Genomic DNA, 71043 nt, shown 5'->3' on the forward strand with positions numbered 1-71043 from the left:
CCTCTTCGTCTTTCTTCGTGTGAATGTGACATGGCATATCCAACACGTCGTTCCCTTCTTTATCCTTTACCTTCTTGGGGTTCCAGGATCCTTTTGGTTTCCCCTTAAACTTTCCTTGAGTCACGGCCAGAGCCTCTCCAGGAGCTGCCGGTTCAGCCTTCCGCTTCTGTTTCCGACTGGTGTTTCCCTTTTCCGACTGACTCGGCTTGTGCTTGCCGCTTCGGAGTCGGTCTTCTTCTTCGCCATTGGCGTACTTGGTAGCAATCTCCATCATCCGACTCAAGGTCATGTCACCGGTTCGACCAAATTTCAAACTCAGTTCTCTGTTCTTGACGCCGTCTTTGAAGGCGCAGACTGCCTGATGATCGGACACATTCTCTACAGTGTGGTGCAAAGTGATCCACCTCTGAATATACTCTCTGAGAGTCTCATTAGCTTTCTGCACGCAGACTTGCAACTCTGTCAATCCAGCTGGTCGCTTGCAAGTCCCTTCAAATGTTCTGACGAACACTCGGGACAGATCTTCCCAAGTGTAAATGCTGCTAGGAGGTAATTGAGTCAACCATGCCCTGGCAGAACCTTCCAACATGAGGGGCAAATGCTTCATGGCCACCTCGTCGTTCCCACCACCAATCTGAACTGCCACTCGGTAGTCTTCAAGCCAAGTTTCAGTCTTAGACTCACCAGTGAACTTGCTGACTCCTGTTGCCAACCTGAAATTGGGGGGGATAACTGCGGCTCTGATAGCTCTGCTGAAACATTCAGGACCAGAAACATGCACTCGACTGCTTGTGGGTACATCTCTGTCGAGTGCGCCTCGATGGGCTCTGTTCCGGTCGACCAACCCTTGCACGATAATGGACCGCGCGTCGAAGCCTGGTTCTCTAGGGTCAACTGGAACCCTACGTCCTGTACTGTACTGACGCCTATCATCTGGCTGCCGAGGAGCGTAAGACCCACCCCTCGGAGGGGAATAGGGCACTCGACGCCTATCATCTCGGTCGAATCTGTCGCCATATTGATCTCGCCGATTCTCGCGCCCTTCGTGCCGCGGAGGCGATCTGGGGCTGTGAGCCGACTGAACCGTATTCACAGTAACGGATCGACTGTGAATTCTGTTGCGCGACTGAGACACGGCTGAATTCTGATCTCCTGCTGCCCGGAGCAGATCCCTGATCTGCAGCAAACCTCTGCCAGCTTCCGACTGCGAAGGCTGGATGGACTCTGCTATACGGGCCGCAGCTGCTAAATTCTGAATTGGGGTTCGATATACCTGAGTCGGCGGGAAGAGTTGACGTCGACTGGTGTCGGGAACTCGTTGCCGCGCGCGCTCGTCGAGTGCTCGCTGAAGGTTCTCCAGTCGAGTGCGCTCGGCCAAATTGGCCAGACGCGCCTCCTCCAAGGCACGAGCCTCGGGGGTTTCTCCTGCGATGGGAATACGCAGGGGATCCTCGTTCCTGCGGCGAAGTTCCTCTCTTTGCAGAGAGTCGAGTGGCTCGGGCTGGTACTCTTCGTAGCCTCGTGCAGGGTCGTCGCCGTCACCTGCTCCACCACCACGGGCGAAGCCAGGAGGGCTGTGGGGCCCGTCGACCATCAAGATTTCCGCCGCTGGATCACTGCTTCCGCACTCGGATGCAGTCTCTACGGAGCCAGTCGACTGATCGAACAAGCCGTAGAGAGATTCGTTGGGCTCGATTGCCGCAACCTGGGTAGTGGCCGATTGGCGAGCCATCGCGTGACTCACCCATCGCTGAAGCCTCGACCGGCCTGAGCGCTTGCGCTGGCGGGAGACCGGGAGGGTGGACGATGGAGGAGCCGACCGATACTGGGTCGACGGTTGCCGCAGCAGAACGCCGCGGACACATGCGCGAAAATGCGTCGCGCCGCGGACGGGGAGCGCAACTACGTCGAGTGGAGCCTCCTGGAGCCATGCGGAGTCGTCGGCGATGAAGGTGAGAGTGCCGAGACGGATCTCTTGACCCTCGACCAAAACTCCAGCAGACACCATGATGAAAGTACTCGGAAGAATCGCAACTTCTCCACAAAATCGCTAAAACACCAGCCCCACGGTGGGCGCCAACTGTCGTGGTTCTAAGCCTGACAGTAGAGTGGGGGGTAGGTATGGAGAGGCAAGGTCCTAGCTATGGAGAGGTTGTAAGCACAAAGGATGTACGAGTTCAGGCCCTTCTCGGAAGAAGTAACAGCCCTACGTCTCGGAGCCCGGAGGCGGTCGAGTGGATTATGAGTGTATGAACTACAAGGTGCCGAACCCTTCTGCCTGTGGAGGGGGGTGGCTTATATAGAGTGCGCCAGGACCCCAGCCAGCCCACGCAGGAGAGGGTTTAAGGTGAGTTAAGTCTGGGGCGTTACTGGTAACGCCCCACATAAAGGCCTTTACTATCATAAAGTCTACTTGATTACAGGCCGTTGCAGTGCAGAGTGCCTCTTGACCTCCTGATGGTCGAGTGGGTCTTCGTGGTCGAGTCCTTCAGGCCAGTCGAGTGAATCCTCGTTGGTCGACTGGAAGGCGACCTCTTCTAAGGATGTCCTAGGGTAAGTTACTTGGATCAAGTCCATGACCCTACCCTAGGTACATAACCCCATCACCATAGATCATCCCCCCCCCTTCTCGCCCCAAGAAGGAGCACGAAAGTGCATGTCTCCGGGAAGAAGGTCGCACCCAAAGAGATGCTCCAATGTCATCGAAGATATGTAATGGTGTAATGGAAGGAGAAGGCAGTGACATGGCCATCACAGTAAGAAGAAAGTCCATAGCAAGAACATTCACACCAATTGTTCCATGAAGGCAAGGCAGAGAGCCAACCACCAAAGAACAAGAAGGTCAACTGACTATCAAGGTGCATTAGATCTGGGGGATGAAGGAATTTGGAAGACATTTAAAGAACATGGGTAAAGATCTAAGTGGAATTGCTGCCTCCAAAGGAATACACATAAAGTGACCAGGATACTAAATCATCTCACGAGAAGAGAAGTCAGAGTGACTCGTCACGCCAAATGCATCTTGAGACACCTCTTGACATCAGCACTCGTAATCATCATGGCCCGTCACGTTAGCGTACCCCGATTAAGGCACGTGTAGCCCCACTTATAAGGATTCCTCGGGAACTCAACAACCAAGGCCACCCTGGACTAAAAACCTCTTCGCAGAGGAAAAAGGTTATTTATAGCTCATGGACAAGCAACACACACTTCTAAACACCTTTCTCGACAAAGGCATCCACATCGAGTCTTTTCTTATCGACATATGGAGATCATTCGACACAAGGCGCCTACACCAACCCTTCCGCTTGTGGGCACATGAAGGATACTCGGCATAAAGGCATATACAAAAACTCTTTGCGTGCATGCTATCAAAGGAATATCTGCATCAGAACAAAACATGAAGGGAGGAAGTTCTACTGCATGCAATCAAGAAAATAAGACGACAAAATCCATGTGTATTTACATCAATCTTACTCACGAACCTTGTTCTATTACACGAGTACTGATTGGGGAGCTCGTTGATGATAGTCAAATCAACTATCACCATGCCTACCTTCGATGCTAATTAAGATGGGCCCCATAAAGCCCAGGACACCCCACCAACACCAGAAGGATTGCCATCGCCTCAGGAGGAGGCTTACCATCGCACAACACAAAGGGAGTCTGGAAAATGCTCTACAAGGAAGGAAAATTCTCGTAGACATGTTGTAAACCAACACCAGGTCTAGACTCATATCCATGCACACCCCCACGCAACGACATGAAAGCCTTTCATAACTTGTGTTGTATAAGGGGCCCTAGTGGCATCATAGAGTGAGAGACTTTTTATCCCACGCCATAGTCCAGGCGATACCACATAGAAGGATTTCGACGCTTAACGGTCGAATCTCCACCATCACAACTCATCGAGTCTCCTTGACTCACCGAGTTCCTCTCCCGACATTCTAATCTCTTGTATTCTCCATATATACAAGAAAAGAGCAAGGCAAGAAGTAGGGGTTTTACCCTCATCGGCGGTATGAACCTAGATAAAATTGTGTGTCTCTGTGACCGGTCTCCTGATGTGACATCCCCTCGATTACAAATTCCACATACCCCCCCTTGTCACTGTTAGGATTGATGAAAAGTCCCTCGACACAATGGCCGACTGGTGGTTCGCCATCAATCCCGGGAAAGGAATCAGTATCCTAGGATTCCTCCATGATGAGATCCTAGAGAATTTTGGGCGCTAGGTTCTTTTGAATCGAGAATTTTGGGCGCTAGGTTTCTTGGGAATGGGATAAGAAAATGAGAATTCGGTGCGGTTATGCACTTGCCACATCAGCCAATCGATATTTGACAAGTTAGCCAAAACCAAAACCGTCTATCTATAGGATATGAAACCACTCAGGGGTTTGACTAATCTGGTTTTGACACGTTTATTTGGTGTAAGTTATATTTTTTTAAGGCAATGGTGTAAATTATATGGTTTTTGGTCTATTGAGATGGATTTGAGGCTGAAAAGGGAATACCCCTTGGTTCCTGGGCGTATATACACCCATGAATTGATTTTTTTAAATAATTATAAAGAAATTAAAAAAAGGCCAGAAGTAACTTACCTTTCTTTTGCACTAGTATGTAGTTTTCCGTCAACTAAAACCCAACTTTGACTTCATGGCGAAAAAAACAAAAATTCGGTTAAAATAGTGTGAATAGTGTCTTGTATATAGCAATAGTTTCTGTTTTTTGCCCAGAAGTCAGCTGGGTTTTGGTTTACGAAAATTGCATATGGTGTAAAAGAAAGCCAAGTTTATTTCAAAAGTACTTCTAAACTTCTTGACTTTTCTTATACAGTAATTATTATTTTTTCAATTCCTTTTTTTTTGAGTGGTAATTCCTGGGTGTATATGCACCCAGGAACCAAACGTCCGCAGTCCTGGCATTATTACATGGGCTTTATGGGATGGTCACTAAGCCACGGAATTATTAATCCCTCAAAAAGAAACTAGAGGAAAGTATCATTTTCCCCCTGAAATCCTTTCTAATGGACCAGTTTCCCCCTCAATTCTAATATCGGATCAATCAGCCCCTCAAATCTTTAAAACCGGACCAATTTCCCCCTATGGTGGTTTTGGACTTGATTTTGAGTGGTTTGGACCCAGACCGTGCACTTCTCGTTGACTGAACTCGTTGACTAGGCTGACCGTGCTCCGGGGCGCTGGCATGGTGGGCGCCTACTACTCCTGGTCCTCCAAGCAGAGTTACAAGACCGGCTACGTCTGGCACGACTCACCGCCGACAATCCCGTGCACCTACCAGCGGTGCCCAGTACGTGCTCAAGGGCTCCGAGCTGCTCCGCCTCCTTCCCGCGCCAGCCTACCCGCGCGACGCCTTCGCCTGCTCATCCTCGTCCTCCTCCACCTCGAGCTGCCAGGCCGGGAACGAGAACAAGCTGCCCAAAGCGGCCATTAGCAAGGCTCACGGCCGGCGCAAGAACTAGAGCTCCTTCGACCTCGACCAGTACTGGGTGGCCGCCGCGCGCAGCGGCGCTGGGGCGAACGCGAACGCGGCCACGCGGACCGGCGAGAAATGCGGCCGGCACCGGGGCCCCGAGCCGTCTCCACCGCAACAGCCTATGACAGATCTCGGAGCCGACAAGATCTCGTCGCCGCCATCGTCCAACAGCCCCGACACGCTAGAGACGCTCATCAAAATGATGCCCGCAAGGCTGCCACCTCGAACACCATCGCCGCTTGCCGGAGGAAGAGGATGCAGGCCTAGCGCAAGGGCGTGATCGCGGGCGGCCGGATGCGCGCGTCCACGGTGCTGATGCACCTCATCTTCTACGGCGGCCAAGCGGGGCACCGGTCCGGGTGGTGCGAGGCACATAGAGCGGTTCCCTTGCGGACGGTCGGACCTGAGCAGCGGCACGATGGCGGACAGCTTCTTGAGGAGCATCAGCGTCGTTGTAGGTATCGAGCAGGGGTACATCAGCAGCAGCCTAGTGGAGACCAAGAAGGCGACGAGCGGCGAGCATGCCGGCCACGGAGGCGAGCTCGACGCACTGAAGCAGTCATCTCCACCCAACTGTTATGAAGCGAAGTGCACCGTCAATCCAGAGAAATGCATGGTATGGGTCAAAACCACTTCAAATCAAGTCTGAAACCACTTTAGGGGAGAATTGATCCGGTTTTACAAATTTGAGGGGCTGATTGATCCAGTATTAGAGTTGAGGGGGAAATTGGTCCATTGCAGAGGATTTCAGGGGAAAACGATACTTTCCTCAAGAAACTAAGCCACAGAATAAGCCCAACCCAATAGCGAACAGGCCCATGGGCAAAGTACCAGCCGGAGATATCCTTTGCATCGACGTAGCAGTCGCTCCCACACCGCTCCAGAGGTCGCCGCCGCCGCCGCCGCCGCCGCCTCCCCGCCGTCGGCCGCTACGAGAACCCCAGGTACACTGGCGCCCTTAAGCATTGTGTCACCGAACCCTCTCCCTGAGTCCCGCGGGTACTCTCCACCTCGAGTTCCTCTCTCCTCTTCCCCCCTCCATCTACTGGATCGTTGTGGCGTGATCCTACCGGAATGGTTGGAAACCTAGAGGTTGATCCGACTGATCTCGCCAGGTTTGATCCGGCGACCGAGCTCCGAGCAACTACACCTCCCCCCAGCGACGGCGACGGCGACAGCCGCGTCTCCCTTCTCCTCCTCTGCCTACTCTCTACGCCGACGCGCTCACGGCCATCTCTCACCAACGAGCTTGCTGCCCCCAGACCTGCGAAGGCTAGCCGAGTCTCCTCCTGCTTGGCTGGTTTCTTGATGCCCTCCCCGCTGCCGGGGATGGGAGCATCTTGTCCCCACTGACTGCATTTCTTCCTCAGCAATGCCCATGTTTAGTTGACCATCACCCTGTTAAGCAGCCACGAGTGAGGCCGTGCCACCACTGCACCCCCTTCTCCATTTCCGTCTGGATGAACTTCGTGCATAGATGTATCTTTGCTAAACCTTGGCAGGGTAGGTAGGCCACCATACATCATTACATCCCATTTAGCAAGCTTTGATGGTTCCGGAGTCGGGTTCAACAAATTATGTTCAGAAGGCAACCGAGTTGTCCACAGATCTGTTGTAGCTGTTGTAGGTTCAGTTGCCAAATCCTCTTGATGGCAATTGATCTGCAGCTTTGCATCTTGGGGGACAACTTCTCAGAAAAACCATCACTAATCATGACACAAACTGGTTGCATCCAAACCCTTGTCAATGACCTAACTTTGTATGATAGCAATGTTTTTAAGGTGGCGTTATAAATATAAAGTTAGGCGGAGGGACTAAAAATCAGTCGACTGATTTCTATCCAAGTCTCAGTCGGTGCCTCCATTGAATATCTTTTATGCTAGCTGCTTGTCAGGTTTAAATTGGCCTGTTAGGATGATGCGTCTAGCCTGTTTCTTTTTGTTTATTTGTTGGGCTGTTGTTAGAAATAGACCGTGCAAAGTGCAAAGAGGAAGCGTGTTGTCTTGTTTTTTCTCATTTTTTCTACTAGACTAGCATGTGTGTCCTCCACGCTCAGTGTCTTTCCCTATATCTTTTAGCATGTCATGATCAATGCACACTCTTAATTTCTCTCCATGTTTTTTTATTTTCCTCCATGATGTATGTCAAGGTTTGCTCATATAAGATTTGGTTATATGATAAACCATTTAATCTATGTGTCAAGATTGGTGCAAATTTATGTTGCATTTCCTTTTTCCGGTCGCAATATTGTTTATTTTTTTTCAAAATGGCTTGAGCCAATTCATTTTGGATTTCAAGGATAGTTTTCCTTTTGAATTTTATTTTTGTTGCTTCTTCTAAAATTATTACTTATTTCCATTCTTCTCATTCTTTTCTTGTTCTCTTTTCTCTCATAATTCTTTCTTTGAAGTATGTTTGTGTGTTTTTTCATTTTCATTTTTTATTTTATTAATTCTTAATTGTTCACATTTATTTTTTTCATTTTTAAAATCATACTATCAGCTACATGTATATCCATCCATATGTGACTGCATTGATTATTTGTTTAATATTTTTTGCCCGTGTTCCTTGTCGCGTTGATTATTTGTCTCAACTGCATTTTCATTTTATTTTTTGTTTTATTAAAAAATTAAACATTTTTGTAATTTTGTTTTAAATGTTTTTTATTAAAAATAGTTTTATTTTGAAATTTGTGGTTGCTCAATTGCACCCTACTGTAGTTGCATGTCTTCAATGCGACTGCAACTCAGTGGTGTTTTGTCAGGGGTGAGGGGCATAGTTTCATGTCTATCACTAAACATGCAACGACAAGCCGCCTCGATTACAACTATACGTCTTCAACCCGACTGTAACTATATGGTGTTTCATCAGGGGAGGGGGTAGTTGGTACGCAATTGCATGTCTACCACTAGGCATGCAACTATCTAATGTCTTGTCGGGATGGGGTAGTTGCATGTCTGTCAATATCCCTATTTTTTGTTATTTTATGCGCTCAAGAGATGGCGTATGAAGTATGCTTGAACCGTTGCAACCATAAGAGTAAGTGTAACGGTTTTGGCATCTACGTATGGGAGTTTAAAAATGTAGCGCTAACTCAGCAAATCTATTTTTTATTTTTTATCTTTTTATTTTATTTTTAAGTTATTTGTCATGATATAGTTTTTACTTTTTTGTGTGTCTTCAACAAAATAGGTTGTAAAATGTAACAAAAATGGTCGTTCCAACAACGGTAAAGGGAGAGAATCTCACATTTTGAGGCCAGTTCAAGATCGTATAGTGCAAAGTGAGGGTCCTCAACAAAGTGCAATATATGGAAGATGGTGGAGAAGCTTTGTTGCAGACAACAATCTGAGGAAGGGTCACCTGGTGTTCTTCGGTGGTGGGCTGTGAGAAATGGTGAAGTTGTCTGTCTGATACTAGGCATGCAACTGCAAGTGTCGCCCTCGACTGCAACTAACTTTGTTTTATCGGAGGACGGCTAGAGAGACACGCAGTTGCATGTCTAACACTAGGCATGCAACTGCAATTCGAGTGCAATTGCATGTCTAATCAAATGAATGCAACTAACATTTGTTTTAGATGAGCGACGGGAGAGGGGGCAGTTGCATATCTGAGACTAGGCATGCAACTGCAAGTGTCGCGCTTGACTGCAATTGCAGGTCCCCCAACATGATTGCAACTGGACCTTTGTTTGGTCGAAGGGGGCGGGCCAGTTGCATGTCCGACACTAGGAATGCAACAGCAAGTGTCGCACCCGACCGCGACTGCATGTCTTGTAACCCGGCCACAACTGGACTTTTTTGTTCTGTCGAAGGGGGCGTCGCTAGAGGGGGCGGGCCAGTTGCAAGCCCGACAACAGCCCCCCAATTGCAAGTGCCGCACCCGACCACAACTGCAATGTCCCCAACATGGTTGCAACTGGGCCTTTATTTTGTCGGAGGGGGCGGCGGGAGAGGGGGGCAGTTGCATGTCCGACACTAGGCATGCAACTGTAAGTGTCGCACCGACCGCAACTACATGTCTTCTACCCCTACCGCCACTGAGCTTTTTTGTTCTGTCGAAAGGGGCGCCGGTAGAGGGGGCGGGCCAGTTGCAAACCCGACAACATCCCCGCAACTGCAAGAGCCACACCCGCCCGCAACTGCATGTCCCCCAACATGGTTGCAATTGGACCTTTGTTTTCTCGAAGGCGACGGCGAGAGAGGGGGCGGGCCAGTTGCATGTCCGACACTAGGAATGCAACTGCAAGTGTCGCACCTGACCGCAACTACATGTCTTGTAACCCGACCACAACTGGACTTTTTTATTCTGTCGGAGGGGGCGGGCCAGTTGCAAGCCCGACAACAGCCCCGCAACTACAAGCGCCGCAACCGACCGCAACTACATGTCCCCCAACATGGTTGCAACTAGACCTTTGTTTTGTCGGAGGGGGCGGCGGGAGAGGGGGCGGGTCAGTTGCATGTCTGACACTAGGCATGCAACTGCAGGTGTCGCACTTGAGTGCAACTACATGTCTTGTAACCCGACTGCAACTGGACTTTTTTGTTCTGTCGAGGGGGCGGGCCAGTTGCAAGCCCGACAACAGCCCCGCAACTGCAAGGGTCGCACCGGACCACAACTGCATGTCCCCCAACATTGGTTGCAACTGGACTTTGTTTTGTCGGATGGGGGCAGCGGGAGAGGGGGTAGGCCAATTGCATGTCATACACTAGGAATGCAACTTCAAGTGTGCATCCTAGCTGCAAGTGCATTCTTTCAACACGACTGCAACTTAGTGGCGTTCTGACAAATTTTTATGAAAAAACTATTACGCCATATCTCAACTCTAACTACATGGTGTAACATGACCCACAACAAGGGATACAAGTACCAGCAACTAGCTGCTCCCTACACCTTCATTTTCTTTTCAAATACACATTGAATATTTTAAAAATACATTTTTATATTTTAAAAATATATGGTGAATATTTTTAAATCTTTTTCAATATTTTTATAATTACACAACTATTTTATCAATACACGATGGACATTTTTGAAATGTACAAACACTTTTTCTGAAGTATAACGACGAATGCAAAAATGTGCTTCCTTTTTTCGGTGAACATGCAACTAAAAATGAAATATAATAAAAACATTGAACAAACAACAGGAAAAATTAGAAAACCCAGGACATAGAACGGAAATCTAGACACCACGCAAAAAAAGAGAACAAAAATGATAGACATGTGCACATTAGTCGGACGCATATAGTTGCTTATCTGTCGATCACAGGCAACTAAACTGTCTTCTTATTTTCATTTTGTTTGTTTTGCTATTTATTTTCTTTGTTACATTAAAGATTTCTTTATCATTTAAAAATAAAAACAATATTTTAAAAAATGATAAATAAAGGAAAAAAATAACTAACAACAACAACAACAACAACAAAGCCTTTAGTCCCAAACAAGTTGGGGTAGGCTAGAGGTGAAACCCATAAGATCTCGCAACCAACTCATGGCTCTGACACATGGATAGCAAGCTTCCACGCACCCCTGTCCATAGCTAGCTCTTTGGTGATACTCCAATCCTTCAGGTCTCTCTTAACAGACTCCTCCCATGTCAAATTCGGTCTACCCGCCCTCTCTTGACATTCTCCGCATGCTTTAGCCGTCCACTATGCACCGGAGCTTCTGGAGGCCTGCGCTGAATATGCCCAAACCATCTCAGACGATGTTGGACAAGCTTCTCTTCAATTGGTGCTACCCCAACTCTATCTCGTATATCATCATTCCGGACTCGATCCTTCCTCGTGTGGCCACACATCCATCTCAACATACGCATCTCCGCCACACCTAACTGTTGAACATGTCGCCTTTTAGTCGGCCAACACTCCGCGCCATACAACATTGCGGGTCGAACCGCCGTCCTGTAGAACTTGCCTTTTAGCTTTTGTGGCACTCTCTTGTCACAGAGAATGCCAGAAGCTTGGCGCCACTTCATCCATCCGGCTTTGATTCGATGGTTCACATCTTCATCAATACCCCCATCCTCCTGCAACATTGACCCCAAATACCGAAAGGTGTCCTTCTGAGGTACCACCTGGCCATCAAGGCTAACCTCCTCCTCACACCTAGTAGTACTGAAACCGCACATCATGTACTCGGTTTTAGTTCTACTAAGCCTAAACCCTTTCGATTCCAAGGTTTGTCTCCATAACTCTAACTTCCTATTTACCCCCGTCCGACTATCGTCAACTAGCACCACATCATCCGCAAAGAGCATACACCATGGGATATCTCCTTGTATATCCCTTGTGACCTCATCCATCACCAATGCAAAAAGATAAGGGCTCAAAGCTGACCCCTGATGCAGTCCTATCTTAATCGGGAAGTCATCAGTGTCGACATCACTTGTTCGAACACTTGTCACAACATTATCGTACATGTCCTTGATGAGGGTAATGTACTTTGCTGGGACTTTGTGTTTCTCCAAGGCCCACCACATGACATTCCGCGGTATCTTATCATAGGCCTTCTCCAAGTCAATGAACACCATATGCAAGTCCTTCTTTTGCTCCCTATATCTCTCCATAAGTTGTCGTACCAAGAAAATGGCTTCCATGGTCGACCTCCCAGGCATGAAACCAAACTGATTTTTGGTCACGCTTGTCATTCTTCTTAAGCGGTGCTCAATGACTCTCTCCCATAGCTTCATTGTATGGCTCATCAGCTTAATTCCACGGTAATTAGTACAACTCTGAACATCCCCCTTGTTCTTGAAGATTGGTACTAATATACTCCGTCTCCATTCTTCTGGCATCTTGTTTGCCCGAAAAATGAGGTTGAAAAGCTTGGTTAGCCATACTATCGCTATGTCCCCGAGACCTTTCCACACCTCAATGGGGATACAATCAGGGCCCATCGCCTTGCCTCCTTTCATCCTTTTTAAAGCCTCCTTCACCTCAGACTCCTGGATTCGCCGCACAAAACGCATGCTGGTCTCATCAAAGGAGTCGTCCAGTTCAATGGTAGAACTCTCATTCTCCCCATTGAACAGCTTGTCGAAGTACTCCCGCCATCTATGCTTAATCTCCTCGTCCTTCACCAAGAGTTGGCCTGCTCCGTCCTTGATGCATTTGACTTGGCCAATATCCCTCGTCTTCCTCTCTCGGATCTTGGCCATCTTATAGATGTCCCTTTCACCTTCCTTCGTGCCTAACCGTTGGTAGAGGTCCTCATATGCCCGACCCCTTGCTTCACCAACAGCTCGCTTTGCGGCCTTCTTCGCCATCTTGTACTTCTCTATGTTGTCTGCACTCCTATCCAGGTATAGGCGTCTGAAGCAATCTTTCTTCTCTTTAATCGCCTTCTGGACATCATCATTCCACCACCAGGTATCCTTATCTTCGCTTCTCCTTCCCCTGGACACTCCAAACTCCTCCGAGGCCACCTTACGAATGCAAGTCGCCATCTTCATCCACACATTGTCCGCATCCCCTCCTTCCTCCCAAGGGCCCTCCTTAATGACCCTCTCCTTGAACACCTGAGCTACCTCCCCCTTGAGCTTCCACCACTTCGTTCTAGCGACTTTGGCACGCTTATCCCGCTGGACACGAATCCGAAAGCGGAAGTCAGCAACCACCAGCTTATGCTGGGGTACAACACTCTCTCCAGGTATCACCTTACAGTCTAGGCACGCACGCCTATCTTCTCTTCTCGAGAGGATGAAATCAATCTGGCTAGAGTGTTGGCCACTACTAAAGTCACCAGATGTGATTCTCTCTTTCTAAAGAGGGTGTTAGCTACAATCATGTTGTAGGCTAGAGCAAAGCTTAAGACATCTTCTCCTTCTTGATTCCTGATGCCATAGCCAAAGCCCCCATGCGCCCCTTCAAAACCTGTGTTAGATGTACCCACGTGGCCATTGAGGTCTCCTCCTATGAAGAGCTTCTCACCAATCGGTACACTCCTAACCATGTCTTCCAGGCCTTCCCAGAACTCCCTCTTGGTGTTCTCATTGTGGCCTACTTGCGGGGCATACGCGCTGATAACATTGAGAACCAAGTCCTCAACTACCAGCTTGACCAGGATAATCCGGTCCCCACGTCTCTTGACGTCTACCACTCCATACTTGAGGCTCTTGTTGATCAAGATGCCTACGCCATTTCTGTTTGCAGCCGTCCCTGTGTACCACAGCTTGAAGCCGGTATCCTCCACCTCCTTCGCCTTCTGTCCTCTCCATTTGGTTTCTTGGACGCAAAGGATATCAACACCTCTCCTCACCGCTGCATCAACTAGCTCCCGAAGCTTCCCTGTCAGAGACCCTACGTTCCAGCTACCTAAGCGAATCCTCCTAGGCTCGGCTAGCTTCCTTACCCTTCGCACTCGTCGAGTCAAATGCGAAGACCCTTGCCCATTTTCCACTACATCCAGGCGCCGATGTAGCGCGCCACTAAGGATGCGACGACCCGATCCTCGCTCACTTGCCACCGTATCCGGATCAAAATACAGCGCGCCACCTTGGGGGTGACGGCCCGGCCCTTGCCCATTTTCCACCACACCCGGGTTCCGATGTAGCGCGTCGCTGAGAGGGTTACGCCCCAACGAAAATCTTTTGGGTTTCATCTTCATAAGAGTGGCTGAGTTTTTACGTTGGCTCGCCAAGCCTATCACAACCCTCCTCCTTTACCCGGGCTTGGGACCGGCTATGTTGAGACAACATAGGCGGAGTTAAAGGAAAAAATAACTAGATGAAAAGAAAAGAAGGAACAGAGCATTAGCAACGCTAGTGTAAAAAAATACGAACTACATTGTGCTGTATAGCAATACACCTAATGGGACAATGTTCTAGCGATCCAGTAAAAAGCATAAATAAAAAAGGAAAAAAACAATACAGCCCAACAACAGCCCACGTGGTGAGGCAACACAGGCCAACGCAGGCCAACAGGGAATGCGAACTCCAGCCAAGCGAACAGAAATTAACGTGCGACTGGTTTAGAGATGACGTCAGTCGACTTAGATTTCGCAAAGTCTAAGTCGACTTAGACTTCGCAAAGTCTAAGTCGACTGAGACCTAGACAAACCCAAAGTTAGGTTGTAAGCGTTATAATGTTATGAAGGGGGTCGGTCGCCATAAAATGTGTTACGCCATAAAAACATTGCTTGTCGTATATTACTGATTCCTGAAACAGTCAGAGCAAGTTGCTGCATCTATGTGCACTGAATTGCTTTCCTCAAACAGCCAGCCCATTTAGCAAGCTTTGATGGCTCCGCATTCTAGTTCAACCGAGTTGTCCACAGATCTGTTGTACATGTGTAGGTTCAGTTTCCAAACCCTCTTTCTTGATGGCAATTGATCTGCAGCTCTGCATCTTGGGGGTCAACTTCTGAGAAAACCATTGCTAATCATGGCACAAACTGGTTGCATCCAAACCCTTGTCATATTTTACTGATTCCTGTAACAGCTAGAGCCAATTGCTGCATCTATGTGCACTGAATTGCTTTCCTCAAACAGCTAGAGCAAATTACTTCATCTATGTGCATCGAATTGCTATATATTCCGATTTTATCCTAGAGTTATTTATACATGTAGCACAATGATATAAACTCTAATGCATTTACATGATTCAATTGCCACTTGCTTTGTGTGTGTGGGCACTGCAGTCCGCCTGTAACTTAGCCCCTGGAGCCACTGAGCCTAGTACTCCCAGTTCCTTAGGATTTAACATGAGTAGTCTGCATCATACCATGGATACATAATAATATGTGAAGTTTGATCACAGCTTTCTCACAGAGTAGAGGTTATACCAGTTCCTGTTTTTCCCCAGCATTAGTTCTTGCCAAGTAGAAGTTCTCGCCAATTAGGTCTCTTTCTTTTTTTATTATGCCTTTATTTTCCTGACACTGTCTTGCTTGTGTGACTTTATGTTTCTTCTCCCTCTGGATATACTGAAGAATTTAACAGTGTACTGCAATTAGTTGTCCAAACATTATGTTTTGTTTTGATCATTTTCCCAATATTTCTGATAACTTTCTGCCTGGAATTTCCCCCTTCCCACTTGTTGCCCAAATAACGACAGGGATTTCCCCTGGTTGAGGAGATCTCCCCCATGGTGGGAGAGGGTTCTCCTCCCTGATAACCAAAGAAGCCCCAAATAACCCACCCTCTCTTTTTGATTCTCCATGAAATGACTGGATCAGTAGTTCATAATTACTGGTGAATTTGCAGTGTCCACAGTTTAGTAGAAATTGCTTGTAAAAGAAAGGCATCTTCTTGAATGGGTGTTCACAAGGCCTTGTAGTTTTGCTCTTTGCCCTCTTGGGTAGCAGCCCAAGGCCCAAATGATTTTATAGATGTTGTGCTATATTGGTCAATGAAGGGGCAATTCAGGCCCGTTTACTGTTTGGATGGTCCTTGCTTTGGGAAGCTGGTACTTTCATGCAGTCTCTTACTGCTTGGACCATGGTCCTTGGTGTGATTGTAAGGTTGTATCACATTTTTGGATATGGTTTTGTTCCCTTTGTTTCTTTTTAGTTGTTGATATATAGCTTTTCTGTGCATATTGGTATTTTTTATCAATACTCTTTTCTGTTGTAGTATGTTGTACTGGTGTGTGTGCCTTAAACCTTTTTGTAATGAAAACATTGTCTGGCTTGTTGTTCCTTAATTGCTGTAGGCGAATAATAAATGTTTGAGATTTACATGTTTAAGTAACCGACTTTGTTGATTGACCATTTCAGAGTAAAGGAAAATGCCTTCACTTCAGAAAGCTTTACCTCCAGAACTTGCCGACAATGCGCTTAGAGTAAGGATCCTATCACACCTTTCTAATAGACAAATTACCCCCATCATGACCTGTACATGGTGATGGTAATGAGTAGTAAGTTCTGAAATTTCATTTCTGTAGTCAGGGTAGCTCTATCAGTTAAGTCTACCCTTTTAGCTTCAGCTTTTGCAAATCATGTCTAGTACTCTCGTGCACCTAGTTCTTCATCATCATCAAAATTGGTCACACAAAATAATAAATAGATGATGGCATTTGAGGAGAAAATGTTATCAGTACTTATAAGCTCTTTTTGTTATGCTGTAGTTATACCGCGAATGCTTAAGGAGGGCTAAGTTCATCGGTAGTCAGGTAAGCATACTTTCGTTTGAACTATCTTATTATCTTGAAGTACATAATATTTCTTAGCACACACTCAGCTTGCTCTGTTCTCCTCAAGTATCTTTAACCCGAGAGTGTTCCAGGAGAAACAGTCTGGTCGCTCCATCATCAGTTCATGTGTCACTTAAGCATCTGTACATAGATTTTGAATTACTTCACCTTGTTTTTTTTTCAATGAAAACTGCTCCAAAGAATCAACGTTCTTTGGCAGCATAACATGTATAAGAGGGCTTATTATTTTCAGGCCCTTTATACTGATGTTCGTAAAATACGTTGCACCTGGAATATGCAAATTGTGTTTTTTCATTTACAAGATGGAGAACCAGATCTACAGTAGAATAAAAGGCCATCACAAATTAGAACTAATAAGTCCTATTTACCTTTGAGTTATGGCATATTTGTGTAACTTTATGAAGGTGCATGTTTGACTGAGTTGTATTTTATGACCCAGCAACATAACACAGGGCTTCTTGTTTCCATGGTGAGGCAACAGTTCAAGAAAAACATGCATGAAACTGATCCAGAGAAGATACAGAAAATGAAGGATGAGTAAGTTACTGCTCCGTGGGCACCTTCAATTTTTGGCTGACTTACCTTTTTATTCTCGTTGGAACATACATCATGAAATTATATCTTGCTATGCAGTGCGGCACGGGGCCTTATCAATCACATAATATATGAATCCGAGAAGATGACAGGACGTAAATTCTCAGGTTAAGAAAGTTGAAAGTAGACTTTTGGCAATATGCTGTACGAGTTGAACAGCGACTTGATCCTATGGCTGTTGAATTATTTTTCTCCTCCGACACAAGGACCATCTAATGCTTTTCTTTGTTGTTGACTTAATAAAGCAGTGTTTTTTCATCAGTTGCATTTTACTGTGCTTCTGGATGTAATTGACCCACGCATGCCAAGCGTTAGCTGTTTTGTTAAGGTGTAAATCTTCAGCAATTTTAAGTGCTCCAATCTGTGTTTAAACGGCTGCGTTGCTTGAATTTTCTTCTTCTCGTGATGTATTGAGGCAGTTTCAACATGTTCACTGGTTCCATTTCCATGGAGCTGAATCGGTCACAAGTTTGCAAAACCGGAAATATTCCTTGCAGTCTTTTTTCTCTGTTTTTTTAGACGATTAAATCACTTGAAGTTTCCAAGGCTTGTTGTGGATCTCACTGGATTGTCAGCAGTATTAAACAGTCTGCACAACTAAAGAGCTCATGGCTATGAAATGCCAGATTAGAACACCAAAGATTGCCGTTGCCTTCAGTTTATTCTCTCGTGAAACTGTTTTTAGGTGAGCCTGAAGAGTGCACTCTTACCAAGTTCTACTGATACCATCGGTCTTTCTCAGTAAAAAGCAAGAGAATCACTCTTACCAAGAGGCTTGACTTACTGGAGTAACAGAATGCATCCCAATTATTCATGGTCACATCTGTAGATCCTGGATGATGCATCTGCCCCTCTGCACCTAACATGCATGGATATGATATCTCAGCTTTCAGCTGAAGCAGCTACCACTCTATGGGTTGTATTTTGTCACATTGCTCTCTGGAATCCGGAAAAGCGCGACAAAACGGATGGCGTTGCGTCAAAGAGATGAGAGGGGTGTAGGAAAGGAACTGATGAGGATGATGAGTTCAGTGATCTGGGGCCAGTTCTGGAATTCCCTGCACTGCAGGGTGTGAAACACTACTTACTGTCTGCAGGTCAAATGATGGGGAAGCAAACACCCATGCCTGACAAAAGATTGTCATCCAGACATCACCAATGGGCCTCAAGGATGGATATCCATCAGCCTTCTTCTTCCGCCATGCCGACGAACTCCAGCCGCTCCTTTCCGGCACAGGTTCATCACCCGTAAGGTCCATCTGATCACTAGCCCTAGCTCACGGATTGTCGCGGGAATCATCGGTTGAGAAAAGGGCGACGGCGACCATGATTGTCGACAATTGGGGGGCGTCGTCTAGCCCAGCGCAATGACAAGGCAGCAGCAGCTCCTATGAGCCTATGACCTGGACTGCATACAGATGAACTCACTGGTGGGCGGTGGCTATGGTGTTTCAGTAGGTCAATGCTCCATGACCAGTGCAATGCAATGTCTTCTAAAGTTGGAATCATGGCTGCTGTTGAAAGAGGAGTGCCAGCCCAGTAGCTTTCTGCCTACTGCAGCAAATATGATCTTGGCATCTTTCCCTCTATAGCAAATATGGACAAGTACAGTTAAGGCACTGTTGAGCAGCTGTACTCGGTAGTTGGCTTGGCAACAGCACTACCACACCAGAGATCATACCTTCCTACCATGTTCTGGTGCCTGTACCAGCAAGTTACTGGTGAAATCAGCATGGTCTGCTCTACCAATAGGCTCAGATTGTCAGACAACTGGTATCTCCCTGTGCAATCTTCTTTCTGTCCAACTCAGTCATGCCTCAGCTTATCTTGTTTTCCGCATGCGTGTCGACGCAAAGGGTATTGGCTAGGCTATAAATATTGCACTATTGCCTCAACTCTCAACTTTCAGTTCATTGAATTTGACGCGATTTGCGTTTCAAACGAGACACTTCGGAAGAAATTTGCATTCTAAAGTAAGCTGGTATTCAGCACCCATTTGAAGCATGGGACTCGAGGCATCGTCGTGGCAATTCAAGTAAACATGTCCATCCATCAACTGGATCTCATTCAATAGCTTGATCTGTTAGATCAGAAATATTTCTTGTTAAAGACTTGAGCCTGTCATTGTAAACCATTTTAACCAACAACAAAATGTGCAGTACTCAGAAGGGAATAGGCCCAGTTAAGTATCATATTCAACTGGTAACAGTACACGCTCAACTTAAGCTCAAGAAAGGTGCAAGCAGAAATGATGCTCATCACTCACCAATTTGGTGCAAAAATCAAAGAATAATATGAACAGTTTGCAGTAATATAGAAAAGTGAGACTGAAAAAAGTTTCAAAGTTGATGCTATAATAGTCTTCTACTCATTCAGAGATTACACATACGGTGCTCCCTTAGATCAGGAGGCTACAGATAGATACACATTAGCCTATTTTCATACTTCATCAGTAGGCATCATATAGGGGCCTCATACTTCATCACTGGCCATCATATAGTGGCATCATACCGTGCATAAGTAGACATCTCATACTAGCACTGATGCTTAAATTATCGATATAATTTACTTCCAGTAGCTATGAGCGATGCAGCATTATTGCTTCACTTTGGTGTTGAGCCTTCACCCAGCTTGGATGGCCGGGCCTCACCCATCCGTGGACTGTCTCGCCCCCCTAGAGGGCTGCGTTCATGCCTCAGCTCGTTGACGCGAGGGCTGTAGGCCTTCTCAGACATACAAGGGCTGCGGATGCCTTTCAGTTCCGTGACAGGAGTGCCACCTGAACTGGTGATCTTCGGACTATTCAGGCGCTTGATCTCACCGCGGCTTCTTGTGACCATGTCGTCAAGGATCTCTGCGCTTTGGGTGCGTCCCAGTGCCACATCAATATCTTGCTGAAAGTTTTACACCATTCAGTGTCAAGCTAGTGTAACAGGATTAAAATTCTTCTAGCCGCCATCAGCTAAACGTTAGAAAATGGCATGATGACAAACATGGCTGCCTGTCAGGACAGATCAAGAGTTTATGGACTCACCGCAGCAAGGTTGAACGGTATAGCCGGTGACTCCTCATACTCCGCTGCGTCCAGGTCATTGAGATGTGCACCTTTGAAGAGCTTTGGGAGGATGTACTGCCTGACTGGAACCAGGAGCATGATCATGAGGGGGAAGAGAACCCCAGCTATTGGGATCCATGTGATCCCAAAGCAAACAAGCAGATATGTGGTCTGGAAGAGTGTGAACATGGCTATCGTCTTGAATGGCACAGTCTCGACAAATGTTGTATGGTACTCTTCCAGCACCCTGCAAAGATTGGTAAATGGTAAGCATTTAAGTCTCACACGGGGGCTGCTGATGACTAGACTACAAACAATTTTACATATTTTATATAATGATATGATTTATTGTTTCCACCAGATTACACATCTGTGAATACACATATGTGCAGTAGAATGTTCAGATTTCCTGACTTCAGAGTTCAGAGTAATGAAACTAGTGAAACTTACTTGTATCTTCTGCTGGGAGCAGTGAAGAGCAGCAATATTCTTTCCCAGAACTGATTACCAGGCAAGCTCTCAATCGCCATGAACGCAAAATACCCCCACAGAACTGCTGTAGGGATCTTCTTCAGTAAGGGCATGGCGGCCACGCAGCCCCCAACCATCACAGCCTGTAGAAAGTTGCTCAACCTTTGCTCCTTGACCTCCATAGGCAGCAGATCATCAATCTCTTTTTCTATGTCAAAGATTGTCTCATCAACCGGTGCATCGAAGTTACCCATGCTTGATGCTAACTGGACAGTGGAGTCCTTGAGCTCGTTTAAGCCCTACATTTTGTGAAAATGGCATTGCAATATCAGATGCATGTACTAGACTGTTTTTATATACGATACTGCGATCAATTAATTTCAATCAGATCTGTGCGTACTTTGACGGTCTGTTGTTGGTGGATCAGCGGTGTCTGAATCTGATGATAAGCATCCTGCATGTTGTTGTACAGTTGGCTCAAGCTCGCGTTCTGGCGCATGCTTTGCCGTGCCGTGGCCACTAGTCGGTTACGGAGTATCTGTGGAGAAATGTTTTGTCATTTGAATGGAAGTGTCAAGTATTGATCAAACATCAGAAGTTCAGAACATTCCTCCTATCCTACCTGATGCTTTAGAGTAGCCAAGCTCTTTGTATGCATCGGCGACTGTGGAATGACGCCATTGGATGGAGGGATACCAATCAGGCCACACATCAACGTCTGTTCAAGAAATTACATTGAAATAAGATAAAACATATACCGAATGTTGAAGTTACTAGCCAGAGTTATACTCATCTGGACATACCAGGAAGCCTAGGAGAAGCAAATCATAGTGGAAAGATGGAGGCTTCCTCAAATTAAACTCCGCCTGCTGAGCAAGCTGGGATGCCACGCTGTGGTCGAAGTAGTACAGGACAGCAATCATTGTTGCAGGCATGAAGGCACCAATGATGTACATGACTGGCACTTGGAGCATGTCCTGCTCAATGGTATTGGAAACGTTTGATGAGCTCTGATGGCTCACATGAAGAAACTTGAATGTTTCAGAAGTCTGGTTGAGTTTATGTAGTAGTACCTTGATGACTGTCCAGTTGTCATATGCACCAGGGGACCATGGATTAGGGCTGAAGAGGCGCCGCGGGATCCCTTTCGGCACACTGTCATGTGGTATGTAGGAAACTCCTGTCCACACCAGCACCATCAGTGGAACACCGTAGTCGGCGATGAAGCCACGCAGCCAACCTAGGTACGGTAAAAGCATCACAAGGAATACAGAGTTGGGTTAACTGAAGCGCGTAACAATGGTAGGAAGCAAAGAAAGTGGAGGAGATCTGAGGCAAGCAAATTCTCATAGCATCTGCCGCAGGACCAGCTACAATTTACAGATAGATATACCTGCTCCATAGCGCCAGGATCGCGCTTTCCTGCTCCGCAGCGCGGTGAGCAAAAGGCCAAATGACAACACGATGGCGAACATTCCGTTGGCAAACCTCCATGATGGAACAAACTGTAGTGCTTTTATGTTCTCCCTCTCAGGAATGCGGAACTCGTCAACAAGTCCCTGCAACCAACCCAGGTATGTGAGCTAGAGTACACATGGAACGTCTATTAAATACAGAGAGTTCAGTTTGCACATTCATCTCAGATAAACATTTTTATGTTCTGTTACTGACCATTTATGTCAAACAAACATTTTTTATTTGAACACTTCCACTGTTTAGAATTTAGGCCAAAGCATATTCGAGATTTAGGACAAGGAAACATTTGGTTGGAGCAATGGCCAAACAGCAGAATCACTGAATGTGCAGTTTTGGGACATCCCCATTAGCCTCCATGTGCTTTTCAGCTTCTGCACATGTCATTAGGCTTTCCCACTAGTTGGCAGATAGAGCTTGACTAGAGTAGTGAACAACTCTTAGAAGGGTACTTTGTGTTCTGCACCAGGTTCATACCACATTCACCTCAAAGAAAACGAACCAACATCAACAGAATGTCTTGATAACTTTCTGCATCATCACATGATGTCAAGGCCAAATAAGCAAGGACACCACAAGAGGCCCTGGTGTGTACCTACCTTGATAGCTTGCTGCATGAAGAGCATTGCGATGAGGAGCCCGAACAGCTCACCGGCGATGCGGGTGAACCGGTTTATGATGGAGCACGCGCCCAGTACCGCCAGCAAGAACAGCAAGAGGGCAGTCCACACACAGACCCTGCATACACACATCCATGGCTTCAAAACCTTATTTTTTTTTTGAAAAAAACTGCAATTGGACCAACCGACAACAGTAATCATCTGCATCAATGCAACAGGGATGACTTACCAACCGGCCCAGGCGAGGAAGAGGTTGGGACCGAGGTCGGCCCTGTCCTTGGCGAAGCTGAACATGAAGGTATACATTATGACGGTCGGCTCTGCCACGCCCAGGATCAGCAGGGGCTGCCCTCCCACAATGGAGTGGATTATGCCACACAGGGCGGTGGATGCCAATGTCTGCACTGCCGTGAGGACCCCATCTGCACCAAACCATTAGAGCCCCCTTAGTAAGCAAGCAAGCTTCTCTGGTCACTCACTCAAATGCACTGAAAGTCTGAAACTAACAACAAAACAGAACTCAAAACACAAAGGAAACAGAAGATTTGGCTCCTCCATTACCGGTGCTCCTCTCCAATTGCTCCCCGAACGATATCACGGGTATCGCGGACGCGAAGAAGATGTAGGTGGTCGGCGCCAGGATCCTGAAACACACACGGGACGCGGCAGCTTCATCATTCCAAGATCTTGTGCCAGCAACACAATGCTAGTAGAGGAGAACAAGGCAGATGCGCCCGTACCTGATACCGGCGCTGAAGCCTCCCGTCCAGTCCTGCTTGTAGCAGGTGAGCCGCCCGCGGACGTCGTTCTTGATGCCTCGGAGGGGCACGAAGCTCTCCTCCATTTCCTCGGAAACACCAAGGAGTCGGAGAGCGTACTCAGAGACCCAGATTACGCTTTGCAGCAGACCGGACCGGGAGAAACGCTACGAGCTCTCGAGCTCGCTCTGCATTTAGCACGGATCCATGGAGGAAGCTACGGGGGCCAAGGGCGGCTAAAAGTTGAAGAAAAGCGTAGGTAGCAGAGGGAGCAGCACTGGTGAGCGAGGGAGGGCGGGATTTGAGGAGGAGAAGCTCTCGGAAGGTACTGGAGCTGTGAGATAGAGGACGGCTATATAGACAGACGGGCCAGTGGAGAGTCAGCAGGCAACACTGTCTGTGGTACTAAACCAATTTCCTGTCACAAAGGGAGATTACCGACGGGATCAGGGGAAAAGATATGTTAGGGCAAGATAGTTGTGGCTTTGCGTGGCTGATGGTAGTCCTAAATCCTATCCTGTCCTGTCCTCTCCTCTTGACGGTAGAGCCTGACTGCTACTCCCTCTGATTAGATTGCAAATGTGATTCGTTTTCAGGACTTGTGTTGGTCAAATATTCTTGAGTTTGACTACCACCATGGGAAAGATGTTACTAAGACGATAAAATGAAATTGATATTGCCAGAAATATTTATGACATGTGCTCTCGGTGGGTCACATTTATATTCACTGGCACTGGAAGGCCAGTGAGTGCCAGTCCAGCTCTAGCTGTCCGTCTGGCCGAGGGGAAGGCGCCAAGCAGCTTCCTCTAATCAATTAATAATTATTTTTCTAGGTTTTCATTATTTCTGTTAAGTTGATCCTTATATGTAGTATAACTGCCTGAGAAATGAGAACACAACGGAAACCGCTGCAAACTAGTATGAAGCTTTTCAAGAAATGCTAATCAGTGTGAAGCTGTAGCTTTCAGCAGTGGCCCTTTTCACCTCTTTTTATCTCATAAGTTATTGCTTTTCATTTTCTTATCTGTAGAAAAGCCGAAAGTGCTATTGTGAGCTCGAGCTCACAGGCACCCTTGCTACAGTACAAACAAAAAAATATTTAAAAAAAGTTCAAAAAATCTGAATTTTTTTGGCAACAAACATGACATATTTTTCACATGCGTCAAATTTTCATGACAAAATGACATTCATGCAGGTCTCAGCAAAAAAAACAAAATCGATGCTCCAAAATGCTTCCAAAAACAGTTTTTTTGGAGCATGATTTTGTTTTTTTTTGCTGACACCTCCACAAATGTCATTTCATCACGAAAATTGGCACGCATGTAGAAAAAACATCAAAGTTTCTTGACAAAAAAATTCAGATTTTTTGAATTTTTTTACTATTTTTTCGGATTTTACTGTTCATCCGGGATCACTGGTGCCCGGGATCAATTCCTCCGCGTCCTATTTCTAATACGTAAGATTAATTGACACTTGACCAAGGGACAAAGCCAACAATTCTCAAGCATAGCTGCCAGTTTATATGCATCATAAAGATAAACACATGGTTCCTTAACTGTCCGCTGTTAGGTAGAAGCGAGGCCTCTCCGCGAATAAACGGACGGGTTCAACAACCTAGCTCAGTTCTCATAGTTTACAACCGTAACTGTGAACTGTAATTAATTTATGGAAGCAGCAGGCCAACAGCTGTTCTGTAAGTGCAACAAATCCCGGGCGCTAAATATTTTACATACTCGTCCGTAAAATATAATAGATCATTGAAGGAGTATTACATTACAGCACAGTGTGAGTTACGACCATGTGACCCCACCATCCAGAACTCAACAAATACAAAATGGGGACTAGTATGATTGTACTAATATTATTCTGAACCTACAATCAACTAACTTGATCAGTCACAAACCACAACCACTTCGCCTCAGCATGTGCACATGCATTATTTTACTTCAAAACATCAGTACTTGCAGTTAATAAGAAACGGCGTGCATAAGCTCCTAGAAACCAGCATCCTGTTCATGTCCACGGAATCTTCCATTAAGAAATCAGGCTCTGAGGAGCATTGAAAACTGAAGTTTGCTTCTGGCGTAGATCAAAACGTTGACCTTAGCTTTGTCCCAGCATGCATGATTGTCTCTGGAGAAACATTAACAAAGCTACAAGCTCTTGCTCTGGCTTCCGTGTGGAGTTATCTGAAGAATATTTGTCTTGTCGATGAATTTATTATCTTCAGATAACACGGAGAGACAGGTACCTTTTTACCTAGCTTGAAAAACAAGGTCAGGGCAAGCGGTTCTGATGGGCTAATCTGGTACTTTGTGCTAGATCAAATATACTGTATATGAATGTGCTTAATTGGTAAATAAATAAACTTGTTTAGCGTCAGTGCTTTACTTTCTCTCTGATGCTGACAATGGAGAGTAACATCTACTATACACATGATGGTTTCTGGGCATGCATGTGGTGTCAAGCTCTGGATCCTGCACCTGCACTTTAGCGTGAGCTAACTAACTGCCCATCCATCAACCGACACATTTTAGGGTTTGTGCAAGCATGTTGGCCTTTTATGATAATAAAAGCTTTTAGTACTTAAAATAAAATTTATGATGAAAAGGCTAACTGCCTGCACTACCATCTGCATACCAAAGGTTAAATAGGTTGGTGTGTAGTATAGCTCCTTGCTTCATCTCATCCCTCCTAAGAATGTTCAACTCTCCTTAACTTGGTTGAAAGATCAACCCTAAACAATATGCATATAAATAAGAGAGCACTTTGACAGGCTACTCCTGCACACTTGCAATGGTGCTTTTATTTGGTACTCTTTTTTTAACCGAGATCTTCAGTTAAACTATATTTCTATGGACTTGAAAAAAGCGAGTGATGCTAGCTTGCACTGACATGAAAAGAACTGCAGTAAGAAACTATATTTTTTTTGTTAATAGTTAGGTCATTGGACATGACTTAGCATGACAGATATGCCAACTTTGTTCTCATGCACTTTCGCCAAAATTTGCATGCTTGACATCTAAGAATATTTCAAAAAATTCGCAATTTCAACAAAAACGTGGTAATTTCAATTATGCATTTCTCTATTCAGGAAATTTTAGAGAGCCGGAACCTACTAGTTGCAATTAAACTTCCCTAATTTTGACCGGATATGTACTAAAAATGTTTATATTGCTCATGTGGATATAAATTTATTTGTTTTTCCATGGAAAGTATTCTCACAATATAACTCACATATTAAATAACTTTTAATAAGATCTTATAGAAAGTAACACTAAAAGTTGCACGTTGGAAATGTGCCGATGTCATCATGTATTCGAGAAGTTATCAAGTGTAGTACCACTGCTATTAACATTTGATCAAAGCAAAGCTAGATGTTTCCATTGTGATGTAAGGGGGGAGGGCTGAATTTTTCTTCCCGAGAAAGGAAAGATACACATAGCCAAGAGAGAAATATGTCATTCAATGTTCCTTGCATTCTTCCAATTTTTACCTAACTTCCTGCTGTTACTATCTCACTTTGTGTACCGTTTGTCCAATCATAATCATCATACACTTTCTTTTTTTGAGGGGAGGATATACACTTACATGCTATAGAAATATCATGGCCTGGATAGATAGACCATTCCGTTATTGTATCACCCACTCTATTTTTCTGGCAAACGTTTTATCGGCACGTGCTGGCATTTTGATGCTGAATAAGTGCTTATCAGAATGAAGTGCAAGACTCCAAGCTCCACTGATGCAGAACTAGTTTCCAGGATTCATATATAGTCCAGTATCAGTATGCTTCTATTATGGTTCCTCTCATTAAGATCCACATGCGTTGCATTATGCCGTGAAAAGTAACACTCAAAGTTGCACACACCACACATCTGCAAGAGCCTCCGCGGTCAGATCCGGCCGGATCTAGCCCTCCCCCACGACCTCCTCGCCCTGAATAAAGCAAAACTAGATGTTTCCATTGTTGTGATGTAAGTAAGGGCTAAATTTTCTTCCCGGGAAAAGGGAAGGTGCACACACAATTGTCAGAGATAGCCGAGAGAGAAATAGGCCATTCAATGCTCCTTGCATTCTTCCAATTTTTACCTAACTTCCTGTTGTTAAATCATAACCATAATTGTAGATCTATATATGAGCCCTACTGATAGTAGATGTGTGCCTCCGTGATCTCCACGAGGCGCCTAACCAGGGGATAGTAGGATATACACTTACCTGCTAGAAATATCATGGCCTAGATGCATGAATAGATAAACCATTCCATTATTGTACCAGCTACTCTATTTTTCTGGCAAACGTTTTATCAGCATGTGCTGGCATTTTGATGTTGAACAAGTAGTTATCAGAGCGAAGTGCTAGACTCCAAAGCTGCACTGATGCAGAGCTAGTTTTCCAGGATTCGTATATAGTCCAGTATGCTTCTATTTTGGTTCCCCTCATTAAGATCCACATGCGTTGCATTGTGCCGTGAAAATGCATGTTGTGCACAGTTTTCTTCACACGGAAAGAAATATTGCCAAGAAAGGTTCCTGGATCTTGGTGTACTATGCATGCCAAGTTAATATTGGCCTATTGTCGTCAGGGAAGAGGTGCAATCATGGATGATTATGGGCATGTTGATCACACCAAGTTGTATGCTCTGTTTTCCCAATGATTACTGATTTCTGTCATGTTATCATATTGAAGGTTAGCCCAAGAAATTAAGAAAATAGCAGTGCAATATTCGACAGTTTCAGTTTTCTAGTACTCTCAACTCCACTATGATAACGTTTACTATGATTACAAGGCTGAGAAACTTTTGAATTTGTAGATTTAAGTTTGCCTGATGATGATTGACCTCTCAACTCACTATGACATTATCTATACTGGAAATTTGTCCTAGAAACTGAGGAGACGGCATTATTAGTATTTTGTGGCCTGTCTTTTCGACCTTTTGATCCGGTAAGATCATATGTGCAGCGGTAATTGGCGAGCTTTCGGTGAGCACAAACATAGCAGCCTGACGAAAATATCTCTGAGAAGGAGTGCAAATCAGAAACTACGCTTAAGTATTCCTTTCACGGCAAAGGAAGCAGAAATATCTTGTTTTCTCGGTTGCAACCTCTACAAGAAGAAGATATGGTGATTTATTTGGATGTGACTTGTCTGAACTTTCTGATAATAGTTTTGAAACCAATAAAGCAAGGGTCTTTACAAGCATGGGCTGGTTCATGGCATCAGCTGTAAAGTAACCACATAAGTTCAGTATAAAATGATAGGTTTTGCCTTTTCCCTCGTTGTTTGATAATGTAAAAGGAAGTCTGCTCAAATTAGGTCTAGTGGATTTGACATTAGGAACTTCTTCTGCATCAAAATGTCACAAAAAGAATAGAATACTCTAATATTTGTCAGTTAATCATATGAATTGTAAATATTTTGTAAGACAAATAATCATCAGCATGACCATCACTTTTGTGAAGGAACCATCATGGACATCCTAGTATGGATCAAATCAAGATTCAGAAAATATGCTGGCTAGTGGCCTGGATGTCAGCAACCACCAAGTCACCAACTGGTTTTCCTTTCATTCAGCCTGACCGCCTACCGAAGCAAAATCAAACAACCCTTTTTTCTGTAAGATAAATTTAGCATAACATGGCAGCTTAATAAACAAACTGATCCTGGTTTGTACCCTATCTCACTTCGGAAAGATGACACAAATATTTCTTTAGTATACTTTCCTCTTAACTATCTAGAGAATGGCTAGGTGGTACTCAATATAATATCTGAGATGCAATGACTCCTGAAAAGGTGAAAGCTAACCAGGCAGATCTCAGATTGGTTCGACGCAAAGCATGCGTAGATTTATTTACCTAACTGTGGCAGCTGGATTGCAACTTATTTTGTAATATAATTTAAGCCAAGCTCATTAAGAAGCTTCTTGCTAGATCAATGCATGCATCGTTATTCACCGGATCGACAACGTAGCATTGTAGAAATACAATAAATCATTGTTAAAAAAAGTACAATAAATCTAAGATGCTCTTTGTAAACTAAAGAACGTCAAAGTCATGACAGATCACCTAAGCCTCCTTTCCAATCCTATGAATGAACAAAACAGTATACTAGTAAATTTTATAGGCCGGGATATGCATCGGTATGCGCAGGATCGACAGCATAGCACTGTACTACAAGTACAATAAATCTAAGATACTGTTTGTAAACTAAAGAACATCAATGCCATGATCGATCACCGAAGCCTCCTTTCCAATCCTATGAACAAAATAATATACTAGTAAATTTTATTGGTTTGGTTCTGCATTGTTATTCACCGGATCGACAATGTCATGATCGATCACCAAAGCCTGTGGATTCCGTTAGCGGTCCTTGCTATCTCTTGGCAGGAGCGACACTCGACAGCCCGGCGCGAGCGGGCTATCTCAACGGCGAGTCAGCCCTTTTCAAAGATGGCTCGGTGTCCAGTACTTTCTCATGGTGGCACGGCTCCGTTCCTCTTGAGTAGTTATGGATGTAGTTTGTTAGGGGTGGCCACTCCTGTTTTTATGCTTGGTGTTAGGTTAGTGGCACTTGTGCCACTCGCCCGGTGTTGTTTTATTTTCTTTCGACCTGTTTATATGAGAGTTTTCTCATCACTTTGTATCGGTTTGGCTGTTTGTGCCTTTATCTATATAGAGGAGGCGAAAACCTGTTTCATGAGCGATGCATACGCTGGGTTTTTTCCCCTCCTTTTCGGAAAAAATGATGAGATCACCTAAGCCTCCTTCCATTCTTATGCAGGATAATATAATAACAGTTTTATTGGTTGGAGTCCAATCAAATGAAGCTTGATCAGAGCATTGACCGTTCCACACATCACCATTTCTCTGAAAAGTTATGTTTACGACAATTTTCAGTTAACCGTCCAGATAATATGTTGCACCGTCTTGCTGACACAGTGTCTACTTTGAAGTATATTTTTCCATGACAGTGCAGGACGGAGTGAAAGATCGAGATGGAAAGACAAGGGCCTGGGCGCGATGACGGGCTCTGGCGACTTGGGCGCCTCCGCCGCCCCGCTGGTCGTCTCGTCCGCCGAGCCTCCCTCGCCGCCGGTGTCCCCCTCCGCCACCCCCGCCGCTTCCCCCTCCCCGCCGGCCCCTCCCCTCCCGTCCCCTGGACTTCCCGGCAGGGTGATTTGGGCGGACCTGGAGGAGGACGCCGACCAGGCCGCGGGCCGGCCGGTGGAGTGCCGCGACCGCGTCCCCCCGCCCGCCTCGGCTCGCCCTGCGCCCCCCGCTCCGTCGGCGGCCTTACTCCCGGGGGTGGGAGTTCGGCTGCCCGGGCGTGTGCTCGCCCCCCCTCCCCCCCCGCCGGTTGTCGCGCGCCTCGTCGGTAACCGCGGGGAAAGGCCCGGCCTTTGGGGCTGGGGCTGGCCGCCGCCGCCGGCGCTCCTCCGGCTGGGGTGTGGCCGGCCGGGCGGAACTCGGCTCTGCCCTGGCCTCCTGGAAGGGCTTCGGCTGGCCCGCCCCGGTTCGGCCGGTCGCCCCGCCGCCGTCATCGGCCGCCGGCGTCCCGCTGCTGTCCCAACGTGCGCCTTTCCAACCCTTCATCGCCTTCTTCGGCTCATCGCGGGTCTGTTGCACCCCGTCCCCCCCGCCTAGCTGTCCCTCGCCTGCCGGGCCGGCCGTCCGCCGTGTCCTCCTCGCCGGGGGCGGCGGCTGGAACCCTAGCCGGTGGAGCGGGTCCAGTCCCTGGGCTGGGCCTTGCCGTGTCGGGCCCCGGGTGCCAGCTGGGCCTGCTCCCCACCCCCCGGGTGGCCGGCCCATCTGGGCGGCCTGGGATCTGCGGGCCGGCCCAGCCTCCGGGCGGCGGCCCAACGGCTTCGGCCCTCGCCCCTGCTGGCTGCCCCACGGCCTCGGCCCAGATACCCCCCGCTCGGGGTAGAATCTGGCTCCCGAAAGGGTTTCCACTTTAGCCTTCTCTCCCTCCCACTGCCCCGATCCTGCTCCCTCCTTTCCCCGATCCCGTCGGCGGCGGCTCCCCCCCCCCTGCGACGCCGCCGTCCCTCCCCATGACCCGCTCTTGGGGTGACGGCTCGGGGCACCCCAAGCGGCCCCTGGAGGACCCTCGTCCGTCGGGGCGCGCCTCGCCGGAGGGCCAGCGGCGCGAAGCCGACCTCCGCCGCCAGCTGGCCAACCGCGATGGCCGCGACGCGCACCGTTCCCCGCCGCGTGACCTCCGCCGTTCCCCCTCTCGTGACGCTCGGCGGTCTCCGCCCCGTGATTCTCGGTGCTCGCCGCCCCGCCATGACCGTTGCTCGCCTGGCCGCGCGGAGGGCCGCTTCCCGGTGCGGGTCGACAGCCGGCTCTCCCCCGGGATAGCCGTCGTGACCGGCCCCGCTCCCTCTCTCCCGCGCGTCGACATGGGCGGTCCTCGTCGCCCCCTCGGGTCGCGCGCTCTGACGCCGCGGCCACCCGCCGGTACCAGCCCCCCAAGACCCAGCCGAGCCATCCTCCGGGCAATGGTGGCCCCGGAGCCCGCGGCCGCCAAGGCGCCAAGAAGAAGAATAAGAGGGGCGTCGCCCGAACCCCCTCCACCACGGCTCAGGCTCCCGCGTCCTCGGCCGCGCCCAACTCCGGTCTCCCTCGCGACCCTCCTCCGTGCTTCAACTGTGGTGTTGTCGGCCACTACCAGGTTGAGTGCCCCAACCCATCGACGTGCTACCTCTGCAAGGAGTCGGGCCATCCCGCGGCTCTCTGCCCGGACCGGCCGATGACGGAGGAGCTCATGATGTACGGCCACGGCATCGAGGGCCTCAGATTCTTCCACATCGAGGTGGAGGATGTCCCCCCTCCGTCTCCGTCGCTCCTTGCTGTCGTGACCATCGTGGGGGCCGGGGTCGCTTCGCCAGAGATGATCAAGGCAGAGCTTAACCACCTCTGCCGTCGCGTCTGGGACTCGCAGGTGACTCTGACCTTGGATAGCTCCTTCACCGTGGTCTTCCCCGACGCTCTCAGCCTGGGCCTCTGCACCCGTAGCGACGACATCACCCTCGCCCTCAAAAAACTCGTCGTCAACATCTCTGAGCCCCTGTTGGACCCCAAGGCGGTTGTCGTGCTGGACACTGCTTGGATCCTCATAGCGGGCCTTCCCGACATCGCCCGCTATGAGAAGGTGATTCGAAGCATGTCCAAGCTCCTGGGCAAGGTTGTGGTGGTGGATGAGCTCTCCCTCCGCAAGGAGGAGGACGTTCGTGTCAAGGTCAAGTGCTTGGACTCCTCCACCCCTCGTGCCACCATTCGAGTGTTCTTCAACGACCAGGGATTCGACCTCAAGATCTACCCCGAGCCTCCCAACCACGTCGGCTGCCCTCAACACCTCGCTGATCGCCACTTTGGTGGGGGCGGCGCGGACCCTCGCGACGACTCCCACTACCGCCGCCCGCGCCCCTCCCACCACGAGGATTCGGAGGACAACGACGAGCGCTCTGGCCGCAGCTGCTCCCCCTCTCAGGACCCCTCCCCATCTCCGGGGCGTGGGGGCGCGGGTGCAGGCCGGTCGCGTGGGTTGGTCCTCTCCTCCGAGGTCGCCCCCGCCATGCTGCCTGTCTTCTCTCTCTCCTCTTCGGCTGAGCTCAGCGACATCTCCAGCGTCAGCCTCCTCGTCCTCCCGACATCTTCGCCGCGCTCGCCGTGTGTTCTTCCCATGGTGGCCACGGCCCCCTCGTCTCCGGCCTCGACTTCTTTGCTGGTTCCGGCCTCGCCGACGTCGGTGCCTCCCCCCTCGGACCCCCCAATGGACTCCCCTGGGGCGGATGCGCCGCCGCATCCCGCCTCCCGCCGGCTCCCTCCCCGGCCCTGGTTGATGACGCGCCGGCCCCGGACCCGCCCTCTCCTCAGGCGGAGTCTGGTGCCCGCTGATCCCTCCGGCGCCTGCTTCCCCGACTCGTCTATTGCTGGTGGCCTCCGAGGAGGTGGTCTCCCCCGTCGCCTCCCACCCGCCTCGGTCGGTGTCCTACGTCCGTCGGGCTCGGGCCTTGAGGGAGTCCTGGATTAGGGGGTATACGGACAGCCGGATTATATCCTTTTGCCGGACTGTTGGACTATGAAGATACAAGATTGAAGACTTCGTCCTATGTCCGGATAGGACTCTACTTGGCGTAGAAGGCAAGGTAGGCAATACGGATATGTATATCTCCTCCTTTGTAACCGACCTTGTGTAACCCTAGCCCCCTCTGGTGTCTATATAAACCGGAGGGTTTTAGTCCGTAGGACAACAGACAATCATACCATAGGCTAGCTTCTAGGGTTTAGTCTCTCCGATCTCGTGGTAGATCAACTCTTGTAATACTCATATCATCAAGAATAAATCAAGCAGGACGTAGGGTTTTACCTCCATCAAGAGGGCCCGAACCTGGGTAAAACATCCTGTCCCCTGCCTCCTGTTACCATCCGCCTTAGACGCACAGTTCGGGACCCCCTACCCGAGATCTACCGGTTTTGACACCGACATTGGTGCTTTCATTGAGAGTTCCTCTATGTCGTTGCCGTTAGGCTTGATGGCTCCTACTATCATCGATAGCGAAGCAGTCCAGGATGAGACTTTTCTCCCCGGATAGATCTTCGTGTTCGGCGGCTTCGCACTACGGGCCAACTCGCTTGGCCATCTGGAGCAGATCGAAAGTTACGTCCCTGGCCACCAGGTCAGGTTTGGAAGATATTTTTTAGCACTCGCCCTTCGGCGACATACTGAACTCATTAAGGTCTCTCTCCTTGTCAGGAGGATCCTGACCGAACTATGTCCGGCAGGATTGGGATGCGGATGATGAAGAAATTCGCCGCCCACCCACCACCCACTTAGTAACCACTGTCGACGACTTAACCGACATGCTCGACTTCGACTCCGAAGACATCGACGGTATGGACGACGATGCAGGAGACGAAGAGGAACCACTGCCCACAGGGCACTGGACAGCCACCTCATCATACGATATATACATGGTGGACACACCCAAAGAAGGCAATGGCGACGAGACAACGAAGGATGACCCCTCCAAGAAGCAACCCAAGCGCCAGCGTCAGCGGCGCCGCTCTAAGTCCCGCGAAGACAAAAGTGGTGATACCGGCACCGGAGATAATAGCACTCCGGACAGTGCCGAAGACAACAACAATCCCCTCCAGCAAGATTTAGAGCAGGAGGATGGAGGAGCCAGCCCTCCTGAGAGAGCGGCAGATGGAGAGGCGGAGGATGATAATTACATGCCTCCCTCCGAAGACGAGGCAAGCCTCAACGATGACGAATTCTTCGTGCCAGAGGATCCCGTCGAACAAGAGCGCTTCAAGTGCCGGCTTATAGCCACGACAAATAGCCTTAAGAAAAAGCAGCAGCAGCTTCAAGCTGATCAAGATTTGCTAGCTGACAAATGGACTGAAGTCTTGGCGGCCGAGGAATATAAACTCGAACGCCCCTCCAAGAGTTACCCAAAGTGCAGGTTGCTACCCCGACTGGAGGAGGAATCACCGAAACCTACATCCCCGGCGTATGACGCGGCTGATTGGCCACCTTGTGGCCGCGACAGAGAGGCATTCCAGCCAAAAGCTCAGCACGCACCCCGATGCCATTCAAATAAAAAGGCATGGGGAAATACGCCAGACCTGCGAGACGTATTGGAGGACAAAGCAAAACATGCAAGATCGATCTACGGATCACGAGGGTGCGCCACTATGCGAGACGAAAATTGTCACGCCAGATACAGTAAAAGTAAGTCCGGTCGGGCCGAACATAGCGGGCAAGACTCATTCGAGCCACGTCGCGACATAGCCCAGTACAGAGGCGCCGTACACCCCCTATGCTTCACAGATGAAGTAATGGATCATCAAATCCCAGAGGGTTTCAAACCCGTAAATATAGAATCATACGACGGCACAACAGATCTTGCGGTATGGATCGAGGATTTCCTCCTGCATATCCACATGGCCCGCGGTGATGATCTACACGCCATTAAATACCTTCCACTCAAGCTCAAAGGACCAGCTCGGCATTGGCTCAATAGCTTGCCAGCAGAGTCCATTGGCTGTTGGGAGGATTTGGAAGCCGCATTCCTCGACAACTTCCAGGGCACTTACGTGCAACCACCAGATGCCGATGACTTGAGCCACATAATTCAGCAGCCAGAAGAATCGGCCAGGCAATTCTGGACATGGTTCCTAACAAAGAAAAATCAAAATCGTCGACTGTCCGGATGCAGAGGCCCTAGCAGCTTTTAAGCACAACATCCGCGACGAGTGGCTCGCTCGGCACCTTGGCCAGGAAAAGCCGAAATCTATGGCAGCCCTCACGACACTCATGACCCGCTTTTGTGCAGGAGAAGACAGCTGGCTGGCTCGCAGCAATAACATATCAAAGAACCATGGTACTTCGGATACCAAGGATGGCAATGGCAGGTCACGTCGCAACAAACATAAGCGCCGCATTAACAGTGACAATACCGAGGATACGACACTCAATGCCGGATTCAAAGGCTCTAAACCCGGTCAGCGGAAAAAGCCATTCAAAAGAAGCACTCTGGGCCCGTCCAGTTTGGACCGTATACTCGATCGCTCGTGCCAAATACACGGCACCGCCGACAAGCCAACCAACCACACCAACAGGGATTGTTGGGTGTTCAAGTAGGCCGGCAAGATAAATGCCGAAAACAAAGATAAGGGGTCACATAGCGATGACGAGGAGGAGCCCCGGTAGCCGAACACCGGAGGACATAAGAGGTTCCCCCCACAAGTGCGGACGGTGACCATGATATACGCAACCCACATCCCCAAGAGGGAGCGGAAGCGTGCGCTCAGGGACGTATATGCGTTGGAGACAGTCGCCCCAAAGTTCAACCCATGGTCTTCCTGTCCGATCACCTTCGACCGCAGGGACCACCCCACTAGTATCCGTCATGGCGGATTCGACGCATTAGTCCTAGACCCAATCATTGATGGATTTCACCTCATCGAGTCCTTATGGATGGCGGCAGCAGCTTGAACCTGCTTTATCAGGACACAGTGCGCAAAATGGGATAGACCCCTCAAGGATCAAACCCACACAAACGACCTTTAAAGGTGTCATACCAGGTGTAGAGGCCCATTGCACAGGCTCAGTAACACTGGAAGTGGTCTTCGAATCCCCGGATAACTTCCGAAGCGAAGAGTTAATCTTCGACATAGTCCCGTTCCGCAGTGGCTACCATGCACTGCTCGGGCGAACCGCATTTGCGAGATTCAATGCGGTACCGCATTATGCATATCTCAAGCTCAAGATGCCAAGACCTCGGGGGGTCATCACAGTCAATGGAAACACAGAGCGCTCTCTCCGCACGGAGGAGCACACTGCGGCCCTCGCAACAGAAGCGCAAAGCAGCCTCTTAAGGCAATCCACTAGTTCGACGATTAAGGACCCGGACACCTTCAAGCGCGCCCGGAGTAATCGGCAACAGGACCGCCTGGCATGTTCCGAGATCGCATAGCAATGCAGCCCCCACCCCGGTCCCAGCCAAACGGCGAAATCCGTGCCACACATACATAATTACGCATTAAAAATACCATGGGCATAGGCGGGGAGGGGGGCACGACTGCGGCACGCTCCAAGTCGCGGCTTAAACCGCACTAGGGCTTCTTGCTTTGTTATTTTTCTCTTTCAGGACTTTAATCTCTGAAAACCCTGTCCGGCAGCATGATTGCCGAACACATGATGCATCAACCAAGGAGGCAGAAAGCTACGTCACACCACGGAACTCCCAGGTGGATTACGATAACGAGTGAAATATTTGCTTTAATACTATTCCTCAGCTTGCCCTTGGAAGGGACATGTCAAACAATCCTACTTTTTGCTTATCACACTAGTTGTATCATTCTGCTCTAACACACCTTTTTGAGTAAAACAATGCATAGCAGTAAGACTATTATTGCATTCTTCCTTTACATATATATGTTCATTCATGACATCTAGCACCCGTACACTCTGGTACGGCCAATACGCCAGGGGCTTAAGTATACCCCATAATGCGGCGTGAGAAGTCCGAACACTTTCGACAGTGCGGCACCCCGAACTTATAGCATTATATGCATCAGCTCCAAATCATGTCTTGGGTCAATAGTTGGGTTTGCTCGACTCCCATGTTTGGGTACCTTACGTTCTGCTATATCGGCTAAGGTAGCACTGGGAGAACTACTGCGATTGTGCCCCGGTTCTGCTGGGCTAAGCACCTCAGTAGAGAAAGCTAAAACTGACTGTCATGATAAGGCGAGAGACTGGTCGCTGTTCGAGAGGTTTCAAGTCCCTAAAGACTTATGCCGCTTAGAGCGAGGAGTCGGCCCTGTCCGGCTTAAGGCATGTATCGCGCCCCGAATTCGGCCTTCCGAATACTAGGGGCTTTGCCGAAATTGAAAATTATAGAATTCTATGGCTAAGTGAGAGTGATAACGCATTATAGTCTGATTGCCTTGTTCGTTGTGCCGAGCACCTCCCTCGAAGGACCCAACAATGGGAACAAGAGTGCTCAGGTTTATCCCGAACACCCCAGCACTCGTGGCGTGGGGGCAGAAGCCGACGACTAGCCATCTCTCAGATTTGATAAACAGCCGAACAGAAGGCAATATTTTAAATTCAAACAAGTGTTGCATAGCACATATGAACAAGTTTTCATAATACAGGATTACACGAGCAAGTTTACTCAAATATTACATCTTTCGTACACTCGTCCGCTATGAGACGGGCACCCTTCAGGACACCCTCATAGTACATCTCGGGGTGGCGATGCTCCTTGCCCTGCGGCGGCCCTTCCTTCACCAGCTTCACGGTGTCCATCTTGGCCCAGTGCACCTTCGCACGGGCGAAAGCCCGGCGTGCACCTTCGATGCAAACGGACCGCTTGATGACTTCTAGCCGTGGGCAGGCATCCACAAGATGCCTCACCAGGACGAAGTAGCTATTGGGAAGGGCGTCGCCAGGCCACATCCGAACTATAAAGCCCTTCATGGCCTGTTCGGCCGCCTTGTGCAGCTTGACCAGTTGCTTCAGCTGGTCGCTCAGAGGCATCGGGTATTCGGTCCCAGTATACTGAGACCAGAACAGCTTCTCCGTTGAGCTTCCTCCTCGGCCTGGTAAAACTGTGCAGCATCCGACACGCTGCGGGGCAAATCTGCGAATGTTCCTGGAGAGCTCCAGATTCGGGTAAGTAACAAGTAATTTACTTTCACATGCTTGCTTTGCATATAGAATGCCTTACCCACCGATATCTTCTTCATCGCATCAATCTCCTGGAGGGCCTTTTGGGCTTCGGCCTTGGCACTCTTTGCACTCTCAAGGGCCGCGGCAAGCTCGGACTCTCGTGTCTTCAAGTCAAGCTCCAACGCCTCGTGCTTCGTCACGATAGCGTGGAGCTCTTGCTGCACCTCGCCCACCCGTGCCTCTTGTTTTTCCCGCTCGGTGCGCTCCTGGGCCGCTTTGTTTTTGGCCTTGGATCGCGCTTGCTTCAGGGTTGCCACTTCGGTCGTGGCCCCTAGCAAATCACAGATAATCCTGTCATTTTGCAATCGCATCCCTTTTATATATATATACATATCTATGTACTAGGTATTACTTACCTTTGTTCTCCTCGAGCTGCCTCTTGGCAAGGCCGAGCTCTTTCTTGGACCCTTCGAGGTCCTGCTTCAGTGCGGCGACCTCCGAAGTCAGTGCGACAGAGGCCAGCAGCGAAGCCTATGTATGCATATAGACATACTTATATTAGACTCCTGCGATATTGTTTGATCCTCTATTTGGCTTTTCTTTGTGAACACCGAACAAAGCATCAGAGACTACTGTCTATGTGGTAATATTTTTCCTATATTTCAAATACTTACCTCAAAGCCTGTTAGAAGGCTGGCACAGGCTTCAGTCAGTCCGCTCTTGATGGACTGAACCTTCTGGATCACCGCACTCATAATAGTGCGGTGCTCTTCGTCGATGGAAGCGCTGCGAAGCGCTCCCAGCAGATTGCCCGGTGCCCCTGGATGGGCAGAGATCACCGGCACAGGCGTCTTGCTCCTTTTGGAAGGAGGCCGCCTGCCCGAGTCCGGAACCACTGGAGGTTCCGGCGCGGTGTTCGACTGAGGGTCGAACTCGAAGCCCTCGGGAGCCTTGCTCCCTTTGCTCCTGGAGTCCGGAAGGTCGCCTTGAGGCGCCTCCGGGATTGTCTCCCCTCGACCCGGTGCCTCTTGAGACAATACCTCGGCATTGTCCATAGGGCAAGGGGAGGTGGCGGTCGGAAGTGGATCGCTATCCATATCCGACGAGTCCAAGGAGCCGCCCGATGAAGATACGTCGATACGGGCTTGGGGTGGTCTGCATACACATATTCGGCGTTAGGGGAAGCAATGCGACAAAGGTATGCTATGAGTTACTCTGGTATCCGAATACTTACGACTTCGCCAGGGGCTTGGCCCTGAGTAGCCACTCGTCTTCGCCTTCAGCGGCGGTGGTGGAGTAGTCCGAAAGGAGGGTCCTCCCCTTCTTGGACCCTTCGGCCCCCCCGGTTGGGGCGGCCTTCCTTTTCTTGTCTCCCCCGACTGAAGGGGGAGCATCTTCATCTTCCTCCTCGTCTTCGGGGGAGGAGTGCGTCGCGGAGTTATCGGACGTTGAGTCCGATACCACCTGGCGCCGGGAACTCTTTTGGGTTCCCTTGGCCTTCTTGGTCTTCTCCGGCACGTTGTAAGGAGCCAGAGTCAGCATCTCCGTCAGGAGAGCGTCCGCAGTGTCTTCGGCAGAGGGGCCGGACAGTTAATCTGCCCCGATGTCTCCACCCAGTCCTGTCAAAGGCATGGAGTTCAGACCCCGCGCATGGTTAAGCTAGGGGAAATAAATATCCTACCGGATGTATAGAACTCACCGAATGCGCTAGGCGCTTCGCGCTTAGCCTGTGGTCCTCGGTGAGAGAGGGAGGGACCTCGGCACCCTTGAACAGCACCCTCCAGACGTCCTTGTGCGTCGTGTCGAAAAGCTCGCTCAGAGTCTGGTGCTGGGCCGGGTCGAACTCCCACAAGTTGAAATCCCGTTGTTGACACGGGAGGATCCGACGGAAGAGCATGACCTGGACTATGTTGACAAGTTTGAGCTTCTTGCTTGCCATATTCCGGATACATTTTTGGAATCCGTCCAGCTCTACCGATGAACCCCAGGATAGGCCCTTCTCTTTCCAGGAGGTGAGCCGCGTGGGGATTCCGGATCGAAACTCGGGGGCCGCCACCCAGTTGGTGTCGCGCGGCTTGGTGGTTTAGAACCACGCCGATTGCCACCCCTTTATGGTCTCCACGAAGGAGCCTTCAAGCCATATAACATTGGGCATCTTGCCCACCATGGATCCGCCGCATTCTGCTTGTTGGCCTCCCACCACCTTCGGCTTGATATTGAAGGTCTTTAACCACAGGCCGAAGTGGGGCCGGATGCGGAGGAAAGCCTCACACACGATGATGAACACCGAAATGTTGAGGATGAAGTTTGGGGCCAGATCATGGAAGTCCAGCCCGTAGTAGAACATGAGACCGCGGATGAATGGATGGAGGGGAAACCCCAGTCCGCGGAGGAAGTAGTGGAGTAAAACTACCCTCTCGTGAGGTTCCGGGGTAGGAAGGATCTGCGCCCCCAGGGCGGTCGAAACTACGCGCCCCCACTAGCCTGGTAAAACTCGCTTATCCTCCAAGCGTCGTAATTGATGGCGCGGCTGGGTTACCCACAACCGTATTGATGAGAATCCCGTAATAAGGGGGACACGATCTCTGCTTTGACAAGACGTGTCAGGAAACTGCCTCGCGTTATGTGCGGGGCTAGTTAAAGAAAAACGGTTCGAATAATCACCGAGCCATGGCATGATGTCATGTTGCCAAAACGTGTCAGCAGATTAGATTTGTGGAAATATTATTCTCTCTACGGTGGTATGTGGAACTTATTTTGCAGGGTCGGACACTATCCTTGTATTCAAATTTTTCCGTGTGTATTCGGAGGAGGAACCCGCCTTGCAATGCCGAAAACAACACTGCACGCCGGACTCATTGTCATTGAAGCCTGGTTCAGGGGCTACTGAGGGAGTCCTGGATTAGGGGTATCCGGACAACCGGATTATATCCTTTTGCCGGACTGTTGGACTATGAAGATACAAGATTGAAGACTTCGTCCCGTGTCCGGATAGGACTCTACTTGGCGTAGAAGGTGAGCTAGGCAATACGGATATGTATATCTCCTCCTTTGTAACCGACCTTGTGTAACCCTAGCCCCCTCCGGTGTCTATATAAACCGGAGGGTTTTAGTCCGTAGGACAACAGACAATCATACCATAGGCTAGCTTCTAGGGTTTAGCCTCTCTGATCTCATGGTAGATCAAATCTTGTAATACTCATATCATCAGGAATAAATCAAGCAGGACGTAGGGTTTTACCTCCATCAAGAGGGCCCGAACCTGGGTAAAACATCGTGTCCCCTGCCTCCTGTTACCATCCGCCTTAGACGCACAGTTCGGGACCCCCTACCCGAGATCCGCCGGTTTTGACACCGACAGGCCTCGTCGACCCCGGTGACGGCTTCCCGCCGCAGCGCCCGGCTCGACGCGGATTGCCCGGCCGGCCTCCCGGCGCCGTCCATCTCCGAGCGGGCTGAGATCCGGGCTGCGACCCGGAACCTCGAGACAGGTGCGACCGACATCCCTTCCAGTTCTTCAAGCTGCTCTTTTTCTGCTTTTGAAGCTGTCCCGCTCGGCCGCCTTGCCAAGGTGGCCCTAGACTCGGCCGTAGTTTTCCGGGGGGAGGTTGGCCCCCCTGGAGAAGATTGCGGCTATCCAGGCCCGCGAGATCCTTGACGGGAAACACGCCGAGACTCGGGCCCACCTCCTGCGCACCCCGGCACCCCAGCCCACCGGGACGCCGGCCGAGGAGATTCGTGGCCGCACTCGCTCCCGCACTGCCACTCTTTGAGCCCACAGTGCTTCCACCGTCCTGGGGTCAAGCAGCCCCTCAATGGCGGTTTAGATGCGCGCCCTTTTCTGGAACATTCACGGCTTCGGCCATGACGGCCGCCGCCGCCAGCTAGTTGAGTACATCCGGGACGAGCACATCGACATCATCGCCATCCAAGAAACCATGCGCACGGATTTCTGTCTCCCCGAGCTTGACAGCCTTAGCTCCCACCTATTCGCCTGGCATTGGCTCCCTTCTAGTGGGTACAATGGCCACTCGGGTGGCATCCTCTTAGGTGTTAAGGATGCCACCTTTGAGGTGGGAGGTATGGATCGGGGTGAATTCTTCGTTAGTATGGAGATCTTCGAGCATGCGCTCAACTTCAAATGGGAGGTCATCATCGTCTACGGACCGGCGGATCATAGCCGCTCCCCGACCTTCCTCGCGGAGCTGCAGCAGAAGATCTCCGCTTCCTCCCTACCTGTTGTGGTGGGTGGTGACTTTAACCTCATCCGCTCCCCGGATGAGAAGAACAATGACCGGGTTAATTGCCCCCGGATGCAGATGTTTAACGACTGCATCGTGGAGCTTGGCCTCCATGAGCTCGAGCGCACGGGGGCCCGGTTCACCTGGACTAACCGCTAGGCAAACCCGACACAGTCTGTCCTGGACCGCGTCTTAGTTTCCCCGGAATGGGAACTCAGATGCCCCTGGCCTCGGTTCAGGCTATTACCAGGATTGGCTCTGATCATGTCCCTCTCCTCCTCTCCTCTGCTAATGAACGCCCCCCTTTCCCCCCGGTTTCGGTTCGAGCTCTTCTGGCTCAACCAAGCCGGGTTCCGCGAGGCTGTTCGGCTAAGTGGACCGCCGCGCGCGACTCCCCCCACCGCGCCATGTCCGCGGTCGACTCCTGGCAGTTTTGCACCAAGCTAGCCCGCAAGTTTATGAAGGGCTGGGGCGCGAATCTCAGCTGTGATATCCGTGACCGCAAGAAGGCCCTCTTAAGCGCCATCCAGGCCCTGGACGCCCGTGCTGACTCGTCCGGGATCTCCCCGGATGAGTGGATGTTGAGATATGATCTCGAGGACCAGCTTTCGGCCATTTACGCCGACGAGGAGGCCTACTGGCGGTTGCGCGGCACCCTACAGTGGGTGCTCCAGGGCGACGCCAACACGGCCTACTTCCAGGCGATTGCCAACGGCCGGCGTCGTCGCAACTCCATTCACTCCCTGTGGGCGGGTGATACTCAGCTTGTTCGACCCTCGGACATCCACGCCCACGTTGATGGCTTCTATAAAGCCCTTTTCACCCCCACCCCTCAGGGTGGGGCTGCGCTGGCCCCCGGTACCTGGTCGGGTGCCCAGCTTGTTTCCGCCGAGGCCAATGCCGCTTTAGTGGCGCCTTTCTCGGAGGAGGTCCTTGCGGCGATCAAAGGAATGAACCCCTCCTCAGCTCCGGGCCTGGATGGATTGCCAGTATTGTTCTTTAAAACATTCTGGCAAACCATCAAACCGGAGGTCATGGCCCTCTTCGACGAGTTCTTCTCTGGGACCATGGACCTTGGGCGCCTGAACTATGGGATCATTACCCTCATCCCAAAGGTTCCTGGGGCCTCGAACATCCGCCAGTTCCGCCCGATCACCGTGATTAACATGATCTTCAGAATCCTGGCCAAAGGGTATGCCAATAGGGTGACCCTTCTTGCGGACTCTGTCACCCACCCCAACCAATCCACCTTCATCCAAGGCCGATTTATTCTGGATGGGGTGTTGGTCTTTCACGAAGTCCTCCACGAAGTTCGATCCAAGCACCACCGCGCAGTGTTCCTTAAGCTCGACTTTATAAGGCCTACGACACGGTCCACTGGCCCTTCCTTCGGGGAGTATTGCTTCGGAAAGGCTTCGACGACTGCTGGGTGACACAGGTTATGCAACTCGTCACCTGCGGCCGGACGGCGGTCAACATCAACGGCGAGATCGGGCCCTACTTCCCCACCTTATGTGGGGTTCGCCAGGGTGACCCGTTCTCCCCGTTCCTCTTTAACATGGTTGCCGATGCCCGTGCAGTCATCTTGGATAAGGCCAAAGCCTGCGGCCATATCCGGGGCGTCGTCCCCCACCTTGTGGACAGAGGAGGGGTCTCCCTCCTCCAATATGCGGACGACACCATTGTCATGGTGGAGGGCTCCGCGTCCGACATCGCCAACCTGAAGTTCCTCCTCCTGTGTTTCCAACAGATGTCGGGACTCACCATCAACTTCGACAAGAGCAAAGTGATGGTCCTCGGCTACCTCCCGGACGAAGCTTTGTCCATTGCGTACCGGCTTAACTACCGCCTGGGCACCTTCCCCACTACCTACTTGGGGGTGCCCATTAGTGACTCCAGACTCACCGTCGCGGATCTTCGCCCGACGGTGACTAGGATGCAGCACAGGGTTGAACCCTAGAGGGGACGCTGGCTGTTGAAAGCGGCTAGGGTGATCCTAATCAACTCCTCGCTTGCTAGCCTTCTCTGGTTTCTCATGAGCTTCTACGGCTTGCATGAGACCCTCCACCAGGAGGTGGCCAAATACCAGTCGAGGTTCTTCTGGGCTGGCGAGGGCGACAAGCAGAAGTACCATATGGTGAGCTGGCCCGACATCTGCAAGCCCAAAGACCAGGGGGGCCTTGGGATCTTGTCTCCCCGACGCATGAACATTGCCCTCCTGACCCGATGGCTGTGGCGTATTGGCAATGGGGAGGGAGGCCTCTGGCTCACCATCATCCGTAATAAATACCTCCATGGCCAACCTCTTGCCTTTTGCCAACTTACGGGTGGTTCCCAGTTCTGGCAGTCCGTGATCCAGCTTCTACCCGTACTACGCATCGGCACATCCATCTCAGTTGGCTCCGGAGCCTCGACCTTGTTTTGGTTCGACCGCTGGCTAGGGGACGCCCCCCTGGCGGCGCGTTTCCCAGAACTTTTTGCCATTGCGGCTGACCCTCGGGTCTCTGTCGAGACGGCCCTTATTGACTTAGGGCGTCTCGCCTTCCGGTGCCCCTTTGGCCCCCTTGAGGTGGCCGCCTGGGATTCCCTCCTCCAAGACATCGCACTTTTACCGATGGACGTGGCGGAGGACCGGGATGTTCTGTCCTGGCGCCTCGAGCCCTCTGGACGTTTCTCCACGAAGTCCCTGTACGGCGCCATTGCGCCCTCGATGGCCCCGGAGCCATTTAGCCTAATCTGGGACATCCGCCTCCCGCTGAAGATCAGGATCTTCCTGTAGCAATGGATCCGTGGACGCCTCCCCTCTGGGGTTGAGGTCCTCAAGCGTAATGGCCCGGGTGATGGGATGTGCCCCATCTGTGGCACGATTGAGGATGCTAACCACATCTTTTTCTCGTGCCACTCTGCCCAGTTCCTTTGGGCCTGCTTCCGCGAAACGGTTGGCGGACAGTGGTGTAATACCAACTTCCCCGACCTGCTTGCCGAGCTTAACGCCTGCCATGCTCGCTACCGCCATATTAGATGGCTGTGCGTTGGGGTTCTCGCCTGGACGCTTTGGAACATTCGAAATAAGCTTGTTATTCAGAAGGTGCCCCTCCGTCGTGCGACTGACGCAATCTTCAAATTGTGTGGTTACTTGCAGCTTTGGCGGCCGCTTAGCCGCCCCCAGGACCGGGACGTCATCACTGCCCTCCTCTCCGATCTCCGCTCGATGGCGCTCCGCGTGGCTCCCCTGCTGCCGCCTCCTCCACCTGAGCCTGACTAGACCGCCTGGCGGCTTTGTGGTTTGTGGCGTGTGTGTTTTGGTGTTAGGGCTTGTTGTGCTGTGCCCTCATCTTTGACCCTTTCTTGTACTATTTGTCCCTGTGGACCTCCGTGTGTGTGTGCGTGTTTGTGTGTTGGACCTTGTTGGATGCTTGTTGTGCGGTTGGCTTTATAATATAAAGCGGGGCGAAAGCCTTTTTTGGTAAAGATCGAGATATCTTCTGCGTACATGAGGTTCGCAATTGTTCAGGAGTTGCTGAATACTTGAACTGACAAGGGGGTGAAGAAACTAAAGAACATTTGTTTCTTTTATTATAAAACTTGAAGCACCTCCCCAGAGAAATGACAGACTTAGCATTATTGGTACTACTCTAGTGCCCATGCTGTCAGAGATTGAAGGCATCAATCTGTTTAATAAGTTTAAATGATTGCATAGTAAACAATTATGTTCTCTGTCCTAGTCTTCCGTTGGAAGAATAGCATATGAAATCGATCTTAGGCATCCATCATGTCAAGTAGTATAATGCCACAGAAAATTCATGCTGCATTTCGCATCGTGGCTGCTGGAATCTCAGAGTAGGTTCAAGCCAAATTTGCTGAACTGTTCGACAGCCATGACCAGGTTCAGTGTTCCTCACTGCAATTTGTTAGATTACTGTATAATGCGTAAGTCTACTCGACTGATGGCAGTGATTAGTACAGTCTACTGCTACTACTTGCATTTCCATATATGGCAATGACATGTTCTTGCCTTAAGCCTCAGGCAATGCCGCGTTTTCGGCGTGTTTCCCTTTCCACCAGAAGTCAATGGCACTAGTACCGAACAGATGGACAGTTCAGAAACATTCAGGCTGACACTTGATAAACAATCTCATTCTCATCTGCTCTCTCTAGCATGTATGCTGTATGCATTATTGAGTCTCCTCGTTGGGTAATAATACATCACTGTTCTGTCTCTAGTATCTAACTTGTCGACAAACCAGGGCATGTCTTCGCCATATGGGCGGCAAGCAATGCACTGGCGATGCTTTTCCTTCCATTTCAACACCTAAAGCCTAATTTCTTACAAGCCTTTGGCAGTGGCTGTGAATGATGGCAAATCAGAAGTCTGAATGGTACACTCATGTCAGTGCTTGACAATTGACATGAAAGAAAGCTCAGGTTAACTCTTTTCTGAAAGTGAATAAAGCAATATCTGCCTAGGACACTTATCTTTAACTTTAGGCCTTTTTTGCTGACTGACACATCCAAAGATCATAGCAAACGTCATCTGAAGCCACTGCCATTTATTAGCATAAATTCCTGCTCTTGCTGCTGCTGAGATAACCATATTAGTTTTCGAGGTTAGACTACTGATGGCCAGAATTTTGAACTATGCTTCAATGTTTTGCGTAAAGAAACACCAGGGAACCGTCTAATCTGGATGCCTAGAAACCAACAAAAATTAAGGCGAATCCATCGTAATCCTGAATGTATTATTCTGATGAGGCTAACGTGAAGCTGAAATCAAGATGGAACAGGGCTGCTGGTGACTGGTCAGACACAAGTTGCAGTGTCCATGGTCACCATACTATGTCATGCAACCCTATCTTGTTTGGCTCTTCACTTTTGTAGGGTGCAGGGTCGGCTTTCTAGTCTTTCATGTACCTCACCTATGGTTTTTTACTTACTTTACGTGGCGCTGAACTGTAAACGCTTCAAGTTGCAATGTAGTAATTCATATGGAAATAAATAATTAGTTTGGGCTTCAGTCAAGTACTGGTATTGGAACTCCACAGAATTGTCCTTGTAGTTCATCAAATATAAGGATCATTAAAAGGTGGTGAATCCTCCAGCTATGTAAAAGAGTAGCGATACAGGCTAGTTTCTTACTGTTACAAGAGCATTACTAGTAGAGCCCTCAAACCCTCAAACCCCTAAAAATAACCGCTTTTTTACAGTTTTCGCCGAAAAAACGCCGTAGACTAGAACCTCTAAACCCTCAAACCCGTAAAAAAATTTAGAGGTCCAACCCTCAAATCAATTTGCAATCTGTAGAAGTAGGGGTTGAGGGGAAAATCTCCCCCCAACCCGCACTCCTCCTCGTCGCTCGCTCCGAGCTCGCGCGGGAGCCAACCGCTCCTCCTCCCGCCCGCGTCCCGCCGCCTGCTGCCGCGCCGGCCATGGAAGGCCCCGCCGCCGCCGCGCCCGCCGCGGACGCCGCTCCCGCCCCGCCCGTCCCGCCCGCGTCGCCCGCCCCCGCCCCGCCCCGCCCCCGCCCCTGCCCAACCGACCGTCGCCGACGTGGTGGCGGCGACCCACGTCGGGGCCAAGCGGCGGCGGGCGGGCCTCGCACCACCTCCTGCCGCCCCGACCGCCTCGCCCGCACCGGCTCCCGCCCTCGCCACCTCCCCGCCGCCCGCCCCGGCTACCAAGAAGAGCCGGCCGAAGGCGGCCTCTCATGGGCCGCGAGGGGCGGCCTCCAAGGTCGCCGGCTCGTCCCCGGCCGTGACCAAGCCGCGGAAGAAGCCCGCGGCGGCCGCCGTCACCGAACCTCCTCCCGCCGCGCACGAGGTGTTCGAGGAAATGGCAAATCCATCCTCGTTCATAGACCTCCTCCAAAACGCGGAGGTGGACCTCGGAGCTCAGCCTCTAGACCCCTTTAGGGTTGGTGACGACTTGGAGGAGAAGGAGGAAGATGAGGAGGAGGTGGGGGATGACGAGGAGGAGGTGGCCGAGATAGGGGAGGAGGCATTCACCGCCGCTTCCCGCCCACACGCGCGGTCGACAAACTACACCGAGGCGGAAGATGTCCTCTTGGTTCGTGCTTGGGCAGCTGTGGGAATGGATGCAACCACCGGCACCGATCAAACCGGTAAACGGTATTGGCAAAGGATCGAGGACGTCTATTGTAAGATCAAGCCGAAGAATAGTGGGTTCATCCATCGCTCTTTCCGGTCGCTTCATGGCCGGTGGGAGTTGATCAAGCCCGAGAGTGACTATGTGAGTACATATTTCTTCACTATTTTGATTATGTGTGTGCCATGGACCAAGTGATAGATGATATTGGTGGGTTCTTATGTGATTTATGTGTGGTTGATAGGAGACAATTGCCGGCATGAGGTACAAGGAGATGGCCGCTTCCAAGGGCAAGCCATTCCCATTTAAGCATGTTTGGTCAATTCTTCAAACCTTTGACAAGTGGAAGGTGAGGGATCAAGAGACCGCACCCAAGAAGTCGGCAATGCTAAGGATGGATGATAGTGAAGATGAGGAGGAGAGGAACTTGGGCAAGCCCGAGGGAAACAAGAAGGGCAAGCTAAGGGTGAAGATGGAAGAAGAGGCGTCAAGTCTAAGGGAGAAGATGGACCACATGATGAAGGCAAGAGAGGAATTGACAACGAAGACATTGGAGACGAAGCTTCTTATCACCGAGAAGAAGAAAGAGGTCAAGCTTGCACAAGTTGAAGCAAAGCGTGAAGAAGCAAAGCGCAAGGCCGAGTTGGAGGAGAGGATGATCAAGCTCAAAGAGGCAAAGGTATGGAAAGAACTCATGGTGGAAGAGAAAGAGCACATGATGATGTCCAAGAAGGACATGGATGAAGACCAATTGCAATGGTGGAAGGACTACAAGGAAGACATCGCGGAGAGGAAGATGATGTTCCGTGTTGCGTCCTCTACTTTTCGAGGTGACACTCCGATGAGTAGTTGTGGTGATGGCGGTGTGTACGACTCCATCGGTGCCGATGGAGATGCTTGATGGAGCCCGCTTGTGGTCTATGAGATGGCGCCGAGGTGCAACTTTTGGGTGATGGTGCCGATGAGAGGAGGAAGATGATGATTTTGTGATGTAAACTATTAAACCATGCATCAATGATTGTCATTTGGTAGTTTGTTTGGAAGTTGATTGTGTTCTTGTTGTCATGAATTGTGAGATGTCAAATGATGGATTTAAAGGTTGGGGTCGAGGCAAAGACTAGAACCCTCAAGTCCAATCCTTAAAGCAGTTTACGGGTTGGGTTTGAGGGTTCTAGTATTTGCCCCTGTTTTTCAACACTTAAAAGTGTCAAAAAGTGACACAACTCAATCCTTAAAACTGCTTTTAAGATTTAAGGGTTTGAGGGTTCTACTAGTAATGCTCTAAGAACTTGCTCTAGAACCCAAGAATTGGTGAAGTATCCCATGGATATGTTCGAAAGATTTCTGATGCAGTCTCCCTTCAACCAGCTTCATCTGGATTGTATCGCTGACAATGTGTTAAGCCATCCATAATTTTAGCGGATCCAGTCGGCTTTCCTCCGATGGAGCAAACCGTATGGAGCCCATATCCAGGCTTACTAGAGCCAGTCAGGCATCTAAAGAATCGAGCGAGTGGGTTTCTGATGAGTAACATTGAATCTCTCCTAGTACCATATGCTGATCTGGTTTGGTTCGCGACCGCTTAAATTGTTTCACTCCACCATCTCACTTGTTTTAAGTCACTACTATGTCTCGGAGCCATAGAAAAGGGTGTAGTTTTGAAGGCAGGTGATGGGGGACTGGGGAGCCTATAAGAGCATCTCCAATAGCATGTGTAAATTTGGACGTCTATATATCTATATAGACAATGGTCTAAAAAGATTCCCTCATATACACATTCAGTTTTTCAGTAGAACATGTATATATAGAACGTCTACATTTTCTCTCATATATTTTAATATTAATTTGTAACTACCAATTCAACTACCATCTTAACAATAATTCAACGATTTATTATTGCAGTGTCAACTGCTATTTTTTCAATGGGCACTTTCCAAACGGCTATATTTCCAACAGCTACCTTTCCAACAGCTCTATTGCAACAGCTCTATTCCAACGGCTCTATTGCTGGCCTATATATACCACCCCTCTCCTCTCTCAAATATCTTTTCATCTTGTGCTACAACACAATGAGTGAAACAGGATTCGTTTTGGATATGCTCATGAATTCGTCGTCGTCGTCTTCATCGGACGGCGATGAACTAATTCTTGCAGCATTTGCAAAGCGCGAGGAGGAAGAGGAGGCAAATGCTCGACATCATGGCGGTTCCACGTTGGGACGACAATTTTTGCATCGCGGAAGAGATGCCGGATTTGTTCTACTGTGGAGCGACTACTTCAAAGAAAATCCCACTTTTCCCGAAAGTTATTTTCGCCGAAGGTTAGTATTACTACATTATTCCCTGTCTGCCTATTTTTCATCTTCATATCTCATATTTGTTTTTCCACACAGGTATAGAATGTCCCGTAATTTGTTTAATCGCATAGCTGAAGCAGTACTTGAGCATGATAGTTATTTTAAGCAAAAAAGAAATTCTGCTGGAGCTCTTGGGTTACATCCTCTGCAGAAGATGACAACGGCAATGCGACTGCTAACTTACGGATATGCGGCTGATGCCACGGATGAGTATTGTCGGTCTGGAGAATCTACAAATCTAGCATCTTGCAAAAAGTTTGTGATAGCTATTTGTGAAATATTTGGGGACCAGTATCTGAGATCTCCAAATGAAGAAGATACTGCTAGATTGCTTGCAATAGGGGAGCAAAGAGGTTTTCCTGGTATGTTAGGGTCTATAGATTGCATGCATTGGACTTGGAAAAATTGTCCTAAAAAATGGCATGGCATGTTTAAAGGTCATGTGAACAAGCCAACAATGATTCTGGAGGCAGTTGCTTCAAAGGATCTTTGGATTTGGCATGCATTCTTTGGTTTACCAGGGTCTCTCAATGACATAAATGTGCTTCAACGTTCACCTGTGTTTGCAAAGCTATCTGAAGGTGAAGCTCCAAAAGTGAATTATACCATCAATGGTCATCCGTACACAATGGGGTATTACCTTGCAGATGGTATATATCCACCATGGGCAACATTTGTGAAGACCATACCAGCTCCAGAAGGCAGAAAGAAGAAACGTTTTGCCAAAAGACAAGAGGGGGCCAGAAAGGATGTGGAGAGAGCATTTGGAGTTTTGCAATCCCGTTTTGCCATTGTTCGAGGACCAGCAAAAGGTTGGAAACGTAAAGAAATTGGTGATCTCATGAAAGCTTGCATCATAATGAACAATATGATAGTCGAAGATGAGCGAGACAGCGGTCCACATGACTACATCTATGACTCTATGGGAGTAAAGGTGACCCCATCTCATACTCATGCGGAAAAACTGAGTGTGTTTATTCAAATGCATCAACGGATCACAAACAGAGCATTTCACTCTCAGCTCCAAGATGATCTAGTTGAGCACATTTGGCAAAAGTTTGGAGACGAATGATTATGGACGTAGTTGTAATAATGTAGTGTTTTCAATCCTGTACGCGGTTGTAATGATGTACTATTTCAGTTATGCCATAATGCAATGTTTTCACACACAACAAATATTTCAGATATGAAAAATAGTTTCAGATATGAAAATAGTTCACACGACAAATACTAGCAGACCTGACAAATGGTTCAACCCGATGTGTTGAACCGGCGAGCGGCGATCTCATTCTGCTTGTTCATGTAGTATTCTTGTTGAGCCCCAATCATAACAGTAGTGTCCATGGACATGATCTTCTCTTCTAACTCAAATTGCTTGTATGACATCTCCCTCTCTTGGTAACTTTGACCTCAGCCTTCTTTAACTTTTGTGCCCACACATTTTCTAATGATAACTTGGGACTAAAAGCATCAGAAGCAGAAGCTTTAGCTTTTTGTAAATGGGTTTTCTCCCGCTTATTACCATCAGGTCTTGTCTCTGTTTCAAGAGCATCAGTGCATCTCTCGAAGTCTTCGTCATTAGAAGTCGTACCTGGACTTGCATCCGAGGTCTTCTTCTGCTTTTTCTGAGGCCCCTTGGAAATCACACGATTCTCCCACTTAGGATGCTTTTCCAACACTAACCAACAATGCATTAATGTAAATGGCCTCTTTTTAGGATCTTTGGACTGGTACAGAACAAGTGCCTGGGCTTGCTGCACAAATAAATGGCCTATTATACTTGAACCAAACACATGAATATACAGAGAACCGAATTAAAAAGATGGAGCATACCTGCTGAGCAATAGTCACTCCGCTTTGGTTTCTATTAAGTATTTGCTGATAGTATCCACAAAACTTGCTCACTTGTTCATTAATAGTGGTCCAACGACAGTTGAGTGCATTTTGAACACGCACCGGCCATGACACTTTCTTGCGCGTGCTGTAGTAATCATAAATCCTACCCCAATAAGAATTTGATGTTTGATCTGTTTCTATCAAAGCATCCAAATTAGTGTGCACCCATGCTGCCACCAACAGATTATCCTCTTCAATAGACCAATTCTTCCCCTTGGTGGATTTTCCTTTCACAGTTGTAGATGTTTTTTGAGTTGGCAGCATGGGCGACTCTTGCTCTCCAACTGGACTATCCGGCACTTGTGTTGAGACACCAAAGTTCAACATGCCCAGGAAACTCTCGTCGCCTTCCATCTGCGAAAAATTTGACACAAGTTTCATATAGCACCACATCATATAGCCTACCTCCTAGCATCAATATCAAAGAAAATTCTCTATATAAATAGCAGTAGCAACATTAGTATAACTGAACATATTCAGTTAACTACCCTGAACATATCTAGCGACAGAGACCCAAAGGCCATCGCAGTCCAGCCATAGAAAGCCAGCCCCGTGCTCCCCGCGACCCCGAGCGCGGCGGCGGAGGCCATCCCCGAGCGCGGCGGCGGCCCTCCCCGAGCGCGGCGACGGCCATCCCCGAGGGCGGCGGCGGCTGGATCCAGCCCGACAGCAGCTGGTGGATCCAACCCGACCCAGCGGGATCCCCTCCCCTCCTTTTTCTCTGTCTCCGGTAACAAAAAGGGCATACCTCGGCTCGGATAGGGTGGTGCGGTACGGCGGCGATCTGACGATGGTTGCGCGCCTCTTCCTAGTCTCGGCGGGAAGGAGGAACCTGGCCTTCGGTTGCTCTTTGGACGACGCCTTCACATCGTCTACCTGTGGACGTTGTCGAGGCTGATTTGGACGATGTGTAAATTTGCACGTCTGTTTAGACGAGCTGCTGGACGCCAGTTTTTTGGCCATATCGTGTAAAACGGGTATACACGTCCGTTTAGACGTGCTATTGGAGATGCTCTAAGGGTGTGTTTGTTTGGGGTGTGTTGAGTATGTATTTTGTATTGCACGTGTATTAGAGTTATGGTCCACTTTTTAGTTTTGTATAATTGAGATAAAGACCTTCCCTGTATTATATATACGTGCACCAGCACCCCATCAATACAACGTTTATTGTATTACAAATCTCTTATTAGTTTTTAAGTTACTTTCCTCGCTTTCGCTCCGCCGCCGCCGCCGCCGCCGCGCCTCTCCTCGCGCCGCCGCCGCCCGCGCATCCCGTCGCGCGTGCCGCCGCCGCTCCAAGCCGCCGTCACCGTGCCTCCTAGTCGCCGCTGCCGCCGCCCTTCTGCCGCCGCCGCACATCTTTGCCGCTGCCGCAGTACCCTCCAAATGCCAGGACTCTATGCCCGATCCGTGCCGCTAGCGCCCGATCGATCCCGCTACTACTTACTAGCTTATCGATCCGGCCGTGCCTGTACTTGCTAGTTTATCCATCCAGCAGTGTGCTTGTGTGCTTGCTAGCTCTATGTGCTTGTATATTTGTTAGCTGCCGCTGCCTTTCCTTGCCCTGGCGGCCGCCGCACCACCTAGGCGCCGCTGCTATGGCCTCCACTAGCTTCTCCGTCTCCGGCGTCTCCAACCCATTCGTCGGCCCTGCACCAACGGTACTGTTCTACCAGCTACCGCCCTGCCTGTAGCAGCAGCCGCAGTGTCCGGCCCTGCCCACGCTCAGTCAGGCAAAACCCTTGGACGGGAGTGCCATTACCCTCGTGGTCGGCCGCCGCCGCAGTTTCCCACAGTGCTGATCCTGTGGCCATGGACTCCCTCGTGTCCACCTACTTCGGCGCCTCCAACCCAGCCTACGGTGCTCCGCTCGCTCAGCCACCTTTCAGTGGCTACGACGCACCCGCTCAGGTGCCACCCTATGAAGGCCAGCCGTCGCCGCCGGTTCCTGCATCATGGGACCCCGCCCTCCCGGCCGCCCTACACTCGGCACCGTCACCGAGTAACTACAGAGGTGGAGGCAACTGGTACATGGACTCGGGTGCTATTGCGCACATGACAACTCATCTCGGTAACTGATACGTCTTCAACGTATCTATAATTTTTGATTGCTCCATGCTATATTATCTACTGTTTTGGACTATATTGAGCTTTATTTTCCATTTTTATATTATTTTTGGGACTAACCTATTAACTGGAGGCCCATCCCAGAATTGCTGTTTTTTGCCTATTTCAGTGTTTCGGATAAACGGAATATCAAACAGAGTCCAAACGGAATAAAATCTTCGGAAACATGATTTTCTCACCGAACGTGATCCAGGAGACTTGAACCCTACTGCAAGGGATCAAAGAGGTGGTCACGAGGGTGGGGGGCGCCCCCCCTAGGGCGCGTCCCCTGCCTCGTGGGCCCCTCGGTGCTCCATCGACGTACTCCTTCCTCCTATATATACACACGTACCCCCAAACGATCAGACCAGGAGCCAAAAACCTAATTCCACCGCCACAACTTTCTGTATCCACGAGATCCCACCTTGGGGCCTGTTTCGGAGCTCCGCCGAAAGAGGGCCGTCATCACGGAGGGCTTCTACATCATCATAGCCTCTCCGATGAAGTGTGAGTAGTTTACCTCAGACCTTCGGGTCCATAGTTAGTAGCTAGATGGCTTCTTCTCTCTCTTTGAATCTCAATACAAAGTTCTCCCCCTCTCTTGTGAAGATCTATTCGATGTAATCTTCTTTTTGCGGTGTGTTTGTTGAGACCGATGAATTGTGGGTTTATGATCAAGTCTATCTATGAATTATATTTGAATCTTCTCTGAATTCTTTTATGCATGATTGGTTATCTTTGCAAGTCTCTTCGAATTATCCGTTTAGTTTGGCCAACTAGATTGGTAGTTCTTGCCATGGGAGAAGTGCTTAGCTTTGGGTTCGATCTTGCGGTGTCCTTACCCAGTGACAGAAGGGGCAGCAAGGCACGTATTGTATCGTTGCCATCGAGGATAACAAGATGGGGTTTATTTCATATTGCATGAATTTATCTCTCTACATCATGTCATCTTGCTTAAGGCGTTACTCTGTTTTTAACTTAATACTCTAGATGCATGCTGGATAGCGGTCGATGAGTGGAGTAATAGTAGTAGATGCAGAATCGTTTCGATCTACTTGTCACGGACGTGATGCCTATATACATGATCATGCCTAGATATTCTCATAATTATGCTCAATTCTATCAATTGCTCAACAGTAATTTGTTCACCCACCGTAGAATACTTATGCTCTTGAGAGAAGCCACTAGTGAAACCTATGGCCCCCGGGTCTATTCTCATCATATCAATCTCCATCACTTTTATATCGTTTTGCTATTTACTTTGCTTTTACTTTTTACTTTGCATCTTTATATCAAAAATACCAAAAATATTCTATCTATCAGATCTCACTCTTGTAAGTGACCGTGAAGGGCTTGACAACCCCTAATCGCGTTGGTTGCGAGTAGCTATCGCTTTGTGCAGGTACGAGGGACTTGAGCGTGGGCTCCTACTGGATTGATACCTTGGTTCTTAAAAACTGAGGGAAATACTTACGCTACTCTGCTGCATCATCCCTTCCTCTTCGGGGAAAACCAACGCAAGCTCAAGACGTAGCAAGAAGGATTTCTGACGCCGTTGCCGGGGAGTCTATGCAAAAAGTCAATATACCAAGTACCCATCACAATCCCTATCTCTCGCATTACATTATTTGCCATTTGCCTCTCGTTTTCCTGTCCCCCCAATTCACCCTTGCCGTTTTATTCGCCCTCTCTCCCTATCCTCCCTCTCTATTTGCCTCTTTTTGCCCGTTTGCTTTTTGCTTGTGTGTTAGATTGCTTGCTTGTTGCGATGGCTCAAGATACTACTAAATTGTGTGACTTCACCAATACCAATAATAATGATTTCCTTAGCACTCCGATTGCTCCTCTTACCGATGCCGAATCTTGTGAAATTAATACTGCTTTGTTGAATCTTGTTATGAAAGATCAATTCGCCGGCCTTCCTAGTGAAGATGCCGCTACTCATATGAATAGCTTCGTTGATTTATGTGATATGCAAAAGAAAAAAGATGTCAATAATGATGTCGTTAAATTGAAGCTATTTCCTTTTTCGCTTAGAGATCAGGCTAAAGCTTGGTTTTCGTCTTTGCCTAAGAATAGTATTGATTCATGGAACAAATGCAAAGATGCTTTTATCTTTAAGTATTTTCCTCCCGCTAAGATCATCTCTCTTAGAAACGATATAATGAACTTTAAACAACTTGATCATGAACATGTTGCACAAGCTTGGGAGAGAATGAAATTAATGATACATAATTGCCCTACTCATGGTTTGAATTTGTGGATGATTATACAAAAATTTTATGCCGGATTGAATTTTGCTTCTAGAAATCTTTTAGATTCGGCTGCGGGAGGCACTTTTATGGAAATCACTTTAGGAGATGCTACTAAACTCCTAGATAATATTATGGTTAATTATTCTCAATGGCACACTGAAAGAACTTCTAACAAAAAAGTGCATGCGATAGAAGAAATTAATGTGTTGAGTGGAAAGATGGATGAACTTATGAAATTATTTGCTACTAAGAGTGTTTCTTCTGATCCTAATGATATGCCTTTGTCTACTTTGATTGAGAATAATAATGAATCTATGGATGTGAATTTTGTTGGTAGGAATAATTTTGGTAACAACGCTTATAAGGGAATTTTAATCCTAGGCCATATCCTAGTAATCCTTCTAATAATTATGGAAATTCCTACAACAACTCTTATGGAAAGTATAACAAGATGCCCTCTGATTTTCAATCTAATATTAAAGAATTTATTTCTTCGTAAAAGAATTTTAATGCTATGATTGAAGAAAAATTGCTTAAGATTGATGATTTGGCTAGGAACGTTGATAGAATTGCTTTTGATGTTGATGCTTTGAAACTTAGATCTATTCCACCTAAGCATGATATTAATGAGTCTCTAAAAGCCATGAGAATTTCAATTGATGAGTGTAAGGAAAGAACCGCTAGGATGCGTGCTTCCAAAGATGCCTTTATTAAAGCGTGTTCTTCCAATTCCTATGAAAATCAAGATGAAGATATAAAAGTTATTGATGTGTCTGCAATTAAATCTTTATTTTGCAATATGAATCTTGATGAAACTGAATATGATCTTCCTTTACCTAGAAGGCGTTTTAAAAATTCGGAGTGTTTAGATCTTAATGATGAAATTGTTGAAAGTGGGATAGAAAGAAATAAAAATCTAGATGTTGCTAAACCCACTATATTGGATTTCAAGGAATTTAATTATGAAAATTGCTCTTTGATTGATTGTATTTCCTTGTTTCAATCCGTGCTAAATTCTCCACATGCTTATAGTCGAAATAAAGCCTTCACCGAACATATTGTTGATGCCTTGATGCAATCTTATGAAGAAAAACTTGAGTTGAAAGTTTCTATCCCTAGAAAACTCTATGATGAGTGGGAACCAACTATTAAAATTAAAGATCATGAGTTTTATGCTTTGTGTGATTTGGGTGCTAGTGTCTCTACTATTCCCAAGACTTTGTGTGATTTACTAGATTTCCGTAATTTTGATGATTGCTCTGTAAACTTGCATCTTGCGGATTCCACTATTAAGAAACCTATGGGAAGAATTAATGATGTTCTTATTGTTGCAAATAGGAATTATGTGCCCGTAGATTTCATTGTTCTTGATATAGATTGCAATCCTTCTTGCCCTATTATTCTTGGTAGACCTTTCCTTAGAACGGTTGGTGCGATTATTGATATGAAGGAAGGGAATATTAGATTTCAATTTCCATTAAAAAAGGGCATGGAACACTTTCCAAGAAAGAAAATAAAATTACCATATGAAACTATCATGAGAGCCACTTATGGATTGCCTACCAAAGATGGCAATACCTAGATCTATTCTCGCTTTTATGCCTGGCTAGGGGCGTTAAACGATAGCGCTTGTTGGGAGGCAACCCAATTTTATTTTTATTCCTTGCTTTTTGCTCATGTTTAGTAATAAATAAATTATTTAGCCTCTGTTTTGGTTGTGTTTTTTTTTGTTTAATTAGTGTTTGTGCCAAGTAGAACCGTTGGGAAGACTTGGGGAAAGTCTTGTTGAACTTGCTGTAAAAAACAGAAACTTTAGCGCTCACGAGAACTGCTGTAATTTTTATTTGAAGAGTGATATTTAGTTAATTCTTTTTGCAGATGATTAATAGATAAATTCCTCATTTCCAGAATTTTATTTTAGAATTTTTGGGATTCCATATCTTGCGCTAGCTACAGATTACTACAGACTGTTCTGTTTTTGACAGATTCTGTTTTTCGTGTGTTGTTTGCTTATTTTGATGAATCTATGGCTAGTAAAATAGTTTATAATCCATAGAGAAGTTGGAATACAGTAGGTTTAACACCAATATAAATAAATAACGAGTTCATTACAGTACCTTGAAGTGGTATTTTTTTTTCTTTCGCTAACGGAGCTCACGAGTTTTCTATTTTGAGTTTTGTGTTGTGAAGTTTTCAAGTTTTGGGTGAATTCTTTTGATGGATCATGGAACAAGGAGTGGCAAGAGCCTAAGCTTGGGTATGCCCATGGCACCCCCAAGATAATCCAAGGACACCAAAAAGTCAAATCTTGGGGATGCCCCGGAAGGCATCCCCTCTTTCGTCCACTTCCATCGGTAATTTACTTGGAGCTATATTTTTATTCACCAACATGATATGAGTTTTGCTTGGAGCATCTTGTATTATTTGTGTCTTTGTTTGTTAGTATGCCACAATCATCCTTGCTGTACACACCTTTTGAGAGAGCCATACATGAATTAAAATGTGATAGAATACTCTATGTGCTTCACTTATATCTTTTGAGCTAGATAATTTTGCTCTATGTGCTTCACTTACATCTTTTGAGCTAGATAATTTTGCTCTATGTGCTTCACTTATATCTTTTGAGCTAGATAATTTTGCTCTATGTGATTCACTTATATCTTTTGAGCGTTATAATTTTTCTCTATGTGCTTCACTTAGATCTTTTAGAGCACGGTGGTGGATATGTTTTAAAGAAACTATTGATCTTTCATGCTTTACTTAAATTAATTTGAGAGTCTCTTAATAGCATGGTAATTTGCCTAATAATAATATGCTTGGTATTCAAGATTTGTGAAACTTTCTTTTGAGTGTGTTGAATACTAAGAAAAGATTGAAGCATGATAATTGTTTTGAGATATGGAGGTGATAATATTAAAGTCATGCTAGTTGAGTAGTTGTGAATTTAAAGAATACTTGTGTTAAAGTTTGTGATTCCCGTAGCATGCACGCATGGTGAACCGTTATGTGATGAAGTCGGAGCATTATTTATTTATTGATTGTCTTCCTTATGAGTGGCGGTCGGGGATGAGCGATGGTCTTTTCCTACCAATCTATCCCCCTAGGAGCATGCGCGTAATACTTTGCTTTGATAACTTCTAAATTTTTGCAATAAGTATATGAGTTCTTTATGACTAATGTTGAGTCCATGGATTATACGCACTCCCACCCTTCCACTCTTGCTAGCCTCTCTAATACCGCGCAATTTTCGCCGGTATCATACACCTACCATATACCTTCCTCAAAACAGCCACCATACCTACCTATTATGGCATTTTCATAGCCATTCCGAGATATATTGCCATGCAACTTTCCACCGTTCCGTTCATGACACATTCATCATTGTCATATTGCATATCCCGGTACACCGCCGGATGCATTCACATAGAGTCATATTTTGTTCTAAGTATCGAGTTGTAATTGTTGAGTTATAAGAGAAATAAAAGTGTGATGATCATCATTATTAGAGCATTATCCCAGTGAGGAAAGAATGATGGAGACTATGATTCCCCCATAAGTCGGGATGAGATTCCGGACGAAAAATAAAATAAAAAAAAGAGGCCAAAGAAGCCCCAAAAAAAAGAGGCCATAAAAAAAAGAAGAAAAGGCCCAAATAAAAAAATGAGAGAAAAAGAGAGAAGGGACAATGTTACTATCCTTTTACCACACTTGTGCTTCAAAGTAGCACCATGATCTTCATAGTAGAGAGTCTCTCATGTTATCACTTTCATATACTAGTGGGAATTTTACATTATAGAACTTGGCTTGTATATTCCAATGATGGGCTTCCTCAAAAATTTCCCTAGGTCTTCATGAGCAAGCAAGTTGGATGCACACCCACTTAGTTTCTTTTTGAGCTTTCATATACTTATAGCTCTAGTGCATCCGTTGCATGGCAATCCCTACTCACTCACATTGATATCTATTGACGGGCATCTCCATAGCCCGTTGATACGCCTAGTCGATGTGAGACTATCTTCTCCTTTTTGTCTTCTCCACAACCACCATTCTATTCCACCTATAGTGCTATATCCATGGCTCACGCTCATGTATTGCATGAAGATTGAAAAAGTTTTGAAAAAGTTAGAGTATGAAACAATTGCTTGGCTTGTCAACGGGGTTTTGCATGATTTAAATACTTTGTGTGGGGAACATGGAGCATAGCCAGACTATATGATTTTGTAGGGATAACTTTCTTTGGCCATGTTATTTTGAGAAGACATAATTGCTTTGTTAGTATGCTTGAAGTATTATTATTTTCTATGTCAATATAAACTTTTGTCTTGAATCTTTATAATCTGAATATTCATACCACAATTAAGAAGATTTGCATTGAAATTATGCCAATTAGCACTCCACATCAAAAATTCTTTTTTTATCATTTACCTACTTGAGGACGAGCAGAAATTAAGCTTGGGGATGCCTGATATGTCTCCAACGTATCTATAATTTTTGATTGCTCCATGCTATATTATTTACTGTTTTGGACTATATTGGGCTTTATTTTCCACTTTTATATTATTTTTGGACTAACCTATTAACCGGAGGCCCAGCCCAGAATTGTTGTTTTTTGCCTATTTCAGTGTTTCGGATAAACGGAATATCAAACGGAGTCCAAACGGAATAAAATCTTCGGGAACGCGATTTTCTCACCGAACGTGATCCAGGAGACTTGGACCCTACTGCAAGGGATCAAAGAGGTGGTCACGAGGGTGGGGGCGCCCCCCTAGGGCGCGCCCCCTGTCTCGTGGGCCCCTTGGTGCTCCACCGACATACTCCTTCCTCCTATATATACACACGTACCCCCAAACGATCAGACCAGGAGCCAAAAACCTAATTCCACCGCCGCAACTTTCTGTATCCACGAGATCCCATCTTGGGGCCTGTTCCGGAGCTCCGCCGGAAGAGGGCCGTCATCACGGAGGGCTTCTACATCATCATAGCCTCTCCGATGAAGTGTGAGTAGTTTACCTCAGACCTTTGGGTCCATAGTTAGTAGCTAGATGGCTTCTTCTCTCTCTTTGAATCTCAATACAAAGTTCTCCCCCTCTCTTGTGGAGATCTATTCGATGTAATCTTCTTTTTGCGGTGTGTTTGTTGAGACCGATGAATTGTGGGTTTATGATCAAGTCTATCTATGAATAATATTTGAATCTTCTCTGAATTCTTTTATGCATGATTGGTTATCTTTGCAAGTCTCTTCGAATTATCCGTTTGGTTTGGCCAACTAGATTGGTAGTTCTTGCCATGGAAGAAGTGCTTAGCTTTGGGTTCAATCTTGCGGTGTCCTTACCCAGTGACAGAAAGGGCAGCAAGGCACGTATTGTATCGTTGCCATCGAGGATAACAAGATGGGGTTTATTTCATATTGCATGAATTTATCTCTCTACACCATGTCATCTTGCTTAAAGCGTTACTCTGTTTTTAACTTAATACTCTAGATGCATGCTGGATAGCGGTCGATGAGTGGAGTAATAGTAGTAGATGCAGAATCGTTTCAATCTACTTGTCACGGACGTGATGCCTATATACATGATCATGCCTAGATATTCTCATAATTATGCTCAATTCTATCAATTGCTCAACAGTAATTTGTTCACCCACCGTAGAATACTTATGCTCTTGAGAGAAGCCACTAGTGAAACCTATGGCCCCGGGGTCTATTCTCATCATACCAATCTCCATCACTTTTATATCGTTTTGCTATTTACTTTGCTTTTACTTTTTACTTTGCATCTTTATATCAAAAATACCAAAAATATTCTATCTATCAGATCTCACTCTCGTAAGTGACCGTGAAGGGCTTGATAACCCCTAATCGCATTGGTTGCGAGTAGCTATCGCTTTGTGCAAGTACGAGGGACTTTAGCGTGGGCTCCTACTGGATTGATACCTTGGTTCTCAAAAACTGAGGAAAATACTTACGCTACTCTGCTGCATCATCCCTTCCTCTTCGGGGAAAACCAACGCAAGCTCAAGACGTAGTAGTAACCTATCCTCTTTCACTCCAGTTAACACTCCCACTCATATCACCGTTGGCAACGGTTCTTCTTTACCTATCACACATGTTGGTAGCATTAGTTTTCCTTCTAGTTCCACACCTATCACTATGTCTAACGTCCTTGTTTCACCTGACTTAGTCACTAGTTTAGTCTCCGTTCGTCGTCTTACTTGTGAGAATCCTCTTACTGTTGAATTCGACAGTGTTGGGTTTTCTGTGAAGGACGCCCGTACCCGGATGGTGCTTCACCGATGTGATAGCCCTGATGAGCTTTATCCCGTGCACACCGGTGCCTCCACTTCCACACCCGTCGCCCTCGCCGCCGGTGTCGACCTTTGACATGCTCGCTTGGGCCACCCCAACCCCGTCGTTTTGCGTCAGATTCTTAGGAGTTTTTCTTTCTCATGTAATAAGCTCGACGAGCATACTTGTGAGGCTTGTCGTTTGGGCAAACACGTGCGTCTTCCCTTTAGTGCATCTACTTCAGTTTCCACTTTTCCGTTTCAGTTGCTTCATAGTGATGTTTGGACGTCTCCCGTTGCGAGTAACATGGGCTATCTATACTACTTGGTGATTTTAGATGATTATTCTCATTATGTGTGGACTTTTCCTCTTCGTCGTAAATCCGATGCTTTAGCCACACTCACTGCCTTTTATTCCTATGTCACCACCCAGTTCGGTCACCCCATACTCGCCCTCCAAACTGATAACGGAAAAGAGTTTGACAACGTCGCTCTTCGCACACTTCTCGCCTCTCACGACACCATCTTCCGCCTGACTTGCCCCTACACTTCACAGCAGAATGGCCGCGCCGAGCGCATTCTCCGCACTCTTAATGACTGCGTTCGCACGTTACTCTTTCACTCTAACGTGCCCGCTCGGTTTTGGCCCGATGCTCTCGCCACTGCCACTATCTTAGTTAACATTCGTCCGTGTCGTCCTCGGTGGAACTACGCACCTCACCACCTTCTCTTCCGTACACCACCATCGTATGATGGTCTCCGCATTTTTGGGTGTCTTTGTTAACCCAACACCGCGTCCACCACGCCACACAAGCTCGCACCACGTTCCATCCCATGCATCTTCCTTGGCTACCCTCCTAACACCAAAGGTTACCGGTGCTATGATCCTGTCACTCACCGTGTGTACACCTCGAGGCACGTGTATTTTGTCGAGACGGTGTTCCCTTTTTTCAGGTTCCTCCGGCTTCGGCCCCTTCAGCGCCAGCCGCCGCGCCCCCTTCTTGGAGCGATGCGCGGCGGCACAACCCCCGACACGGCGCATACTACCGCCACCACCCGGTTTTTCGACTCCCTCCCCAGAGGTCGAGTTTGACCGGGTACTTGGATCCCCGTCTCCCTGCTACGAGGTTGAGCCGGTGGGTACTCTGCCCACCACCCCGGCTGGCGCCGCCACTTTGGCGACGGGCTCGACATCCTCCTCGCCCGTTGCCCCCTCGGTCGCCGGCTTGGCTGGCACCGCTGCAGCCGCGCCCCCTGCTGCCGCCGCCGCGGCCCCCGTCACCGGTGGCGCGGCCCCTGTCGCCACCGCGGGTGCCCCCGCTGGCACTGGCGCCCCTATCGTGGTTGCGGCCCCTGACGCCGCCGCGGCCTCGCCTCTTGGCGTGACTACCCGTGCCCGAGCAGGAATGCTTTGGCCGAGCATGCGCTACTCCTCCGACGAGTATGTGTGCGCCGCCTCGACGTCAACACCATCACCCGTTCCCACATCCGCTCGCACTGCCCTTCGGGATCCCCATTGGCTAGCTGCAATGCAGGAGGAGTTCAATGCCTTACAGCGCAATCGCACATGGCAGCTTGTTCCGCGACCCCCTCGTGCCAATGTCATCACTGGCAAGTGGGTGTTTCGCCACAAGACTCGCCCGGACGGTTCTCTCGAGCGCTACAAGGCTCGGTGGGTGGTTCATGGATTTCGGCAGTGCGCGGGCGTGGACTTCACCGACACCTTCGCCCCGGTTGTTAAACCGGGCACGATTCACGCCGTGCTCCAGCTGGCGGTCTCACGCGCCTGGCCTGTGCACCAGTTGGATGTCTCCAACGCCTTCTTGCACAGTCATCTTGCCGAGTAGGTGTACTGTGAGCAGCCCACTAGTTTCGTCGATGTCGAGCACCCAAACTTCGTGTGCTTGCTGTCCAATTCTCTTTACAGGTTGAAGCAGGCGCCTCGGGCTTGGTACCAGCGTATCGCAACCTTCTTGTAGTCTTTGGGATTTCGGTCCACTTGCTCCGATGCTTCACTCTTCGTGTATCATCAGGGAGCTGACACTGCATATCTGCTGCTCTACGTCGACGACATCATCCTCACGGCGTCCGCCCCCGATCTCCTTCAGCGGCTGACTGCTCGTCTTCGTGATGAGTTCGCCCTCAAGGACTTGGGGCCCCTGCACTACTTCCTCGGCTTCGAGGTGGTCCGACGGCCTGACGACTTCTTTCTGCATCAGCAGAAGTACGCCCACGAGCTCCTGGAGCGTGCCGGTATGCTTAACTGCAAGCTGGCGCCCACCCCCGTCGACACGAAGGCGAAGGTCTCTGCTCTGGAGGGGTCTCTCGTGTCCGATGGAGCGTTCTATCGCTCCATCATCGGTGCTTTACAGTACCTGACGCTGACCCAACCCGACCTGCAGTACGCTGTCCAGCAGGTGTGCCTCCACATGCATGCTCCGTGTGACTCTCACTGGACCTTGGTGAAGCGTATTCTCTGTTATATACGCGGCACCATGTCTTTGGGACTCACCCTAACGGCCTCCGCCTCCATCGACCTTGTGGCCTACTCGGATGCCGACTGGGCTGGCTGCCCCGACACTCGACGATCTATGTCAGGCTACTGCGTCTACCTTGGGCCCTCGTTGATCTCTTGGTCATCGAAGCGGCAGCCCACGGTCTCCCGCTCTTACGCCGAGGCAGAGTATCGCGCCGTGGCTAATGCCGTGGCCGAATGCTCTTGGATACGCTAGCTGCTCCAGGAGTTGCTTTGTGATGTTCACAAGGCCACTCTTGTCTACTGCGATAACATCGGGGCGGTCTATCTCTCCGCCAACCCGGTGCACCATCAACGTATGAAGCATATTGAACTCGATATTCACTTTGTGCGCGAGCAGGTTGCCCTTGGCCGTGTTCGGGTTCTTCACGTGCCGACGACGCAATAGTTTGCTGATGTGATGACTAAGGGATTGCCTACTCCCGTCTTTGAGGAGTTTCGGTCCAGTCTCTGTGTCTCCGGCGACGCTTCGATTGCGGGGGGGGGGGGGGGTGTTGAGTATGTATTTTGTATTGCACGTGTATTGGAGTTGTGGCCCACGTCCTAGTTTTGTATAGTTGAGGTAGAGGCCTTCCCTGTATTATATATACGTGAACCAGCACCCCATCAATACAACGTTTATTGTATTGCAAATCTCTCCTTCTAGAGGCTGCAGCTTCTTCGGCTGCGGCTGCAACGGCTGCAGCTGGAAGGAGCAGCTTTAGCTGGAAGGTTGGAGCTGAAATGCAGTCGTTTGGTAGTTGTGTTGTAGCAGCTGTGGCTGTAGTTGAAACGTGCTGAAATGACCAGAACGCCCTCGGTTCTTCTGTAGCTTAGGTTTAAGTGCTGACTATACTGTTTTAACAGTAAATGGCCCCATTTGAACTGTTTTTTTTCACATATGGCATGTTTTCACTAGTTTGATGGCGTAGACCAAACCGTGTATATCAACAAATTTGACATTCTATGCACATAATAATATTTTTGAACTCATCATAACATATGGTATTAATTATATATACATGAGACCATCTTACGGTTACAAAATAAGTACATGGTTATGGTGAAGCTCACGACCCTACTCTCCCTGCCATCACAGAATCATCAATCATGTTACGAGTTGTGTCCATGGTAGTATTTGCACCTCCCATATAGTTCCCTCCAGTTGTGTTGACCACATGGCCCGGAGGATAGTAGTTGTTGAAGGAAATATGCCCTAGAGGCAATAATAAAGTTGTTATTTATATTTTCTTATATCATGATAAATGTTTATTATTCATGCTAGAATTGTATTAACCGGAAACTTAGTACATGTGTGAATACATAGACAAACAGAGTGTCACTAGTATGCCTCTACTTGACTAGCTCGTTAATCAAAGATGGTTAAGTTTCCTAGCCATGGACAAAGAGTTGTCATTTGAGAAGTGGGATCACATCATTAGAGAATGATGTGATTGACTTGACCCATACGTTAGCTTAGCACGATGATCGTTACAGTTTCATTGCTACTGCTTTCTTCATGACTTATACATGTTCCTCAAACTATGAGATTATGCAACTCCCGAATACTGGAGGAACACCTTGTGTGCTATCAAACGTGACAACATAACTTGGTGATTATAAAGATGCTCTACAGGTGTCTCCGATGGTGTTTGTTGAGTTGGCATAGATCAAGATTAGGATTTGTCACTCCGAGTATCGAAGAGGTATCTCTGGGCCCTCTCGGTAATGCACATCACTATAAGCCTTGCAAGCAATGTGACTAATGAGTTATTTACGGGATGATGCATTACGGAACGAGTAAAGAGACTTTCCGGTAACGAGATTGAACTAGGTATTGAGATACCGACGATCGAATCTCAGGCAAGTAACATACCGATGACAAAGGGATCAACATATATCGTTATGCAGTTTGACTGATAAAGATCTTCTAGAATATGTAGGAACCAACATGAGCATCTAGGTTCTGCTATTAGTTATTGACTGGAGATGAGTCTCGATCATGTCTACATAGTTCTTTAACCCGTAGGGTCCGCACGCTTAACGTTCTGTGATGATTTGTATTATGAGTTATGTGATTTGATGACTGTCGTGGTTTTGTCACGACAGATGTCCTCGTGAAAGGACTTAGTCATGGAGCCATCGCTACGGGTTAGCTTAAAGGGGTTAAACTAGACAAGGGACACGAGAGTTTTATACTAGTTCGGCCCCTTACAATGAAGGTAAAATCCTACGTCTAGTTGTGATGGAATTGCTGGGGTTTCGATGACCAGGGAGCGAATCCGCTTTGCCTGGCTCTCGAATTGTTGTTGTGTGTTCTCCCTAAACCGCCACCGGGTTGTCCCTTTATAAACATAGGTCTACGCCCGTCGGTTTACAGAGTCCCAAGGCCGGATCATCAATGTGTCCAATTCGGTCTCTATCCTTCCTATCTTACAATGCAAGTTACATGAGAAAGTCGATTTACATCTACAGGCCTTACCCCGCCTTTGGGCCTTGGGCCTTCATAAAGCACCACCATCCTCACATCTTCATGGGCTTCTAATTTTCATAGAGTTAACCCGGCTACTCCTGGCCGGTTTACGTCCAGTAGTAATATCCCCAACATTAGGCCCCAGATTGATTTGAACTTGTTTATGTCAATCTTCAACACTTAGAAAAATTCTTGCCCTGGCACCTTTGCATGGATTTTGTAAACCGCCGTGACGTCATCCTTCAGATCCACAGTAAACCGCCACGATGTCACTTATTATACATCTCACCTTCCTTTATTGAGCCTCCGACAATCAAGGCGACCGCTCCGTTATATATCCAATTTTCGGGCTCCTCGATTCTCGCGCCTGTCATCTCTCCATTTACTTTATAAATAGGGCCAAAGGTCATTTTCTTTTCCCCCTTCACCTCCTCGCTTCTTCTTCTTCTTCCTCGCGACGCCCCTGCACCCGAGCGCCGCTGCCGTTGTTGAGCTTCGCCTCTGCATCACCATTGGCCGCTGCATCGACCTGGTCGCATCAGAAAGACACGGCGCACCTCCGCTACCTCAACAGCTGCTGTAAGCCTTTCCTTCTTTGCTCTATAGATCCATTAGGATTCATACGGGTTCCTGCCGCTCTTCTCGTGTTCTTCGTCAGCCCATAGATAGCAGAGCTCGATCTTGACATGTTCCGCACAGTATCTATGGTACTCCTTATCTCGGCCATTTAAACCAAACCTTAAATACCTAACAACTTGATCTGGACCTTTTATGAACTGCTTCGGGACCAAACCTTTCTAAGTCTCAATATTTTTCCTTTTCCTGACTTACGGTAGATCCAAAATTTTGATGCAATCTTGTGAAATCCGTTTCCCTCACTTAGGTATTTTTAGATATGTACCCTTCACACCAATATAGGCGGTTTAACTTTTTGAAGTATGATAATTCGGCAGGTACCATTAGTCCCTTTTGAAACCGCCGATTTATTTATACTCCGGTTTAACAGTATGCATATACCTCTGCTTATGTTCATTGCCTTATCATTCATAAATACTCTCTCGTTGGTTTACCAATTTCACACACTTGGATTCCTTTTCCCTGTTGTACCTTATGCATCACCATTAATGAATCATAAACCGGCATTATTTTCTTCCCAGCTTTTCACTTGCAATGGCCAAGCAGTTTTATTCCGACAACTAGGTCCCCTCCCAGGTTACATAGGAGCAACTGAACGGAATGGTCAAGATTGGCACCTTACCGAAGAAAAATGAAATCCGGTGGCGAGTTCCTCGGTCGGAAAATCCTCCTACCCCCAAGCAGGGTGAAGTAGTGGTGTTTGTTGATCACATAGGCCGTGGCTTTAAACCACCCGGATCGAAGTTTTTTCGAGATGTACTTGCTAGCTTTCAGCTCCACCCTCAAGATATTGGACCCAACTCGGTATCCAATATATGCCACTTTCAAGTTTTTTGTGAAGTGTACCTACAAGAAGAACCAACTGTCGAGCTGTTCCGGGATTTCTTCCATTTAAACCGGCGCACTAAATTCATAGAAGGACCCAATACTAAACTTGGAGGCGTATCTATTCAGAAAAGGAAAGAAGTTGAGTTTCCTCATGCCAAACTTCACAGTCACCCAAAGGAGTGGAACCAAACTTGGTTCTATTGCAGAGACACCTCTCCCGAAGATGAGAACCCTCTGTCGGGTTATCGTGCACACCGACTTGCTAATACTCATCCACTTCCGCAACGACTAAGTGCCCAGGAACAGGCCTCGTACGCACCTCAACTCACCAAGCTTAGAGCCTTCCTGGCCAACGGTTTAACAGGCGTGGACTTCGTTTGTTGCTGGATATCCTGGAGCATTTTGCTGTTAAGTCACCACTCCGGCTTAATGTGTGCGTATACTTGTGACGTACAAGACTCTCAACGTCATATCAATATTCAGCTAACAGATGGAGAAGTCACCGAGTCTGTGAAGAAAATGTTGAACGAACCAGAAGC

The 71043-nt window shown here is 48.2% G+C and overlaps 3 protein-coding genes and 1 pseudogene across 5 annotated transcripts; 2 read left to right on the top strand and 2 right to left on the bottom strand.

Moving 5' to 3' along the window:
* The first annotated feature begins 4142 nt into the window (after positions 1 to 4142).
* LOC123101243 (protein SOSEKI 5-like) lies at positions 4143 to 6145 on the top strand (annotated as a pseudogene).
* Positions 6146 to 6275: 130 nt separating this feature from the next.
* On the top strand, positions 6276 to 17612 carry LOC123102539 (uncharacterized). The gene is made up of 5 exons (XM_044523928.1): positions 6276 to 6440; positions 16215 to 16279; positions 16565 to 16609; positions 17091 to 17188; positions 17285 to 17612. Exons 2-5 carry the CDS (start codon positions 16226 to 16228, stop codon positions 17355 to 17357), a joined length of 270 nt encoding a protein of 89 aa, XP_044379863.1. The 5' UTR covers positions 6276 to 6440; positions 16215 to 16225; the 3' UTR covers positions 17358 to 17612.
* Positions 17613 to 19557: 1945 nt separating this feature from the next.
* Positions 19558 to 24071, bottom strand: LOC123102540 (probable boron transporter 2). The gene is made up of 12 exons (XM_044523929.1): positions 23605 to 24071; positions 23426 to 23508; positions 23094 to 23286; positions 22844 to 22982; positions 22165 to 22330; positions 21845 to 22011; positions 21575 to 21748; positions 21394 to 21489; positions 21172 to 21309; positions 20751 to 21070; positions 20280 to 20547; positions 19558 to 20139 (listed from the first exon to the last, which is right to left on the bottom strand). Exons 1-12 carry the CDS (start codon positions 23706 to 23708, stop codon positions 19849 to 19851), a joined length of 2139 nt encoding a protein of 712 aa, XP_044379864.1. The 5' UTR covers positions 23709 to 24071; the 3' UTR covers positions 19558 to 19848.
* Positions 24072 to 25789: 1718 nt separating this feature from the next.
* Positions 25790 to 54166, bottom strand: LOC123102541 (glutathione S-transferase T3). 3 transcript variants are annotated; one of them, XR_006449028.1, is made up of 4 exons: positions 53898 to 54166; positions 53347 to 53763; positions 52753 to 53267; positions 25790 to 25881 (listed from the first exon to the last, which is right to left on the bottom strand). XR_006449028.1 is itself a non-coding variant. In XM_044523930.1 (3 exons), exons 1-3 carry the CDS (start codon positions 54153 to 54155, stop codon positions 52875 to 52877), a joined length of 1068 nt encoding a protein of 355 aa, XP_044379865.1. In that variant the 5' UTR covers positions 54156 to 54166; the 3' UTR covers positions 52624 to 52874. The 3 variants fall into 3 exon arrangements, 1 of the variants encoding a protein (XP_044379865.1); XR_006449029.1 differs by having other exon boundaries at positions 25790 to 25885; XM_044523930.1 differs by lacking the exon at positions 25790 to 25881 and having other exon boundaries at positions 52624 to 53267.
* Positions 54167 to 71043: the final 16877 nt, after the last annotated feature.

Source organism: Triticum aestivum, chromosome 5A, assembly GCF_018294505.1.
Source record: "Triticum aestivum cultivar Chinese Spring chromosome 5A, IWGSC CS RefSeq v2.1, whole genome shotgun sequence".
In the NCBI taxonomy this organism is placed as follows: Eukaryota; Viridiplantae; Streptophyta; class Magnoliopsida; order Poales; family Poaceae; genus Triticum; species Triticum aestivum.

Bases quoted from the DNA above. Each gene is read 5' to 3' on its own strand.
- LOC123102539 (XM_044523928.1), top strand. From the start codon at position 16,226: ATGCCTTCACTTCAGAAAGCTTTACCTCCAGAACTTGCCGACAATGCG. The intron at 16,280-16,564 runs GTAAGGATCCTA...GTTATGCTGTAG, and splicing joins TTGCCGACAATGCGCTTAGA to TTATACCGCGAATGCTTAAG. The intron at 17,189-17,284 runs GTAAGTTACTGC...CTTGCTATGCAG, and splicing joins ATACAGAAAATGAAGGATGA to TGCGGCACGGGGCCTTATCA.
- LOC123102540 (XM_044523929.1), bottom strand. From the start codon at position 23,708: ATGGAGGAGAGCTTCGTGCCCCTCCGAGGCATCAAGAACGACGTCCGC. The intron at 21,749-21,844 runs GTACTACTACAT...ACCATTGAGCAG, and splicing joins ACAACTGGACAGTCATCAAG to GACATGCTCCAAGTGCCAGT. The intron at 21,310-21,393 runs GTAGGATAGGAG...ATTTCTCCACAG, and splicing joins TGGCTACTCTAAAGCATCAG to ATACTCCGTAACCGACTAGT.
- LOC123102541 (XM_044523930.1), bottom strand. From the start codon at position 54,155: ATGCCCTTTTTGTTACCGGAGACAGAGAAAAAGGAGGGGAGGGGATCC. The intron at 53,764-53,897 runs GTAGTTAACTGA...AATTTTTCGCAG, and splicing joins TGTCGCTAGATATGTTCAGG to ATGGAAGGCGACGAGAGTTT. The intron at 53,268-53,346 runs GTATGCTCCATC...TTATTTGTGCAG, and splicing joins GAGTGACTATTGCTCAGCAG to CAAGCCCAGGCACTTGTTCT.